The sequence below is a fragment of the Lycium barbarum genome, chromosome 1 (genome assembly GCF_019175385.1).
Source record: "Lycium barbarum isolate Lr01 chromosome 1, ASM1917538v2, whole genome shotgun sequence".
NCBI lineage: Eukaryota > Viridiplantae > Streptophyta > Magnoliopsida > Solanales > Solanaceae > Lycium > Lycium barbarum.
The window spans coordinates 144,358,143-144,430,231 of NC_083337.1; the positions used below are offsets into that span (position 1 = coordinate 144,358,143).

General features: G+C 36.4%; 1 protein-coding gene, 3 long non-coding RNA genes, 1 other non-coding gene and 1 pseudogene across 5 annotated transcripts; all 6 read right to left on the bottom strand.

The window, feature by feature from the left end:
* Window positions 1–12,053: 12,053 nt before the first annotated feature.
* On the bottom strand, window positions 12,054–29,078 carry LOC132612094 (glutathione S-transferase TCHQD-like; annotated as a pseudogene).
* On the bottom strand, window positions 14,188–14,293 carry LOC132619208 (small nucleolar RNA R71). The gene has a single exon (XR_009574615.1). It is a non-coding gene; the product is annotated as a small nucleolar RNA R71 (small nucleolar RNA).
* A 7,928-nt stretch (window positions 29,079–37,006) lies between the features above and the next one.
* On the bottom strand, window positions 37,007–40,407 carry LOC132641602 (uncharacterized). Its single transcript, XR_009582910.1, has 2 exons — window positions 37,636–40,407; window positions 37,007–37,481 (listed from the first exon to the last, which is right to left on the bottom strand). It is a non-coding gene; the product is annotated as an uncharacterized LOC132641602 (long non-coding RNA).
* Window positions 40,408–49,103: 8,696 nt separating this feature from the next.
* On the bottom strand, window positions 49,104–52,467 carry LOC132641608 (uncharacterized). Its single transcript, XR_009582911.1, has 2 exons — window positions 49,733–52,467; window positions 49,104–49,578 (listed from the first exon to the last, which is right to left on the bottom strand). It is a non-coding gene; the product is annotated as an uncharacterized LOC132641608 (long non-coding RNA).
* A 5,545-nt stretch (window positions 52,468–58,012) lies between these two features.
* On the bottom strand, window positions 58,013–61,146 carry LOC132615560 (sesquiterpene synthase 9-like; the record flags this gene model as incomplete). The annotated part of the gene is made up of 7 exons (XM_060330173.1): window positions 58,013–58,418; window positions 58,658–58,907; window positions 58,989–59,126; window positions 59,316–59,534; window positions 59,641–60,019; window positions 60,316–60,589; window positions 61,030–61,146. Coding segments are annotated over 7 exons (1,671 nt in total), but the record flags the coding sequence as incomplete, so codon positions are not given.
* Window positions 61,147–67,977: 6,831 nt separating this feature from the next.
* Window positions 67,978–70,108, bottom strand: LOC132641612 (uncharacterized). Its single transcript, XR_009582912.1, has 3 exons — window positions 69,015–70,108; window positions 68,746–68,923; window positions 67,978–68,514 (listed from the first exon to the last, which is right to left on the bottom strand). It is a non-coding gene; the product is annotated as an uncharacterized LOC132641612 (long non-coding RNA).
* Window positions 70,109–72,089: the final 1,981 nt, after the last annotated feature.

The window sequence follows — 72,089 nt, forward strand, 5'->3', positions numbered from 1 at the left end:
ACTACTAAATCCATAACTAGTTGTACCACACAAATAAAGAATTAAAATATGTGGAACATATGCATTTTAAATTAATTGAGAATTTAAATATACCAAGTTTGATGTAAGAACTCTACAATTGTAGGTTGTTTCGTAAATTCTAGTCTCTTAGTGATAATATAACGCTTCAACTGACGAAATTTTTTGTCCAAACGTTTAGCAAAAGGAAATTCAATAGCTTTCCCTTGAAGGTTGTCTAAGTGCTTAACATTTGACTCTTCTATCTCCAAGTACCAGTAGGTTGAGGCTCTTCATCGATACGTTTTGTTGTCACATAATATATTTCTTACAAAATATTATTACACGCTATTTGAGTATGGCTGCTATAAAGAGGTAATTTTACAAAGAGTGTACAGCTATAACGGATGTCATTGTTGTTATAGGCAGAATGTTGTTATAGAGAAGTAAAATATAACATGAAAAATCGGTTCCGGAGAAAATTAGGTCGTTATAATGAAATATTGTTATAACGAATGACAATTATAGAGAGGTTTGACTGTATATGATAAATTATTCTTTCTCATTTAAGTTTAGTCACCTACAGAGCAATGACATCAATTTTATTTGTAGAAATATAATAGTAGGTTTTGTGATATATCGCAACACAACTATTATAATAGAAATAAATTTTCGGCTTTTACAATTGTGCTCATCAAATAACAGGAAATATTTTTAGGACTTTAATGTAAATTTAGATAATATCAAATAAGCTTTTAAATCTTCTCTAATCCCAAACAATTTGTTGATAAAGAGGACAAAGGGAGGAAACTGAAACATGCAAGTTGTTCCGGTTGCATTTAAAAGGAGTTCATGAATATTCTTTCTAATCTTGTATGCAAAGATTTCTATGAATAGTGATATATAAATTATTGTTGCTGTGTTATACTCTATAACTATGAATAGTCTGCTGATTAGTAGTCTTGATTTATTAATTATTTTGGAATGAATATAAACCACCTATTCCTTGCGTTGTTATGAGTTTTTTTTTTTTTGTTTGTTGTTACTGTAAGGGCAAAGGTTCAAATATACTCCTCAACTTTGCGATTTAGAATAGATATACCCCTCGTTATAAAAGTGGTGTATATATATCCCTACCGATACAAAATGGTGCATATATACCCTTTTCGCTGACGGGATTTAAAAAAAATAAATTATTTAGGTTATTTTTCAATTAAGAAAAATGCCACGTGACTTTAAAAAAAAAAAAAAAAAAAAAAAAAAAAAAAAAAAAAAAAACCCTACCCATTTTTTTTGAGTAGACATACTTTTCTGAATCCACATAGTAATTTTTTTTCTAGTGATCGGGTCTGGTTCGTTTACAAAAATTGGTAGACTTATTTTTTTAAAGGCACATAGATATTTTTTTAAACGAACCAGACCCGACACACCAGGGAAAAAATTACCATGTGGCTTTAGAAAAATATGTCTACTCAAAAAAAAAGATAGACTTTTTTTCTAAAGTCACATGACATTTTTTTTAATTAAAAAATAACCTAAATGATTTTTGTTTTAAAATCCCGTCAGCGAAAAGGATATATTTGTACTATTTTGTAACAGTAGGGGTATATTTGCACCATTTTCTAATGACAGGGGTATATATACACCACTGTAATATGGCCATCATTTTGATATAGGCATAAGCCTATTAGCAAGAATCCAAGTGGAAGATTGAACTTGGGCACCAAGTTTTAATATGTGTGGTCGATACATTTGTTCATGACATTACCCATGGCATCAAACTTAGAGACCAAGTACTTCTTGCTATAAATAGAAGGGCTTCTCATAGTTGAAGACACACCAAAAAATAATTTGAAGAGCTTCTCTTTCTCTATGTCTTCTTCTCTTCTTTTAGAGTATTATTGTAAGAGAGTTGTGTGTTGGAAAACACTTGTGTGAACCCTTCTTTGGAGTGATCTTGTGAGGTTATTCTCTTGGGATACTTTTTGGGATAATTAGAGTATTTACTCTAATTTTGTACTCTTTATTGTACTCTTGTTGATATAATGAAATTGCTCCTCTCCGCTTGTGGACGTAGGTCACATTGACCGAAACACGTTAAATTTGTGTCTCATTTACTTGCTTTGCTTGCCGCTGTTATCAACTTCCTATTGTCTTTGTTATTGTCATTATAACGTTATTTGGCTAAATTCCGCATTACCCGGGTTCTCGATCCTAACAAATTAGTATCAGAGCCGGATCTAACTGAGTCAATTTCAATAGCCAAAGATGACTGTTGACACCCAATTTTGTCCCGCCTCTCCCCAAAATACCTATTTATACTTCTGATATTTTGAGAAATTAAAAAATATGCATTTAAATTTTTACTATAATTATTAGTCTTTTATTAACACCCACGTTTTTATTCTACTGCAGTTATTATTATCATTATTATTATTATTATTATTATTATTATTATTATTATTATTATTATTATTATTATTATTATTATTATTCTTAAATTATCATTTATTACTAATTATCATTAATTATTATTATTCTTGTTATTTTTATTATTATTATTATTATTATTATTATTCTTAAATTATCATTTATTACTAATTATCATTAATTATTATTTCTTGTTATTTCCATTATAATCATTATCATTATTATTATTAATTACTAATCATTATTATCAGCGTTATTTGTTATCAATTATTAATCATCATTATCATTGTTATTTTTATTATTAATTATTATCATTATTTTATCAATCATTTGTTATTTATTATTATTATTATCATCATTATTATTTCTTGTTATTATTATCATTATTATTTTATTATTACCCCTATTATTGTTATTATTATTAATTTATTATCATTTTGTTATTATCAATAATTGTTATTTATTGTTATTATTTTTTATTATTAATTACTATCATCTTTATTATTATTATTAATTATTATCATTTTTAATTATCAATATTTGTTATTTACTATTATTATTATATCTATTATTATTTTTTATCACCATTATCATCAACCTTATCATTATTACCATTATCATTATTGTTATTAGCAGTATTACTACTGCTATTTATTTGCTGCTATTATTTAGTATTATTGAAACTTGCATTTCTCGACGTTTCTACCAACTTCCGCACACACATCGCATTTATTTCACACATTTAAATGATAGCGTTTGTTATTAAATATTATTGCACGGTCATTTGCGACATCATATAATTTACCCGGGTCTTTTTATAATTACATATTTCCGTATAAGGTGATATTCTGGCACCCTTAGTACATCGTTAATCGAAATGTGTCTCTTATTCAAATTTAGAAGCCAAACTATTTCTTGCACTCAGTCCGTATTTTGACTTACCGGAACCCAAATCAAAGTCCGATTAATTCCTAATATTTTTTGGACTAGACCATATTTTTTATCTCAATATTTTAGATCAGTCCATGTTTAATTTACTAGTCCATTCTTTTAATACCCAGTCTAAAATTTGACCCGGTCCACAAATGGACCGGGTCCAATTCATTTTTCAGCCAAATAAGGGAAACCCTTTTTAGGGTTTCCCCTTCATTTTCCTCCATACCCACCGCCGCACCCCTCTCTTCTCCTTTCCCTTTCTCCCTCCTCCTTTCCCGCCTCCCTAGCCGCCGCTCCCACTTCCCCCCCTTTTCTTCCTTCTTCTCCGCTCCCCACTCACCCTTGTCCCCCACTCTTCTCTCTCTCCCGCTCCTCCTTCCCTTTTTCAAGCACAAAAACAAAAAAAGCAAGCAGGCAAAAACCTATAAAGAGGAACCATCGGGGGAGAACAGGGGGGGAAAAAATCCACTTACACACAAGAACATAGATCAGAAAAACCCAAAAATCCCCTAGAAAATATTAAGTTCGTAGCAGTTGAATATTCTTGATATCGATTTAACATACTAAATCAGTTTTGTTTTAATTTTATTTCGCTCCCCTGGTATTGCATTGAATCTGAGATACGCAAGCTCAGATTCGGTAAGTTCGAGTGTAGATCGGAGACTCGAAGCTTCAGTTCGCCGCACCCGAAGAAGGACTACCGCACACGAGTCCGAGAGACTCATCTCCTTCCGCGTTCGATGTTGGGCTAAAAGCCCAACGTGCTCACTTTTCTCTGTTCAGCCCCATCAACTACAGCAAAAAAAAAAAATAAAGAATCGATATTCTGGGCCAGGCCCAATCCCAACAACAGCAGCAGCAGCCCAGTAATTAAAGGACTGCTGGGTCGAAGCCCATCAGTGGCCCAGGTCAAAAAAAAAAAAAAAAAAAAGACTGCTGGGCTGAAGCCCAACAGCAAACAGCAGTCTCAAAATAGGCCGAGCCCATTTAATCTTATTTTATGCCTTTGATTTATTTTATACCTTTTAACTTGTATGTACTATTTGACTAACACTTTTCATATTTTTCTGTTCTTCCTTAGCTTAGTTGAATTATTGAGAATTAGTATAGATAGCTTAGTAATGGGTAGTTAGTTTAAAGAAGACTAATAACCAATCTTATAAGTTTATTCTCTTCTTTTTTATGTTAAAATTATTTATGATGTCTAATATTATTTCATTTGGAATAAACAATTTGCAAAAAAGCGCAATTATATATCAATCGGTATCTCGGCATTTCAGTTTATTTATTAAAGAAAATTGCACAAACCCACTTTGTCTTTTACTTATGCGTCTTATTTTAATAGCATCATTATTTTAAAATCTTTGCAAGTTTATTTTTTAACGACATTTAAAGTTTCCTTTTATGCGAATTATTATATCTTCTACAAATTTCATTCTAAATAGCACTTTTATTTAAAACTTTAACAATATTTATAAATCTCATGGCATTTGAAGTCTCCTTTTATATAAATTATTATATTCTTTCCTATAGGTTTTATTAGCATTTTATTTCGGAGCCTTAGCAACATTTATAAACTTTTATTTCAAATAGCATTCTAAAATCTCCCCTTTATGCAATTACTAGTCTCGTTTTTTTGTTTAAACAGCATTATTATTTGAAATCTTTTTTTTTTAAATATGACATTAAAAAATCCTCTTTTGCATATTTTTACAAGTCTTATCTGCACAAGCTATTTTCTTAAAATTTAAATACTATATCCAACATCGATTAATTAACCTTAGTTTGGTCGGATAACCGCAAGTTAACGGATTCTAAAGGATGCCTAACCCCTTCCCTTTAGGATAATATAGAACCCTTACCTAGAATCACACTGATTAAGCAGATTATTTAACGGAGGTTTAATTATTTTTACCTTAGTTAATAATTAGGTGTCCTAATTCACCGTAAATCAATTAGGTGGCGACTCCTTAAAACAAATCAATTTAGGAATCTCCAATATGTTGTACTCCGCTCTAACCCGGGTTAAAATGGGGTATAACAATGACTGTAACAAAGACTTACGTTGAGAAATTTGACCGAAGTGCAAACTTCGGGTTGTGGAAATTGAAGTCGGAAGCTATCCTAATTCAGGACGGCTTAGATATGGCACTGGAAGGAAAGGAGAAGAAACCAGAAAGTATGACGGACCCTGAGTTTGCTGTCATAGACAAAAAGGCAAAATCAGGTATCATTTTAAATCTCTCAAATGAGGTTTTACGTGAAGTATCTGCAGAAACCACAGCCAAAGGCATATGAGAAAAATTAAAAACCCTGTATATGAAGAGGACAGTGGAAAGTAGACTTTACCTGAAGCAAAAACTTTACACATTTCGTATGGTTGAAGGTACTTCTATACTCTCACATCTTGATGCATTTAATTCCATTCTTATGGATTTGGGCAATATTGATGTTGAAGTTAAAGATGAGGATCAAGCCGTGTTATTGCTTATTTCCCTTCCCCAGTCATTTAAACATATAAGAGATACTATGCTTTATGGAAAGGATAATATCTCTTATAGAGATATCAAATCTATCTTAAAATTAAAAGAACAGATAGATAGAGATATTACTGGGGAAACTAGTACACCCCTTGGGGAAGGCTTGTTTGTAAGAGGTAGATTTGATAAGAAAGAATCAAGTAGTGAGAGGTCCAAATCAAGGTCAAAGTCTAGATACAAACATGTTGTGTGCAAATATTGTCATAAGAAAGGTCATATTATTTCTGAATGCTATAAGTTGAAAAACAAAGAAAAGCATAAGGAAAAGAAAAATGAGCACCAAAATACTAACACCGCTGAAGCAAGTGTAGCTGCAGATGAGATCGAGGGAACAATATTTTTAGCTACTACAAATAGCTTTAAATCTAATGATGAGTGGATTTTAGATTCCGGTTGCTCTTATCATATGTGTCCCAATAGGGATTTGTTTACCACATACGAATATGTTGGAGGTGGAGTTGTCTTGATGGGCCATAATGCTCCATGCAAAATTATTGGTAAAGGTACAATCCGAATCAGAATGCACGATGGCGTGGTGAGAACTCTCATCGATGTTAGATATGTTCTTGACTTAAAGAAAAATCTCATCTCATTGGGCACTCTAGAATCTCTTGTGTGCAAATACACAGGTGAAAGTGGAGTTTTGAAAATCTCTCTAGGTGTTCTGGTGATAATGAAAGCACGCAAATATGGTACATTGTACAATTTATTGGGATCCACTGTTACAGGTGCTGCTGCAGTTTCCACATCAAATCAACCCGATTCCAACATCACCAAATTGTGGCATAATCGATTGGGGCATATGAGTGAGAAAGGTCTTTCCATTCTCAGCAAAAGAGGTCTCCTATGTGGAGAAAGTACCGGAAATATGGAGTTCTGCGAACACTGTGTGTTCGGGAAGCAGAAAAGAGTCAGCTTCAAATCTCAAGCAGTTCATCGAACAAAAGGTACTTTGGATTACATTCATTCAGATCTTTGGGGTCCTTCTCGTACCCCGTCAAAAGGTGGTGCCTGGTATTTGCTAACTTTCATTGATGATTATTCAAGGAAATTTTGGGTTTATTTCCTGAAAAATAAAAGTGATGTTTTCTTAACTTTCAAACAATGGAAAGTTTTAATTGAGAAGCAAACAGGAAAATAGGTCAAGCGGTTTAGAACAGATAATGGCTTGAAATTTTGTAATGATGAGTTCACCGAATTTTGCAAAAATGAAGGAATTGCTCGACATCGCACTGTGAGGATGACCCCTTAGCAAAATGGTGTTGCAGAAAGGATGAACAGAATTCTTTTGGAAAGAGCTCATTGCTTGATTTCAAATGTTGGGTTGACAAACGCCTTTTGGGCAGAAGCTATCTCTACAGCTTGTTATATTGTCAACCGTGCTCCTTCTACACCTTTGAACTTTAAGACTCCTAGGGAAATGTGGTCAGGTACTCCTGCTGATTATTCAAATTTAGAAAAATTTGGTTGTCCCGCGTACATGCATGTGAAAGAAGGAAAATTAAAGCCAAGCGCTAAAAAGTGTTTTTTCCTTGGATATGCATCTGGGGTAAAAGGATATAGACTCTGGTATCCTGATCCCAAGTCACCAAAATTTATAATTAGCAGAGATGTAACCTTTGATGAATCCTCTATATTACATCCCAGAAAAGAGTCTTCTAGTTCTTGTAATAAGAATAAAGAGCAAGGTATACATGAGCAGGTGGAGGTTGAGCTTGGCATTCCTTCTGAGCCAAGCTCATCAACTGTGGAACAAAATACAGTTGAAACTCCTGAAGTTGAGCCAGAAGCTGAAGCTCTAGAAGTTGAACCAAATGAGTATTTCGTAGCCACACACAGACCAAGGAGACAAATTCAAAAACCAGGAAGGTATGGAGATTATGTTGCATTTGCTTTTTCAGTTACGCAGGAAACTGAAGAAATTGAAGAACCATCAAAATATTCAGAAGCAGTTTTTGGTGTTGATTCAGCCAAGTGGCTGATTGCAATGAATGAAGAAGTTGAATCTCTCCACAAGAATGGTACTTGGTCTTTTGTAAAGCCGCCATCAGGAAAGAGAATTGTTGGTTGCAAATGGGTCTTCAAGAAAAAATATGGCATTCCAGGGGTTGAAGATGCACGGTATAAGGCACGATTAGTTGCAAAGGGCTATATTCAGGTACAAGGAGTTGATTTTAATGATATTTTCTCACCTGTTGTTAAACATAGCTCCATTCGTGTTTTTCTTGCCTTAGTTGCCATGTATGATTTGGAGTTAGAATATCTTGATGTTAAGACAGCTTTCTTACATGGCGAACTTGAGGAACAAATATACATGCATCAACCTGAAGGTTTTGAGATTGAAGGAAAAGAAGATCATGTTTGCTTGTTGAAGAAATCCTTGTACGGATTAAAACAGTCTCCAAGACAATGGTACAAAAGGTTTGATTCCTTTATGTTGGGTCATGGTTATTCAAGGAGCATGTATGATAGTTGTGTTTACTTCCGGAAGTTAAATGATGGTTCATTTGTTTACTTATTGTTATGTGTTGACGACATGCTCATTGCTACTAAGGATTTGACAGAAATTCACAATTTGAAAAGTCAGCTGAAAAATGAATTTGAAATGTAAGATTTGGGAGCAGCTAAGAAAATCCTTGGCATGGAGATCAAAAGAGATCAAGGAGCCAATAGGCTATTCCTGACCCAGAAGAAGTACTTGGAGAAAGTCTTAGAGAGGTTTGGCATGAAAGATGCTAAACCAGAGAGTACTCCTCTTGCTGCTCATTTTAAGTTATCAGTTACTCAATCACCGCAATTAGAGGAAGAAGAGAGGTATATGGCACAAGTACCATATTCTAGTGCAGTCGGCAGTATTATGTATGCAATGGTATGTACACGTCCAGACATTTCACAAGCCGTAAGTGTGGTAATTCGGTATATAGCTTGCCCGGGTAAATCACATTGGCAGGCTGTGAAATGGATTCTCAGATACTTGCGAGGTACTTTAAACGCATGTTTAGAGTTTGGGAGAAGTACTAACTCTTTGGTTGGTTTTGTAGACTCAGATTATGCAGTTAATCTTGATAAAAGAAGATCACTAACAGGCTATGTATTTTGCATTGGTGAGTGTGCTATTAGTTAGAAAGGTACATTACAACATGTAGTAGCTTTATCTACTACTGAAGTAGAATATATGGCAGTGACTAAGGAAATCAAAGAAGCTTTATGGTTGAAGGGTCTATTTGGTGAACTCAGCTTATACCAAGGTGGTATTACCATTTTCTGTGATAGTCAAAGTGCCATTCACTTGACTAAAGATCAGATGTATCATGAGAGGACGAAGCATATAGATATCAAGTATCACTTCATCCGGGAAACTATTGCTGAAGGAAAGGTCTTTGTTAAGAAAGTCAACACCAGAGACAATCCTGCCGACATGTTTACAAAGCCTCTTCCAGTTGGCAAGTTCAAGCTCTGCTTGAACTTGATTGCCTTTTATGAAGAATGATTTAGCCCATATGGGCTTTAGCGGAGATAGTGGAGCAAAATTACTATATCACTCAAAATTAGGCCAAGGTGGAGATTTGTAATATGGCCTTCATTTTGATATAGGCATAAGCCTATTAGCAAGAATCCAAGTGGAAGATTGAACTCGGGCACCAAGTTTTAATATGTGTGGTGGATACATTTGTTCATGACATTACCCATGGCATCAAACTTGGAGACCACGTACTTCTTGCTATAAATAGAAGGGTTTCCCATAGTTGAAGACACACCAAAAAACAATTTGAAGAGCTTCTCTTTCTCTTTGTCTTCTTCTCTTCTTTTAGAGTATTATTGTAAGAGAGTTGTGTGTTGGGAAACACTTATGTGAACCCTTCTTTGGAGTGATCTTGTGAGGTTATTCTCTTGGGATACTTTTTGGGATAATTAGAGTATTTACTCTAATTATGTACTCTCTATTGTACTCTTATTGATATAATGAAATTGCTCCTCTCCGCTTGTGGACGTAGGTCACATTGACCGAAACACGTTAAATTTGTGCCTCATTTATTTTCTTTGCTTGTCGTTGTTATCAACTTCCTATTGTCTTTGTTATTGTCATTATAACGTTATTTGGCTAAATTCCGCATTACCCGGGTTCTCGATCCTAACAACCACTTTTATAATGAGGGGTGTATTTGCTCTAAATAGCAAAATCGAAAGATATATTTACACCTTTTCCCTTTAGTGTAACAGTTATGCAAATACTAGAGATCAGCTATTGTATACACGTTGAAGCAAAGAGTACAATAGATGAGATAAAATAGAAAGAATAATTAACTTTATAAAAGCTGCAAATGGAATAATGGAGAGCACATCCATAAAGCTGAAATTCTGGTTCACAGTGCAATAGGTGTCTAGTATCACAAAATCAAGGGTGCGATTTAGGTTGTAAACCTTCGGAAGGAGCTGAGTATACCTGCCATTCAACTGTTGCATCAGTTCAAGCAGATGCTGGTGTGCTTGATGGCTCCTCTGCTTCATGTTCTGATATTGGGGCAGCCTGTAGTCCAAGGAAACGTAAGGTTAAAAGTCGTTGGGATCACAAGGCTGAAGCAAAGTCAGATCCAAGAAATGAGAGCAATGTAGGTGATAACCAAAGGCAGGTCCTAGATGAGGACGTTCCTCCTGGCTATGAATTTCCTCCTGGATTTTCAGTCCCCGTTAAGGCTTGCATGGTTTCGTCTGATGCTTATTCAACAGCTATTTATAGTCCCGAAGAACCTAGATGTGGAGAACATCCACATCCAATCGTTATGGGGTATTTGCAGCAACGGTTCATTTTACGACTGCCTGTCTCTTATGGAATTCCATTGTCTGAGGTGAAGCAATTTGGCTATCCTCAGAAAGGAAGATTTGATGCTTGGACTGTTGCCTCAGGAATACCTTTCCAGCCTTTTCCTCCTTTACCTCTATATCCCCGTGATAAAAGAGATTTTGTGCCTGCTGCTGCTAATCCTGGGGTAATTAGTGAGCAGCCTCAAAATGCTAGGGAAGATTGGGTACTTGTCATCCTGGTCACTTGGCTCAAAATTCTCCAAGTGTATCTAGAGCAGACCAGCCTCAGGATGGCAACGGAAACCGACCTGGTTCTGAAAGAGCTAGTTAATCTCATAACTTGGGAAGGAAAAACTTTAGGAAGCAAAAGTTTGATAAATCAAAATTAATACCTCCCTGGCTTCGGATAAGAAATGGCTGGGAATACACATGAAATAACTTGATTGCAGGTGTAGCAAGCAGGGAAAATGAGCTTAGGAGTACAGATAATTGGGTGGAGCATAACCTTGGAATGCAGAATTTTTGGCAAGCTCTACGACAAAATACTTTCCACAGGTATTAGATTTATCTTAAATAGGCAAAGTTCTCAATAGCTTCTAATATTTCTTCAGTGCTTCTCCTTTTGTACTTGCAATTCTCTGTCGCCCACAAAAAATGAAAAGCACCCTTTAGTTTTGTAAATTTGATCTTTTAACAATTTTTAGGTTTAGGACCAAAGTTATTCATTTATTTGATGTCATACATTGATAGTGACCTTTCAATGCCTCAACGAGGTAAACTGCTCAATTCCTTTGGTTGTTAATTGATCATTAAAAGAATTGTCTGATAAAAATATAATATCTTGCTGGCCTCTGGATGGTGTCAATCGGGGTGCTCTGCGTGCACGCTTGAATTCCTCGTTATGACTCATTTGATGACTTGGTTGTTGCTTCTGTGAATTAGTGTATGCATGGACATAACTTTATTCTGCCAGGGGCATTTGGGTTATGTTAATCTGCGTATAGTAGATATCTTTTTTGTATTTCCATTTTCGAGGAAACGGACTTGATGAACTTGTGCTTGTGTGAACTCGTGAATTTCTTTAGTTGTGCTGCAAATATATAATCTTTACCTTGAACAGTTCCTATTGGTGTAGTTTGGGATAAAACTAAACCAAACTGGGAAAACACGGTTTGAGTACATTCCAAGCTGAATCAAACCATTAAAATTTAACTACATCTGACCGTTTTAGTTTGGTTTAGCTTGACTGGTAGTTGGTATCTTGTTCTCTGGAAACTATTTTCTACCAACCAACTAAATCTATGAAAAAATGAGGGAGGGAAAGGAGGGCAGTGAGACTCGAACCCACACTTATTGTGTAGAAGATTTTCACTGGTACCACTAGACCGTAAGCGTTGGTGATCATCATGCAAGAGCTTTCCTGTTCAGTCTTCACGTAAAAAGTATCAATATTTTCGAAGCAAGCTTCTCATACGGATGAAGCACCAAGTTTTCAGTAGTCTTTTTCGCCTTCTCCATCTGATGTGCCGCGGATTTGTGGCACATTCGATGCCTTTTTACTATGAATTTTGGTTGTTTTCAAGTAAGTCTGGTTCTTGTTAATACGTTTTTGTTGTGTTTTAGGAAAACAATGGCCCAAAATAAAAAAAACAAAGAATAAAGGAAAAATTGGTCAGAAATGAAGAATCGACGTCCCGTCGATCAACCGACGGATCGTCCTTCAAAGCATCGATAAGCTCGATTTTCCAGTGATGACCTTAGTTGAAGACGACAAAGGACGGAGACATCGACAAAGCATCGAACTGATCGACGCTTCGTCGTTTGTGTCATCTATCAAGATCCGTCAACAAGAAGAAAGAAAGACGGAATACTCGACGGAGCGTTGAACTGGTCGACGGCACCGTCGAATGGATCACATCGCTGAAGATACAAAGGACGGAGGAATGGACGGATCGTCAAACGATCAACGGTCCGTCGATCTTGCTATCAGGGGCAATTTTGTCAGTCGCTGTTGTTCGTTTTTGGAGCCTATTTAAAGAACATTTTAGGTTATTTTTAGCAGCCAGTTGTCATTATTATGCACGTGAACAAAGCTCCATTGGTGGGTGAGCATTGATTACTCCACTTTTGGAGCTTAGTGAAGACAATAAGATTCCATTTTCCATCATCTTTATCACACTTTGTAAGCTTTATGTCTCATTTATTGCTTACTACTTTTGAGACCATCATGTGTGAGTAGTTTTTTTAATCAAAGTTGTGGACCCAAATGATGGGTGTTATGTAATGTGTGTCTAACATTGTATATATATAATGGGTTGTGATGTGTTTTATTATTTCTCACATTCATTGTTAGTTAGTGGTTGCAAACACTTGCTTATGCACAAACCCTAGTTTATTTGAAAAGATGAACTAGGGTGTGATTTAAAATAATATAACAAGGACTCGGGGCGCTAACCCTCGTTTAATGAACTCACTTAGGGATAAGATGAGTTCTACTTGGCATATTTAATCGATCTTACTTACAACTTTTCTACATTTGGGAAAATCATGAAAAGAAATACTTTCTAACTATTGGAAAATATTAGAAAGTGCAATAGAGATTAAGTGCATACAAAACCCCGACCCATTAGAAATATATCATATTGATATCCATAGCATAACATCTAATCACCGCGGGGACAAAACTTTGGTTCTCCCAATCCAAACAAATTCCAAATACTTCAAAATAGCGAATACACACCAAATCTCTCCTCTATACTATTCGGAATAAAATTAAAGTTTCTAGAGATTAGTTACATAAATAATTAGTACCTTTTTCTCTCCATATTCCCTGTGGGATTCGACCCCAACCTTGTTTGGATTACTATATTTGACAATGTCCGCTTTACGCCATTAATAGGTGTAATTTGAGCGTATCAAATTTTGGCGCCGTTGCCGGGGAATACGGTTTTGAAATTACTGATTGTTGTGTACTCTTCTTTAAAAGTTTTTCTATTCCATCACACCTTGTTTGCTGTTGTGGTGAACCAGGTAAACATGGCAGAAAGACAGAATCGAAATCAAGGAAACCAAGGTGGACTCCAAGTGAACCCACCTGCACCAGAAGAGGATGAAGATGAGAATATATTTGCGGAATTCATCAATGAAGCTGATAATGCTTTTGCTGTGGTCCCTCCTAGGACTGAAAATGCTACTTTCAAAATTGATAGTTCTATCTATCAGCTACTGAAACTTAAAGGCTATCTCCGAAATTCTTCAGAGGATTGTCCACTCCGACATTTGAAGAACTTCCTGCATGTGTGTGCTCAACAATCCCAGGGTGTTGTTTCTGTTGATGCATTTCTGTTACGGGTCTTTAAATATTCCTTGGCTGGCCAAGCAACAGAATGGTATGAAAAGCTCCCCAACAATTATATTCACACTTGGAGAGAGTTAGCCAATACATTTTTGAAGAAGTGGTTCCCACCAAGCAAAAAGGCTGAACTTCGGGATAAGATCTTTGAGTTCAAACAACTTCCGGGGGATCAATTATATTCGGCATGGGAGCGTTTCAAGTACTAACTAGCTCAATCTCCAACTCACGGGTTTCCGGATGCTATTCTCACCGAGAAGTTCTACAAAGGGTTAGATAAAACGAATCAAATTGTTGTCAATACTGCAGCTGGGGGATGCTTTATGGACAAATCATTTGTTAACATCACCAGGTTGCTCGATAAGCTCACCACCCACAATCAAGCTTGGCACTCAAATGATAGTGAGATCTTGTCATATGGTAGTCCCTCTGTTGCCGCGGTGGCCAAAGAAAATCATGAGCGATATCATGCTTTTGCTCAATTGCAAACCACCGTGGATTTGCTGTCAAAGAGGCTTGCGGAGAAAGAAGCTAAAAATGTGAATGTTGTCGAAGAGATGCCATCTCATGCTCCCGGAATGTACCAAGTCTCAGAGGAAACTTATCTAGAGGGGCAGCCACAACGTGAGGATGCTAATTATATCGATAACTCTCAAAGGGGTTATCAAAAGCAATGGAGACCCCAACAACAAAGCAATCGATATGGCCGAAATGAATGTGGTGGTTCGGACATGAGGGATTACAACAACAACAATTATGGTAATCAGAATTCCAATGCCTACGTTCCACCAAAGGGCCGTTCTTCTAACTCTCAAAATTGGCGAGAGGGTCCTTCCAATGATCAAGGGACCTTTCGAATGGAATCTATGCTTGAAAAGATATTGGACAACCAAAATAAGAGTGACAAGAAGATGGAAAATTTGACCGAAGTGGTAGGCTCTCACATCGCTTCAATTCAAAAACTTGAGTCACAAATGCGAGATCTTTCTCGTGAGAAACAACCACCACAAAGAGGGGGCCTTCCTAGCGACACAATTCCAAATCCAAAGGGTAGTGGAGGTGATCACATTGCCATATGCAAAGCTATTTCTACTAGAAGTGGAAAGATTCTTAATGCGGTGAATCAGAGAGTGGTTGAACCTATCATTGTCGAGCCAATTTTTGATAAGGTTATTGAGGAAGAAATTGAAGAAAAACTGGAGGCAACAATTGAAGTGCCTATTATTGTTGAGAAAGATAAGGAGGCACACCCTATTGTTCTCGAGGGTGATGAGGAGCCAAGTGTTGAAAAAACGATCGGGGGAAGCACCCAAAAGAGCAAGGTCAGGGGGGAAATTAAACCCTTGACTCAAACATATAAATCTCCTCCCCCGTTCCTACAAAGATTGATGAAAAGAACGGAAAATGCCAAGTGCCAACTCTTCTACGGCCAATTGAAAGGGTTGTCAATGAATATCCCATTTCTTGATGCATTCCAAGAAATGTCCGGATTTGCTAAATACTTGAAAGACTTGTTGACGAAGAAAAGACCAATCAAGCATGATACGGTGGAAGTCACCCACCATGTGAGCGCCTATTATTTCGTCATCAAAGGTTGAGAAGAAGAGAGATCCCGGGGCTTTCACCATCCCTTGCACCATCGGTCATCATGATTTTGCTCGTGCTTTATGTGACAATGGGGATAGTATTAATTTGATGCCACTAGCCATCTATAAGCAATCCGGTTTGGGAACACCTAGACCAACGAGCATGTGTCTCCAAATGGCTGATAGAACCAGCAAAAGACCGGTAGGGGTTATTGATGACGTCCTTGTTAGAGTGGGGAATTCTTATTGCCGGCAGATTTTGTCATCCTTGATTGTGCGGTTGACAAAGAAGTCCCAATTATCTTGGGAAGGCCATTTCTTGCCACCGGGAGAGCTCAATGGACTCGGAAAAGAATGAAATAAAATTCCGGGTCAATGATGAAGAGGTAACTCTCCAAGCTAGCAAGGGGTTAAAATTGCCTAGTGCTTATGAGAGCATTTCGGTCATTGATTCTTTTGATGTGGTAGACAAAGCGGTGGATCATAAGTTAGAGAAGGAGCACTTTGATGAAACACTTTCGGCTATTTTGGTGAACTTCGAGGCGGATGACATGAAAGGGTATATTAAAAGGGTTAATTCTCTTATTGGTCGGGGTTCGTACTCTTATGAGCCGAAGAAATTATCTCTTGATCTTGATAAAAGAACCACTCCTCCGGCTAAGCCTTCGATTATTGAGCCTCCAAACTTGAGCTCAAGCTACTTCCCTCTCATTTGAAGTATGCTTTTCTTGGCCCAGATAATACTTTACCGGTTATTCTCTCATCTTTGTTAAATAAGGAACAAACTCAAAAGGTGCTTGAAGTGTTGCGGGCTTATCAAAGATCTATTGGGTGGACTATTGCGGATATTAGGGGGATTCCCTCTGGTATTTGTGAACATAGAATCGAACTTGAGAAGGATAGTTCATCAAGTGTAGAGCATCAAAGAAGGCTAAACCCTCCTATGCAAGAAGTGGACAAGAAGGAGATAATCAAATGGTTGGATACAGGTGTTGTATACCCAATTGCAAATAGTCCATGGGTTAGTCCGGTGCAATGTGTGCCAAAGAAGGGGGGCATCACTGTTGTCCCTAATTCCAAGAATGAGTTGATTTCTACAAGGACAGTTATCGGATGGCAAGTATGTATGGACTATCGAAAGCTCAACACCGCGACTTGTAAAGACCACTTCCCTATGCCTTTTATTGATCAAATGCTTGATCGGCTAGCCGGAAGAGCTTATTATTGCTTTTTGGATGGCTATCCGGGGTACAAACAAATTAACATTGCATTAGAGGACCAGGAGAAAACCACTTTCACTTGTCCTTATGGCACTTTTGCTTTTAGCCGCATGCCTTTTGGATTATGCAATGCCCCGGCTACTTTCCAACGGTGTAGGATGTCTATTTTCTCGGACATGGTGGAAGATTTCTTGGAAGTCTTCATGGATGACTTTTCGGTTATTGGTGACCCTTTTGACGAATGTCTTGCCACGGTAAGGTATTAAAGCGGTGTGAAGAAACCAACCTTGTACTTAATTGGGAGAAATGTCATTTCATGGTGAAGGAAGGGATTGTCCTAGGCCATAGGATTTTCGAGAAGGGTATTGAGGTAGACCAAGCAAAAGTTGATGTTATAGCCAAGCTCCCTCCACCAATCTCTATCAAAAGAGTTCGTAGCTTCTTGGGACATGCCGGCTTCTATCGGCGGTTCATCAAAGATTTCTCCAAGATCGCCAACCTGATGTGTAAACTTCTTGAAAAAGAAGCTAAGTTTGTGTTTGATGAGAAGTGCCTTAAGGAATTTAATGAGTTGAAGGAAATGCTCATCTCTACTCCAATTATTGTATCTCCGGATTGGTCATTGCCGTTTGAGCTGATGTGTGACGCGAGCGGATTTGCTATTGATGCGGTGCTTGGGCAAAGGCACAACAAAATCATGCACCCAATTTATTACGCTAGCAAGACCCTCAATGGAGCTCAAATGAATTATACCGTCACCGAGCAAGAACTTCTAGCCATTGTCTACGCGTTTGAGAAGTTCCGGGCCTATCTACTTGGATCCAAGCCGCAGTTGATTCGTTGGGTATTCTTGTTGCAAGAGTTGGACTTTGAGGTCAAATATCGAAAAGGTTGTGAAAACCAAGTTGAGGATCATCTATCTAGACTTTAGGAAGTTGGGAGACCGAGTGGAAATCTTGAGTTAAATGATGTTTTCCCCAATGAGAGACTCTTGGCTGTATCTTGTGAGGTTGCTCCTTGGTATGTAGATATCGCCAACTTCTTGGTAACGGGTCTTATCCCCGACAACATCAAGGCTTATCAAAAGAATAAATTTTTTAGAGATAGTTTTCAATACTATTGGGATGAGCCCTATTTATTCCGCACTTGTGCCGATAACATCATTCGGCGATGTGTGGCCGAATCCGAGGCCATGGAAATCTTGATAGCTTGCCATAACTCTCCCGTGAGGGGTCATCACAGTGGGAACCGCACAACGGCTAAAGTGTTTGAATGTGGCTATTATTGGCCCACCCTTTATCATGATGCAAATTTGATGGTGAAATCTTGTGACCAATGTCAACGCCAAGGGTCAATTGGGAGGAAGCACGAAATGCCAATGAATTTTGTCATGGAGGTTGAGCTATTTGATGTGTGGGGCATCGACTTTATGGGCCCATTTGTAAGTTCTCGTAGTATGTGATATATCCTTGTTACGGTTGACTATGTGTCCAAGTGGGTCGAAGCTGTAGCATTGCCCAATAATGACGGCAAGAGTGTCACCAAATTTCTCAAAAGAAACATATTCACAAGGTTTGGCACTCCAAGGGAAATCATTAGTGATGGTGGTACTCACTTTTGCAACAAGCAATTCGCTAATCTCATGGAGAAATATGGAGTGAAGCACAGGGTGGCAACTCTTTACCATCCCCAAACTAGTGGGCAAGTCGAAGTCTCCAATCGGGAGATAAAAAGCATCTTAGCCAAGACTGTTAATGCAAATAGAACTGATTGGTCATCTAAGTTTGATGATGCTTTTTGGGCTTATAGAACAGCATTCAAGACACCTATTGGAACTTCTCCTTATCGGTTGTTGTTCGGTAAAGCTTGCCATCTACCTGTTAAACTTGAACACAAAGCTTTGTGGGCATTAAAAAAATTGAACATGAATTGGGACGAAGCAACCAAGCTGCGGTTGCTTCAAATGAATGAAATGGATGAGTTTTGGTATCATGCCTATGAGAATGCAAGTTTGTATAAGGAAAAGATGAAGCACTATCATGATGTCAAACGTCTGAAGAGAGATTTTCAACCGGGTGATTCGGTGTTGCTATTCAATTCAAGGTTGAAGCTTTTTCCGGGAAAGTTGAAGTCCAAGTGGTCCGGCCCTTTTACTTTGGTGAGTGTGTCACCTAATGGGTCAATGGAGTTAAAGTCCGACGATGGGACCCGTACTTTCAGGGTGAATGGCCATCGGATAAAGCACTACCATTGGATGGTTGATGGGGACAAGATTGTTGATGCTCACCGGTTGAAACATGGCACCGGACCTTAACACCAAAAGTGATATTACGTCGTGCCGCGACGTTAAATTGTGCGCTTCTTGGGAGGCAACCCATGGTCATTTTCGCAATATGTTTTTCCATTTCGTTGATTTTTGTTGTTGTGTTGTTTTGATGTTTGTTGATGTGTCGACGAACCTAAGTGGTGAACCCAGAAATTGCTAGGAAAGCAGATACACGGCGCATTCGACGGAACATCATCTCTCTCTCCCCATTCGTTTCTTTCACGGTTCTCTCTCTCTCTCTCTCTACCATAACTGTTACCCACGTCCCCCTCTCTTCACCAACCCACAACCACCACTCCCCTCCTGCCCCATTACTTTGTCCCTCTGTGTGTGTGTCACCCTAGTAGTGATTCTTCGGGTGTTTTTCCTTCCTTAAAGGCTGAAATCAAATTCTTTCCATTTTAAGGTATGTGCGTTCGTGGATTGTTTGCTCCCTTATTTTTTCTAGTTGTTTGCTCGCATTCCATGGCTTGTTTTGATTATTTTTGCTTGCCTTCTAATTGCTCCATGTTTTTCTATTATTTTGCCTGGAATGCTCAATTTTTTTTTTTTGCTGGGGGTGGTTTGTTTTTGGATGTTGAGTCATTGATCTTTAGCGGAGTCGGAGGGCATTACAACAAACACACCTCATTCATGATATTGTTGTTGTTTTGCCCGCTACCTATTTGATGAAATGCCAAAGTGTGGCGTTGTGTGTAACGATGGCTTGGAGGGCATTACGACCACAGAGTTTTTTTGCCCGCCAATTGTTTTCCCTATTCTAACCCAAGCCAACGTGGGTTGAAGTCTGAGTAACCCCAAACTACGTGAAGATTTGCACCACAGCCAAAGGATTGTATTGAATCTGTTAGTATTAGCCTGCGAAATCATTCGACGCTTAGTTCGACGGTCCATCGATTCATTCGACGGACCGTCCTACTCAACGTCGAATGAGCCCTCTCAGAAGTCTTAACCAAAACAAACTCGATGGTGGACTCGACGGCCCGTCGAGTCAATCGACGGGGCGTCTTTCCCACCGTCTTTCAATCGCAAATTCCAGTGGCTAACAAGAGATCGACGATGAGATCGACGGCTCGTCGATCGATTCGACGAACACTTCGACGCTCGGTCGATCTGTTCGACGACTCTTCTAGAAAATCGATGGACCGCTGGCACCTTTAACATTATCACATGTTTTGCACTTTTGTCTGGTTTTGTTATATTTCTATGGTTGTCTTAACAACGAAGGGTGTTCTTTTCGCAGGTATGCCTCCAAAGAATCCAGTCAAGCGGGGTGGTGGTCCCAGAAAAGGCTGAGGTCGGGAACAAACAACCCTTACTCTTAGGGATGAACCCTCCGACTCTGAACGTCAAGCGGTGGTCCCAACAACTAGATTGAGGGCACAGGCCACCACTCCCCGAGCAGCATCACCCACCCCACTCTCCTCCCAGTCTTCAGAGGGGGCTTTATCCTCCACATCCGCTGATGCTAGCGAGGCAGCAACAGAGCAACCAGCCGCTCCTGAGCGAAATTCAGATGAGGAACAAGAGCGGCTGCGGCTGCAAAAGATGGAGGTAGCTGCAATCCGATTCCCCTATAAGGGGTGCCGAAAGTACTATATAAAAGGGGCAACTACAGTCAGCGGGGGTAATCCGAGGAGAAATATTCAAGAAGAAGAACAAATCAGTATGACCGTGTCACGACCCAACCCCGTAGGCCGCGACTGGTGCCCGACCTGGACACCCGTATACATACCTATCAGATATAGTCACACTGAAACTACGACAATACGGAAACTTGTAAAGGAACTGCATAGTTCGTAACATCACCACATATATATATACTTCCAGATCACTGTCTCCTGAGGAGTCACAACTAGTCATATCATGAAATAATACGCAAGCCGACAAGGCTGCCATCACATATCAATATCGTATGCTAGCCGACAAGGCTGCCACTATAGACGAACATCATACCACAGCACATCGCATAGACACAGCTGAAAAAAAAACCCATACACAACCCACACATATGTCTACATACCTCTAAGAGTACGAACATCGAAATATGACGGGACAGGGCCCCGTCGTACCCCTGGATAACATATACATGTATACATATCATAAGATTCAACCCAAGAGTCTAGACTCCGGAGCAACGGAGCTCTCCAAAACAGCAGAATGGGAATCCTAAGCTGGCGGATCACCAAAGCGAGTATCTGCACCTGCGGGCATGAAACGCAGCCCCCCACGAAGAAAGGGGGGTCAGTACGGAATATGTACTGAGCATGTAAAGCAATACTGAATCATAACACAAGGAAAAACGAAGCAGTAAACAAGTTTAGAAAGCAACCCGGGAGTAACCTGGAACAGCATCTTGAACCATATCATGTGGCCCTTACACAAATTCTAGCATACACAATATAAATATAGAATATTCTACTCGTAGCCGCTTCCGGCTAATAACACAATAGTCCCTTCGGACGGCCGCTTCCGGCATAATAACACAATAGTCCCTTCGGACGGCCGCTTCCGGCATAATAATGATGGCCCCTTCGGGCAGCCGCTTCCGGCTTAATAATGATGGCCCCTTCGGGCAGCCGCTTCGGCTTAATAATGATGGCCCTTTCGGGCAGCCGCTTCCGGCTTAATATCACAACCATGTCAACACAACTTAATCCACAAATACCCATACAAAGAGATGATGCTATGGAATGTAAACATAAATCGTAAATGAAATGAAATAGTAAAATCTCGCACCCCCTTCGGAGTGGTTTTGAAAATCAAACTTTATGTTTCCTTTAGTATAAAACTAATTTCCTCGAAATCATTAGTAAAACCATATACACAACTCAACTGGCACCTTATGGGTGTTCCCTTCGGAACAGAATAGGAGCGTATATATATATATATATATATATATCGACTATTATCCATCGTATAGGAAACTGAAGAGGGAAGCTCAATCACTTAAGCGTTCTAATATCAAGAAGTGAATAAGAATCATGAAACGCACTCAAGACTTATGAATAGGACTACCCCCAAAGCTCATATCCTTCATCACTTAAATCTAAGACATGCCAAAAGAAAGAAGGGACAGCTTTACATACCTATTAGCGACTATTCGTGAATCCTTTTCGCCTCGTCGCTCTTTTAGCCTATTTATATAAAAGTAACGTTATCGTTAGTAACTATAGTTTCTAGTTCACAAATTATAGCCCGTTTCTTATAGAACCTATATTTCAACTTATATATATATATATATATATATATATATATATATATATATATATATATATATATATATATATATATATTCTCGTTTAGGGTTTTCTATTATCTAAAGACTTAACGAAAATCGGGCAGCACTTCCCTTATATATTCGCCTATCCCGAATTCCCAATTATTCTCCTGTTAACACAGAAATACCAACAACAGAAATATATATATAAAATTCTCACAATTCAGCCCATAACAATTCCAACAACCCAACAACCTTTCTAAATCCATTTTAACCCACAATTTCGTATAACAACGATTTCATGCAATTTCTTACTTCCAATTTCATCCAATCCAATTTTAATAATTCCATTACAATACTATTAACACAATTACACCATAAAATAAGAAAATCTTACCACAATTTTCTTGGAGGAATTTCTACGCTTAATTGCTCCAATTTTACAATTTCTTTTTCTCCAACTTAAAATCCAATGTTGCTATCAACTCCTTGAACTTGTATTGCACTTGAAATTGATCAAAACAAGCAACACAATTTATTTTTCTCCTCCATCCATGGCTGGCCGTGAGCAGCCATGGATGTGTTCTTGCTTTTCTCTTTTTTTTTTCTTCTAAATTAATTCTTGTGAAATGAAAGTGAATTACTCACTTTGGTCATTAACACACATTTATATATATGGTGTCCATATATTGGACACGTTTCCTTCCCCTATGACTCATCAAAATTATTTTCATGAATTGTTATCTTTCTTTCTTTTTATTATTCTTATTTTTTTTATTTATTTTTTCAGGTGGGGCCCACTTTCAATAATTAAATTAATTAATCAATAATCCCTACTTAATAATTTAATCACAATTAATTAGTTCCTAATCTCCAATAATATTTCTACACTAAATAAAATTTATAACATTTTGTGTATTAATTAAAATTGAAAATTAAAAATTTCTATTTCTTGTCCGAAAGTAATTCTGCCTTTAACTTGAGTCGATTTGTTTGCGAATATTTCAACGTATAAATATACGGGGTATAACAGAGCGGCTTAGAGAGCTACCCTCGGATTACTGATCTCATCCAGCACTATCATCTTGAGGCATTCACACAGCCTCCAGGGGATTATTGCCCGACCATGGTTCAGGAATTCTATGCTACCTGCAGAGTGATGTTAGAGCAGCGACACAAGAACAAGAGAGCTTTGTAAGCCGCCCCTCCATTAGACACAGTGTATGTCCAGGGTGTCCATGTTGATATCTCAGCCCGCACAATCAACAGGTTTTATTTTGGTGATAACTTCGTGGCACCGACCGCAGTGGAATATGATGATAAGTTTGAAAGAAGGGTTGAGCAATCTGTAAGGGAATGGTTTGCGACGGTGATGGCTAGAGGGCCGGCGGACCAGGCCCCATAGGTGAGAAACTTGGCTGCCAAAATACATAAGGCGGATATCAGCTTAGAAGCTAAATTTTGGTGGAATTTCGTCATTTATCGGGTTCTGCCCACGGGAGCAGATAACATAGTCACGCCGGACAGAGCAGCGGTTGTGGCTGCCATGCTATCCAGGCACCCAATGAACTTGGGTGATTTGATCGGTAGATCCATTCGGGAACGCGTACCACAGGAGGCGACATCCTTAATATTCCCGTGCCTTATCACACAGTTGTGTAGGTTGGCCCAGGTGAGGCACATTGATACATTTGCAGCCACTCTCCCCGCAACAAAGGTGTGTGACATCACACGGAGTAGGGATGAGACCCTCCGTACATCTCAGGCCACCAGTACTTCATTGCTAGATCTCATGGATGAGCAGACTGAGCATGCTATGGATTCAGTACCATAGGGCACAGTTGATATGGGCACGGTAGGACTGTCCATAACAGAGGCCTCCACACCATCTGTAGCTGATGCTACCCCTTCTTCAGAGGCACCACCTCGGCCTGCTGTCCCATCTTCATCTCCTATTCCTACGTCAGCCGCAGCATCGGCCTCCGAGGATCTCTTTGTCCTTAACAGAGCCAACTTTAGAGAGTTTGCCATCAAGGCAGAGCGTGCTGATCAGCAGGTGACCCGGATATTACAGCAGTTGGGTAGGTTTGTCCGGAAAGATATTACACCAGAGTTGGATCCTCTTCAGGAGGCTATGCAGAGGCATCATGCTAGGGTAAATACGCGACTTGACAGTTTAGAGATACGGATACTCACTATTTAGAAGAAGAGTGCGAGTGGTACTTCGTGAGATTTGAAGACCGAGCTTGACCAGCTCTTGAGATTAAGGCCTTTCGGACAAGAGAGCGGGTTATTGTGGATGACCCGACACCACCTGCACCAGTCGCCAGCATTTCAGATTTGATCAGAGTAGTTGACTTGGTGACTGAGGATGAGCCTAGGGAAAGTCGCAAGAGAAAGAGGCTTGACACATTGGCTGATGATGAGGATGAGGGGGAGGATAATGAGGATGAAGACCCCAAGCTTCAGGAGGGTATTCGGCCGTCGCGCCTGGACATGCGGTTCACCGGCGCATCTTCCAGCACTAGTGCTATCCCAGCACCAGTCAGGCCGATTACGATATCTCCTTAGGACCTGCAGCCACAGGGCCAGTCAGCTCCACCTCTTGAGTCCACTGAGCCAGCAGTAGAGAGGGCTCCCATTTGCATTGCTGCGGAGGAGACACCTCAGCAGCAACAACAGGATTAGAGCATCTCAGGTCGGCCCCTCCACCATGGGGTGATGGTATGATTTTTGATGCATTGGGGACAATGCATCCTCTTTTTGCTGGGGGTGGGGTAACCTGATGTACCTTGTAGTGTATATATGTGTTAAATCTTGTTTAAAGTAATTGTGACTTTCATGATTGTTGCATTTTGAACTTATGGCATGAATTTTGAATGAAAAAGGATATTTGTGAACTTGAAAATAGATTGATTTGAAATTGACCCCTCCAAAAGTTTATTGCGTATCTTAAGTTGTAATGGATTGACATGCATGGTTCTTTTTGTGACATCATAGATATTAGAGTGTGTATGAATTGAGTGTTCAAATCCTTATGCCATTGTGAGTGTGAGAATTTCTTGTGTTCATTGTTAGCATATGTGGATCTAGAACTTGCCTGGTAAGTTATGCTATATTGCTTAGGATAGTTGGTTGTGAAGTGATCATAGGCTTTCCTTGTAAATAGTCACGTTAACCTTAAAAAGCCCAAAACCCATTATATATGAATATCACTAGTTCCCATGTTGAGCCTTTGACTTTTTCTCTTGATTATCCGTAACAAACCTTTTCCCTGCTTCATGAATTCATTTCATCTTTGCACCCGTTCCCTCCTTGACACTACTAGAGAAAAGAGGCAAATCGCCTAAGCTGGGGATGGTATATGTGTGAAGTAAAGGCCAAAAGCCTAAAGCTGGGGGTGTGTGAGTTGCATAGTCGAGAACTGGATGTGATAGCAGATCAAATTTGAGAAAAGTTTAAAAAAAATTATATAATAATAAGAATATTGTCTCATAAAAATATTTTAAATTCTAGTAAGAATAAAATCACATCTTAGTCATGAGTTGAAGAATGAATAGAATGGACATGAAAAGAAAGGTCAAAATCTGTAGTGTCGAGGAGGATGAGTCACTAATTCCCAAATGAGTATCCTACCCGTCCCCGAGCCTACATTACAACCCAAGAACAAGTCCTATAGTGATCACAACTGAACCATCTGAAAGTGTTAGGCATTGAAATTAAAGGCAAGCAAATGGTATCGGCACTTGTAAATCATGAACTTCTTTGTGAGCGCGAGTGCTTTCTATTCTCATCCATCCTTGTCCCGATTCTTATCGTAAAATTGTGTGTGGGACATTCTCCAATCTTAGTGAGGTCATAATGGTGAATACTCGCACGCATAAATGCGTCTAATAATGTGATGTCATTGATTGAAGCGTCATGGTCAATTCTAATAAGTTATTATGAAAGAACCCTGTTTGGGAATGAGGAAAGAGGGAGTTGATTTGAAAAATGCACATGCCAGTAGTGATGAGCAAGCACCATTGTAGTCACTTTTACTTTATTTTTAGCATAGTTGTAATTTTATTTTGTGGTTATTTTATCTGACTTGCTTGAGGACAAGCAAAGATCCTAAATTGAGGGTGTTGATGTGTCGCGGATTTGTGGCATATTCGACGTCTTTTTACTATGAATTTTGGTTGTTTTCAAGTAAGTCTGGTTCTTGTTAATATGTTTATGTTGTGTTTTAGGAAAACAATGGCCCAAAAGCAAAAAAATAAAGAACAAAGGAAAAATTGGCCTGAAGAATCGAGATCCCGTCGATCAGCCGACGGACCGTCTTTCGAAGTGTCGATAAGCTCGATTTTCCAGTGATGACCTTAGTTGAAGACGACAAAGGACGAAGACATCGACGAAGCGTCGAACTGGTCGACGCTTCGTCGTTTGTGTCATCAATCAAGATCTGTCAACAAGAAGAGAGAAAGACGGAATACTCGACGGAGCGTCGAACTGGTCGACGACACCGTCGAATGGATCACATCGCTGAAGATACAAAGGACGGAGGAATCGACGGATCGTCAAACGATCGACGGTCCGTCGATCTTGCTATCAGGGGCAATTTTGTCAGTCGCGGCTGTGCGTTTTTGGAGCCCATTTAAAGAACATTTTAAGTTCCTATTTAAAGAACATTTTAGGTTATTTTTAGCAGCCAGTTGTCAAAGCTCCATTGGTGGGTGAGCATTGATTACTCCACTTTTGGAGCTTAGTGAAGACAATAAGATTCCATTTTCCATCATCTTTATCACACTTTGTAAGCTTTATGTCTCATTTATTGTTTACTACTTTTGAGACCATCATGTGTGGTAGTTTCTTTAATCAAAGTTGTGGACCCAAATGATGAGTGTTATGTAATGTGTGTCTAACATTGTATATATATAATGGGTTGTGATGTGTTTTATTATTTCTCACATTCATTGTTAGTTAGTGGTTGCAAACACTTACTTATGCATAAACCCTAGTTTATTTGAAAAGATGAACTAGGGTGTGATTTAAAATAATATAACAAGGACTCGGGGCGCTAACCCTCGTTTAATGAACACACTTAGGGATAAGATGAGTTCTACTTGGCATATTTAATCGATCTTACCTACAACTTTCTACATTTGGGAAAATCATGAAAAGAAATACTTTCTAACTATTGGAAAATATTAGAAAGTGCATTAGAGATTAAGTGCATACAAAATCCCAACCCATTAGAAATATATCATATTGATATCCATAGCATAACATCTAATCACCGCGGGGACACAACTTTGGTTTTCCCAATCCAAACAAATTCCAAATACTTCAAAATAGGGAATACAAACCAAATCTCTCCTCTATACTATTCGGAATAAAATTAAAGTTTTTAGAGATTAGTTACATAAATAATTAGTACCTTTTTCTCTTCATATTCCCTGTAGGATTCGACCCCAACCTTGTTTGGGTTACTATATTTGACAACGTCCGCTTTACGTCATTAATAGGTGTAATTTGAGCGTATCACCATCAATCAAAGTACCTTCCAATCACCTTCTTATAACTATGTCTCTGCCGCACAACAGCCCAATAATCTGCTAAATTTGGTCGACTGTTTATGTACTCATCTTCCAACTTCAATAATTCAAGTCTAGCTAGAACTGGAATAAGCATCACATCAGCTAGATTGAACTCCTCTCCAGCTAAATATGATGTTTCACCAAGCTCAACTTCTACCTCATCAAGAAGCTTTTCAAGATGATCCTTACTGTCTTAGAACTTCAACATTCTTCAACTTTTCATCTGTATCATATGCTTCTTTTAATTTGCAATGATAGTCACTTGCTAATTTGGGAGATTCTGCCATTCGAGCAATTATTACATGTCTCAAGAATTTAGATACATACAAGCGATACCTCACAGGGATGTGGAAAAGGGTAAAGTACTTTGAGTCCCATTCTTGTATCTTATGCATCCATTCGATGACATTGCTGCTAAGTGTTGTACCGTTGCCGCCAGAAGATACTGTTTCGACAATTCGTTCGATATACCTGTGCATTGTGGAACAGGTTAGTGTAATTCCTCTGCAAAAAGCAAGAAAAGAAAACTTCGAAAGCAACAAGACATACTTACTATTAGTGTGTTTGACTGAGCAAGGAGTTTTAAGAAGAAAACAATACTTTTGTCAAATACAAGAAAGCATGTTGAAGGGTTTTATATACAAGGTGTCGTTCTTTTTTTAACAAATTAAAAAGGAAAAAGTGACGTGCAAAATGTAACTTGGAAAACGTTCCAACAAAATAAACTAAGATAGATTGAGCTCTGCAGTTACTAAATAACGAAGTTGTGAACCAAAATATCAATGTAACCAAGGGTGAGGTGGAAGATGGCTTACTGAATTATCTCAATAGTGTCATGTATGATGTGAGAACCATTCTGTAAAACTGGAATTTTGCCACTTGGATTCATCCTGAAGAAAAATGCATCCATGTTCTTGCCAGTTAAAGGGTTCACGTGATAAGATGTGTAATCAATACCCTTCTCCTCCAAAGTAAGTCTTACCTTCTGACTATCCAAGAAAAATGGATGATGATATAGCTGCATTATGTCATCAACTTAATCTACCAAGACTTGTTTTCCAGTACCTAATCAGAACAAAGTAGCTGGATAAACAAACACCTCACGGAATTTCTACAAAATTAAAACTAACTGGGAAATCCACAAAACCACAATAATAATAATTATAGAAACCTATTGGGACACCAAATGACTGATTAAACCTAAGGAAAAGGAAAAAAAAAAAAGAAGGAAAAGTTTAAAGAAGGATACAGAGATATGAACAGAACATACCCACAAATCTTCTGGGGCCTAAAAGTGAATTCCAGATACACCTTTGTGATTATTCTTTCTTAATTTATTGTCTCTTTACAAGGCTTTGGAAATCCGAGTCACACATGATCAAAGGAATGGGGACTTTACGGAGGGATGCTGAAGAAGTAAGCAAAAGCAGAAATAGTAGAGACTTTACGCTGTACAACAACAGCAACCCAGTGAAATCCCACAACGTGGGGTCTGGGGAGGATAGAGTGTACGCAGACCTTACTCCTACCAAGGTAGGACGGTTGTTTCTGAAATACCCTTGGCTCAATTGAAAGCATAAAAAGAGGTCAGATAAGGCCAAGAAATTCGAAGCGATATGGAAATGAAAGTAACGAAAGCGACTGAGCCATGAAGCAGTTTGCATAGGGACAGTATCTATCATAGATAAAATAATCAAAATATAGGAAATAATAGATAGTAGCAGAAATCAAAGCACAAGAAAATATAGCGCGATAGTGCGACTACTAATATGAAAGGATAAACGAGATTATCTACTATTCTTCTACCCTAATCTGGGTCCTCCAAACCCTCCTATCTAAGGTCATGTCCTCGGTAAGTTGTAACTACGTCATGTCATGTCTAATCACCTCTCCCCAATACTTCTTCGGCCTACCCCTACCTCTTCTGAAACCATCCATGGCCAACCTCTCACACCTCCGCACTGGGGCATCTGTGTTTCTCCTCTTCACATGCCCAAACCATCTGAATCTCGCTTCCCACATCTTGTCTTCCACTGAGGCCACTCCCACCTTGTCCCGAATAGCCTCATTCCTAATCCTGTCACTCCTAGTGTGCCCACACATCCATCTCAACATTCTCATCTCCGCCCCATACAACATATTTGGTCTAACCATCACTTTGTAGAACTTGCCCTTAAGTTGTGGTGGCACCTTCTTATCACATAACACTCCGAAAGCAAGCCTCCATTTAATCCATGTTGCCCCAATACGATGTGTGACATCATCGTCATCTCCCCGTTGAATAAATAAGCTACAACTAAAATGCGTTTATTCCTTTTATGGAGAGAGAGAGAGTGTGTGAGGGTGTGCGGGACCACTGACGCTGATGTAGAATCAACGAGATTTCTTCACGTTTAATTAGAGATTTCAGCAACGAAAAAAAAGAGATCTCTTATTTAGTTGTTATGTCGGTACAAATTTGGATTAGTCGAGAACTCCATTTTGAATATTGAATGAATTAAACCAAAAAATAAGTAGACGAGTGAAAAAAGGGTTAAGGAAAGAATTTGACAACCACAAATAGAAGTTTTCAATTTCCCTTGGTTCTTATGGATAATGATTTATTTATATTGCTCGAATCCTTCAAAAATATCTACCAGATCCTTCAAAATTGTGCATTTTTGAAAGATTCCACACATGCTGCTACATTTTGAAAGATCCGTGCAACATCAAAAATAGCTGTATTTGATATATACACTTTCTACTTTTTTTAGGTAGGGACTAAAATGAGTAAAATATATGGTAACCACCGTTAGTTGTACAGCCAACTGCTAGTCCTCTGTCAAACATCATATTAAAATATGGAAACTTGCTGTGGCATGGAACTGCTTGTACAAGAGAAGAAGTTCTATTTAACTAATAAAATTTCCTCTCTGTTTTTTGTTTTGTTTGTCCACCACGTCGTATATTATACGCAAAAAGGGTGAATAATGCTTCCTCTGAGGGTTTAGAGAAACTTCTACAACTTCACCCTTCTTTGGGAAGCTAACGGCTAATTTTGAGAGTAGGAAAGAGAAGTGACACAAAGAAGTTAAAAGATGAAAACTAAAAGAATCACTCTTTAGTTTAAAAGCTACTGCTTTATTTGGACATTATAGTAATGCCTGTAAAATATAATAGCTCTACCCAAAATACAGAAAAACTAAGCCGATATATATAGTGTGTGTTTGGTTCCAAAAAAAGTTTTCCAAATTTTTCATGTTTCGTTGATCAAAATTTGTGAAAACATTTTCTATAAGAAAGTAAGTTCGTTAAAAAGAAGGACATAACTTCCCTAGTACTAGGGTGGGCATGGTACGGTATTTGATACTTACGTACGGTAATTTCAATTTTCGGTTTCTAAAACTATTATACCATTACCTACCAAATTAATTCGGTATGGTTCGGTATTCTTAAGTTCGGTTTTGGTATTTTGCGGTACGGTAAATTGGTATCATAGTTTGTTCGACTTCGACTTACATATACTCATATCGTAGAGAATTATGACTTCGGCTACTCAAGACGAAACGTCTCAATTATATTATACCAACACAGTACACATGTAAAAATATTTTATTGCATCTATGCACTAATCCAAATTCTCTCTCTCTCTCTCCTCTCTCTCTCCTCACCAACGACTTTTAACGGCTCTATTAACGGCTACTTTGGAGAGTGAGGGTTACACTCCACCTTCATGGAGCCGCTCGGAGGTACTCCTCCAGCGCGTCTGATGAAGGAACAGCTTCCTCCGGTGGGGACCCACATACCCATCAGTGGAATTTCAGAAAAAGCCTCTTACGCGAACACTATCTCTGCTCCGACAACTATCAATCAACAACCAATTCGACAAACTAGGGAACAAATCATGGGTAAACAAACAATGCACAACGGTGTTCCTGCCGTTATCTTCAAGGCGTTGGATTACTATGGGAAAATGGCGGAGGAATGCCGGTACACTTTGGTGGGTCGGTTTCTGAAAGCAAGGCCTCAATTGACAAAATTAGGTCTCAATTCAAAGAAATGGTTAGTGTGAAAGGAAATGCCACAATTGGAGTCTTTGACAACTTTAATGTGTTCATAAAATTTACAAATGAGGAGGATTCCAAAATTGTTTGGTACAAAAGAGTTATTGAGATCGATGGATTGCAAATGTGGCTCCAAAAGTGGTCACTGAATTTCAAGCCAGAGGAGGATATTCCTTTTGCACTAGTTTGGGTTCTTCTTCCAGGTCTTCCATCCCATCTCCACACTTGGCATTATCTTAAACAGTTGACAGAAAATGTTGGAACTCCCCTAATTCTTGATGCTGCTACTATCAGTAGAACTAGGCCAAGTATGGCTAAAATCAGAGTAGAAATTGATATTTTGAAAACTAGACCTGAACAAATCTGGATTGGTTTGGAGTATGAGGATTCACCATTGAAAGGTTTTTACCAAAAACTTGAATATGTGGGTATTCCTAAATACTGTAAGCACTGCACAAAATTGGGTCATAATGTTGATGAATGTAAGGTCTTGGAAAGGATTAATAACAGATTAGCTAATGCTATGACTGTTAACAATAAGATTGCTACTGCTGGGATGATTAGTGAAGAGAAAGATAGGGGAGATGCTTCAGGGGTCCCTATTGATGAGAAACAAAATGATACTATTACTTGCAGGGAAGGAAAGAAAATTCAAAAAAAGGTGTTAGTAGACAAAGATACTACCGAAGGGGAAAACAAACGAATGAAGAATAAAAACAACAATGAGAGTCATAAGGATGTGGATCATGAAAAAATCGGGAGTCAAATGTGAAGACAAAGGGAAAGAAGAATAGGAAAGGAAAGGAAAATCCAAAAAGATACCAAGAAAGATAAACAAGGTCATTTTCAAAACTATATCCTTGTTGGAGGCTGAAAAAAGAAATAAGAAAACCAGGAAACATGGTTTCTTCATTGATTTGCCTAAGCAGGATAAAGACAACATTGATATTAGTAAGAATAGTGCTCAAATCCAGATTTCTAGAAGCAAAGATAAAGACAAGAGGGAGATTGTTAATAAAGAAGAAGCTGCTGAGATATCCACAGATCAAACTCATATAAGTGATACTGTGGAGATTCAGAATATCAATGAAACTCATGTTGATGGAGAAGTTCAAATGGATAAGATGGATACCAGGAAGGAGAAGAATGATGAAGTGGAAGAAGGAGAAATCATTTCCCCGGCTACTGCTAGTTCTTCTAGTCTACCTTCTCATATAAAAAATAATGAAGGCATTCAACTTTTTGTGGATCTCAACTGTGAACTTGATCTAAGAGTACAGAATGATACAGAGAATATCAGTCAAACCAAGGTGGATATGAATGATAAGAGAAGAACCAAGAACTCTGAATGTGAACAATAAGAATCAGCATCACAGAAGAAGAAAGTTACAAAAACATACTGCTAGTTTGAGAACTGTCTCTGAGGAAGCCAGAATACAAGAAAGTAGGGATACAGTGACATTTATTTGGTGGCATTTGAAATAAATGTCGGAAAATAAAGAATTTCTTGACATTTATGAATAAATGTCGTAAAAAAATTGACATTTGATGTCAAATGTCATAAAAACAACGACAATTAGTGCAAAATGTCGCAAAAACAATGACATTTGGTGCAAAATGTCACTCAAATAACGACACTTGTTGTAAAATGTCATTGTTTCTAACGACATTTAGTGAAAATGTCGCTAACATAATGACATTTGATACAAATGTCAAATATATGATGACGTTTGTTGCAAAATGTTGTTATTTTTAACGACATTATTTAGCGAAAATGTCGTTAAAACAATGATCCAAAATGTCGAATCTATTATGACATTTGTTGCAAAATGTCGTCGTTTGGGAAAATGACGTTAAAACATTTACATATGATACAAATGTCGAATATATTATGACAATTGTTTCAAATGTCATATTATTAGTCGCTAATTACCGATATTTACATCCAATATTGGAAATTTAAACCTTTTTAAATTATTCATCACTCTTTAGAAGGCAAAGGTCCAAATTTACCCTTGGAGTATACGATTTAGAGCAAATTTACCTTCTGTTAAAAATATGTCTCGTTTTTACCCTCGTTGTTATCAAAATAACTCCATTTTGCCCTTACAGGCTAACGACAACAACATATATAAAGGGAAAATTTGATCATTCATAACATTGAAGGACCAATTCGAATTATTCAAAAAGTTCAAAGACAAATTAATTTAAAATTTAAACCTACACTCTGAATAATTTATTTAAATCCAACTGTAGGTAATTAAGAAGTAACTAACTATGAACAACATTTCAAAGAGGATAAATACATGTCTGAGTACACCAATTTACTTAATTTAACGTATGAACCCTTTTTTCCTTTAATTCTAACTTAATTATGATTTTTTAATTATTTTTTGACATACATTATTTGATTTATCCAAACCAAATTTGAAATAATTGCTATATCAATTTGTAGGAAATATTCGGTTAAAGCAACCAAATATTATTTGCTTATGGTTAGGAGAGAAGTAAAATAATTTTTCCTTTGGGTTGTGTGAATGATCCGAATTTTCCCTAGATACCATCTTCGTGGCGCAATGCTCTACGTGAATCCACAATCGAAGGACATCATACAAAAGTCATACAATTAGGACCTCGATATTGTCTTATTTTATTTATTGTATCCAAGGTTATCTTCTTTTTGGGCTCTTCTCATTCTTCTTTGACACCTACGGTAGAGATCGGAGTTATTTGACCCCTTGAACTTACAAACGGCCTAAGTTTACCCTTTATGATATTGTCGTAAGCCCAAAAGGACAAGATTGAGACATTTTGGTTTGGTCAAGGATAAAAAGAAGACAATTTTTTAACAAAGAGTAAAACTTCTCTAAATCGTATAGTCCAGGGATATATTTGAGCCTTTTCCCTTCTTATTTAACTCTAAGAAAAATTATTGGATACATAAATATTAATAGTAATTATATAATTTATAACAAGTAAGTTTGGAATTAAAAATGTGGTTAAAACTATTTTCTTAAGTTAGTTAAAATAAATTATATAATCATAACAATAGAACTACTGAGAATTTCAAACAATAAGAAAAAGTATTATTGAATATTTGGGTTTTTTAAAAGTAACCAGTATAATTGCAAATAATATTTAAAGAACGTTAATCATTTTAAAATTATCATTTAACTTCAATTAAATAAGATTTTTTTTTATTAATGTTATGATCTATTACAATTTTAATAACTTAATAATTATTATAAATCTAATTAACATTAACAACTAAGAATTTAGTATAAATTAAAATAGGAGCACAAAGACTAGCAATATCATAATTAAATATAACAAAAAGGCATTACATGTGAGTTTTAGTTATAGTTTAAATAGCTATGTAATTATAGTCATCGATAAATTAGTAGACTTAATATTTGTTGCTAAATACTTTAATTACTTTTTGACAAACATATTTCAGAATCATTTATTTTCATGAAAATAGTTAATTGTTCTATTCTATTTCATGTAACGTTTAAATTCATATTATTATTATTTTTTTGTCTATTTTATAGGTAATTATACTTAGCCATAATTTTACTACATTTATTTACAGTTAATAGTACTTGTGTATAAAAGGTAAAAAGACAAATAGAGATATAAATCAAGAAAAGGGTGCCTATTGGCGAAGCACAAAAATTCCCAAAACCTGGCCGTCACTTCCTTTGCTTCTCCCACCGCCACACCTATCCATCCCCTTCTTCCCGCTTTAAAATCCCTCTATTTTCAGTTTCTACTACTACAATTATCCCTCTGTTAGAACCTGAAAAAATCTTAATATTTTGATCGCCGACTATACTAGTGAATTCCATTATGTGTCCTATATATGTGAATTCTATATTGTCTAGATCTTTCTTATTGCAAATTTAATTTCTTATCAGGTTAACATAATCAAGAAGACTGGAGACGACACAAACAAAAAGAAGTGGGTAAGTTTATGAAAATAACAAGATACATTTTTCTTTATTATATTATGTTAGTTATAACTTTTTATATGTGAACTTCTTGTGCAGCATTTTCGAAGGGAGAGAGATCAATTATTGACAACGAATTGCTTGCGGAGCTTAGGAGTGATCTTGATGTAGTCAGATGTGAAACTATTATTGTTGATGATTCAATTAGGTTTAAATTTTACTTGAGAAAGAACAAATAATTTGATTTGACATTATTTAATTTGTTCATACTTATATATTGTTAATTTGTTCTTTGGTTACGCTATTAAAAGGTATTTACTTTACATATATTTCATGTTTCTAAAGATTGACAATTATGAAGGTACAAATTGAATATAAATATGCCATGATAAAATAAATATAAATTTGGAGCTAATATTAATTGAAATGTTGAAAATTGTACTGTGAAATTCGCGCTTTTTTTTATTGATAAAATAAGTATAAATGTCATAAATTTATTTTATTGATATTGACCAAAACATCAAATTTAAATATGACATTTTATAAATGTCACAGGTAAATGTTGTAAGTTTTTTACCAACATTAATAAATGTCAAGAATTTTAAGTCACATTTTATATATGTCATAAATAAATGTCATTTATTTCTTACCAACATTTATCTAAATGTTGGAAAATTTAAGTGACATTTTATATACGTTGTAAATAAGTGTCGTTTATTTCTTCCCAACATTTATCTAAATGTCGAAAAATTTAAGTGACAATTTATATATGTCGTAAATAAATGTCGTTTATTTCTTACCGACACTTACCTAAATGTTGGGAAATTCCCGACACTCAAATTTACGACATTTGACGCAAATGTAAATTAAATGTCGGTAAACGAATTTGTGACATTTAAACAACTTAAGACGACATTTATATTGTCACGACCCAGCCCCGTGGGCCGCGACTGGTGCCCTACTTGGACACCCAAACGGACATACAAACTAAATCATCATTTTTAAACAGAGTTGAGAACGAATATTATCTTGCGCGATTGCGCGTACAAAACATTATATCAGAATCAGAAGAGGCGGCGGAATATACATCGCCGAACATATGCACATATATCAAAAAGCCGGCAAGGCTATCAAATATGTCAAAAGACGACAAGGCTGTCAAATGGCACAACGGCCCAAAACGCATATACAAATGCACGCCGACAAGGCTGCCACAAACATATACAAAATGCACGCCGACGAGGCTGCCATAACGAATAGAGTCATGCAAACACATCCGTACAGAAGTAGGCACACACACCCACAAATACGTCTACAGACCTCTAAACAGACAAACCGAATCATATGGCGGGACAGGGCCCCGCCGTGCCCCTGAACAAATACATATATACATGGCGAACGAATATATACCAAAATGTGTGCTCTGAAATGAGAAGAGCACTCCAAACAGCAGAAGAGGGTGTCCTAAATGGGTAGATCACCAAACTGTGCGTCTGTACCTGCGGGCATGAAACGCAGCCCCCGAAGAAAGGGGGTCAGTACGAAATATGTACTGAGTATGCAAAGCAGAATATACAGAAAGCAAATCTGAGACATAAACGAAATGGAAGTACCAAACATAAGTGCAAATCCAACATATCAAAATTTGCTTACTTTCAAAAATATGTAAGTAATGCATAGGGTACAGAAGAATATGGTCGCCCACCCGTCGATGGCGCCATAACACAGCATAACACCAGAAAGTTTCAAATCTCCGTATCCCCGTCACATATCACATCACAACATAACGCCATACACAGCATAACACCAAATATAGGTGGAACCCGACCCTCTTTTGCGAGTAGCTCGGTGAACCATAAACACAGCATAACTCCGGAGTATATCAAAATGCGCACGACCACCGAACCGGCCCGGGACTCGGCGAAAGGAATAACAGAATGCACGAGTAGATTCGTGAGTAGTCATATGCATAAAATCATTATCATAAATTCAAACATAAGTAAAATGATCATATTTGAAATCGGAATAATAATCATACCAAATTCTTTCAAAGATTCTCTGAATTACATAAAGGAAAGTCGCGGGACCCACGGACGGGTATTTACCCGTCGGGCCCGCCTATGAAAAACATACGTATCATACATAATGCAAACTTTTATAAAAATATTGGAGTAATCCGAGCATTTATGTGAAATGTATGGCATTCAGAAATTTCGAAGTTCTTTAAAGTGAAACCTTTTTGCGCAAAGTTCGGAAAGCGATTATTTCAAATACATAAAGGTTCATATTTCATCAAATCATACATAAGAGTGCCAAGGAACATATATAGATCATATCATGCTCGGATTTCGGATTTGGAATTTCCTTAAGGCTCTAATCTAGCCTATGTAAAACTAAGACATGCCAAAAAGAAGGGAGGTTGCTTTACATACCTCGTACGCACTCCAAGATGGCCAATATAAAGTAAATTCCAATCTACGCCTCGGGCTCCCCAAGGTCTACAAATATGCCAACGAATATTCAATATTAAACATAGGCACTTAAGCCATTTATTCCAACTAACATTAAATTCTACAGAAAATTCGGCAGCATTTCCCCTATAAATAGGCCATCCCGAGAATTTAACTCGCTCAAAATCAACAACAACAACCACAATAACCAACCTAGCAACATCGATAATCAATTCGAAAGGCAAAATAATAATAGTAGCTCTCTTTTACACCATTCGACAACTTTCCAATTATTCAATTCAATGGCTTACTTTCAAGCCACAATATCGTTCGTACATTCGATTATTAACCCAAACCCATACTAACAACATTCAAGAACATTCTAAACAATTCACATAATTTTTCCAACAATCCACAATTTCTCCAAATTTTTGGCCGAAAACAGCCCCTACCCGTGAGCAGCCCACTGGGCACACTTCCGACTTTCAATTCATGTTTTGTATCACAATTCACAATATAACGATACCATTTTCATAAAATATACAAATTACATCAACGCACAATAACCCTCAAATCAGCCCGTACAATCTCAACATCAATCTTAAGTCATTAAATGCTCAATTCCAAACTAAAATTCGTAACGACGACACGAAAGCGCTTAAGCGATAATAATGCGATATTCGGCATAATCTATGACTCACATTCATTCACACTACACATATTCATATGTTAATGGTTCTCATATATAAGGATTGCATTAAATGCACAAAGTTCTCCAAATCAGTCCGCAACGCTTACTATATCAATTCGGGACATTTAACTCTCATTTCCAACATACAAATCATCACAACAACCATTACGACGCTAAGCGATATTAATTCATTCTTTGCTACCATTTGGAGGCTATATACACGGCTACACTACACATATACATGTATCGATGATTTTTATTCTCTTCTCCACTCTACGACAATCAATATGCTACAAGCAATTAATTCATCAACCCAATACCACACCACACACATATACTTCACACGGTCAACACACCCAACACAAGACCCAACTTCAACATTCCATATTTCATGATTTTTATCCATTTTAGCATACTACAATATGCATACAACATTTATAACTCCAAAAACAAGATTAGAACTCACCTTTATTCTTCAATCCACCAATAGGCTAGGGTTTGTAAATGGGCAAAATGAGTGGTTGAATGACCCAAACAATACTTACACGCTACTTAGGGACCTCCAAATAGTGGGTTTATACCAAAGAAATAATTTTAGAGAGGCAAAAATGGGACTTGATTTTTCTTGGTTGTGGCCGAGAACCATGGGGGAGTGGAGGCTCTCCAAGTCTTGTTATTTTTCTCTAAGTGTAGAAGTGGGAAATGAGAAAGATGACTTAGTCTTTTTTTTTTTTTTTTGTATCCACAAATATCTCCCTTTGTTTATGGCCCACACATGTGTTGGACCAATTAAAATTGGCCACACAATGTATGGGACCATTTCAAGTCCACACGGCCACCATGGCTTTTGGTGCAAGACTTTTAAATTCCAATTTTATGAATTGTGGTCCCAATTTTTCCTAAGTGTCCAATGCCATCAATTTCATATTCAACTTATGTCTCAAAATAAAATCAAATGGTCAAAAGTCCCGACGTCAAATCCCGGAATAGTCTTGGCCCTTAATTGTCATAGGTAATCCGAGTTGTCCCAATGTATAAAAATACGGTACGTAACATCCTCCCTCCCTTAGGAACATTCGTCCTCGAATGTTGGATTAATGCTACTAATCTTACTCAAATTCGGGGGAGTTTCTTTTATAGCCATCATATACAAATCGATCACAAATCAACATAATCAAACAAAGAATTTGGATTACCTGAAGGTGCCGAAAATAGGTGAGGATTTTTTTTTTCATCATCTGCTCCTCAGCCTTCCAGGTTAATTCCTCGCGGTTATTATTATTCCGCCACAGTACTTTAACAGAAGCCACATCTTTATTCCGCAACTTTATTACCTGACGATCCAATATGGCTATAGGTTCCTCTTCATAAAATAGCTCCTCGGTGACCTGTATATCGTTTGTAGGAAAAATTCTGGAAGGGTCACCAATATATTTACGAAGCATAGGAACATGGGATACCGGGTGTACCGCTCCCAAATCAGCTGGCAAATCCAATTCATAGGCCACCTTGCCTATTTTGCGAACAATCTGATAAGGCCCAATATATCTCGGACTGAGCTTTCCTTTCTTGCCAAATCTCATAACGCCTTTCATAGGTGACTCTTTCAGAAATACCCAATCACTAATCTGGAACTCTAACGGTCGACGTCGTTTATCAGCATAAGATTTCTGTCGACTCGGGGCCACTAATAGTCGCTCTCGAATCAGTTTCACTTTATCGACTGCTTGCTGGATCACATCTGGATCAATTAACTGAATCTCACTCACGTCAAACCAACCAATCGGAGATCTGCTTTTCCTGCCATACAAAGCCTCATATGGTGCCATCTGAATACTAGAGTGATAACGATTTTTATTATAAACAAATTCACTTAGCGACAATGATCACCCCAACAACCTCTAAAATCAATAACACAGGCCCATAGCATATCTTCCGGTATCTGAATAGCACACTCGGCCTGTCCGTCGGACTGAGGATGAAATATTGTGCTATGACCCATCTGAGTCTCCAGTCCTTCCTGGGACGATCTTCAGAAGTTAGCCGTAAACTGAGCACCTCAGTCGGTTATAATAGATATAGGAATCCCGTGAAGTCTTATTATCTCATTAATATACACTCTGTCATAACCTTCAGCCGAACAAGTAGTCCTGCCTGGAAGAAAATGGGCTAATTTCATTAATCTATCAACAATACTCCGAATAGAATCGTATCCGCGTTGAGTGCGCGGTAAGCCTATAATGAAGTTCATGCGAATCGTTCCTCGTTCCCAAACTGAAGTTTCTAATTCCTGAAGCAACCTGTCCGGCCCTTGATACTCGATCTTGACTTACTGACAATTTGGGCATTGGCCAGCGAACTCTGCAGTGTCCCTTTTTCATACCATCCCATCAGCATAAATATTTTAGATCATGATACATTTTTGTGGATTTAGAATGAACAGAATGTCGAACATTAAGTGCTTCGCCCATAATTGATCATCACAGCCCTGCAACGTCAGGCACACATAATCTGCCTCCGTATAATAATACCCTTTTCAGACGAAATTTCAAACTAAGTCTTTTCTTTATCAAAGGTCGTATCTTTGTACTGTACAAGTATAGGATCCTCAAACTGATGTTGTTTTACCTCTTCTATAATCGACGATTCAGCAACTTCTCGAACAAAATCCCAATATCTCCAGAATCGACCAAACGGACTCTAAGGCTAGCTAACTGATAAATTTCCACGAACCAATTCTTTCTTATCAAACTGTACATCAGTCAAACTACCCATGGACTTACGGCTAAGTGCATTAGCTACCACATTGGCTTTTACGGGATGATATAGAATATCGACATCATAATCTTTCAATAATTCAAGCCATTTATGCCGCAGATTTAGCTCCCTTTTGCTTAAAAATGTACTGGGGCTCTTATGGTCCGTATAAATACCAGCGTAGACCCCATGTAAGTAATGCCGCCACATTCTCAAAACATGAATCGCCGCGGATAATTCCAAATTATGTATGGGATAATTTCCTTCGTGCGATTTGAACTGCCGGGGAGCTTAGGCCATAACTTGACTGTGCTGCACTAATTCATAATCTATCCCAATACCAAAAGCACCATAATAAGTAACATACCCGGCTGGCCCTTCGGGAAGAGCTAGACTGGAGTTGAAATTAATTTTTCCTCCGGTACTGGAAACTGCATTCACACGTACCGGTTCACTGAAATTTCACGGCCTTCTGAGTTAACTTCGTTAATAGTGCCGTAATAGAAGCAAAGTCCTTCACCACTTTTCTGTAATACCTGGCTAATCCCCAAAAACCGCGTATTTCGGTCTATGTCGAAGACCTAGGCCAACTTTTGATCGCTTCAATCTTCTGTGTGTCAATTGTTTCTATTTCTACTTATTTTACTTCACTTTCCTCCGCTCCCCCTCTTTTGGGGTTGTGCTTATACCGTATCCATGTTTTTCCTTTATAATCTATAACTTGATTACCTTCGTACGAGATATTAACAAAATTACGAAGTGATGAAATTCTCATTCATAAAGTACAAATCTTATCTAATAGCTGGCACTCGAATAATTTAATTAATATAGCAATTTATCCTTTAATAATCATATCCTTCCTTCATACCCGTTCCTTATCCGTCGTTCTATTTTCTCGATAGTCAAATTACTTAATATTCGCATGATTCATCATTTCATGCCATAGGTTTTTTTTTTCTTTTGCCCTGCATTATTACATTCCAGTTCGTTTTTCGCAAGTAATTTCGTGCTTTGCCCGTCGACTCTTTTAGAAGCTCTGCTTAATTACGTTTCTTACGGTTCACTTTTGCTAACACTTTGATCTCTTTACCTTCCACTCAATTATTCTCTTTTCCTTCCAAAATATCGTCGTATTAGCATCTTCCAATCTCAACCCATAGCAAAACCAATATCTGTTTATCTCGTAACATCTGTATCATACCTTTCACTTTGTCTCATAAATTCTATTCTGTTAATGTCTCCCATATATATATATATATATATATATATATATATATATATATATATATATATATATATATATATATATATCACTAGCATTTCTTTTACAAAGCGTCTTCAATCATCTGTTCAAACTCATTCTAATTCTGGAGCTGCGTTGCTCTTTCTCCCTTTTTCACTAATCTAATCCGTCTCAGCCCACGCGACCTTTATAAAGTTTCTAATCACTCCACATACTCTAATTTCCTTTTTGGTTACTCCAAATTTCCTATTTGTCTCTTATGTCCATATTTGCAAAATGTTTTGTACATTTCCCAGGGGGTCACCCATCCCAGAATTGCTCTGGCCCTGGCACGCTTAACCTTACAACTTTAATGCATTTAGATACGTTAAGGCTGGTATAATTGCATCAATTTCCCTGCACGACTTTTATCACGTAATTTAAGGCAAATTGGTATCATAGTTTGTTCGACTTCGACTTACATATACTCATATCGTAGAGAATTATGACTTCGGCTACTCAAGACGAAACGTCTCAATTATATTATACCAACACAGTACACATGTAAAAATATTTTATTGCATCTATGCACTAATCCAAATTCTCTCTCTCTCTCTCCTCTCTCTCTCCTCACCAACGACTTTTAACGGCTCTATTAACGGCTACTTTGGAGAGTGAGGGTTACACTCCACCTTCATGGAGCCGCTCGGAGGTACTCCTCCAGCGCGTCTGATGAAGGAACAGCTTCCTCCGGTGGGGACCCACATACCCATCAGTGGAATTTCAGAAAAAGCCTCTTACGCGAACACTATCTCTGCTCCGACAACTATCAATCAACAACCAATTCGACAAACTAGGGAACAAATCATGGGTAAACAAACAATGCACAACGGTGTTCCTGCCGTTATCTTCAAGGCGTTGGATTACTATGGGAAAATGGCGGAGGAATGCCGGTACACTTTGGTGGGTCGGTTTCTGAAAGCAAGGCCTCAATTGACAAAATTAGGTCTCAATTCAAAGAAATGGTTACTGTGAAAGGAAATGCCACAATTGGAGTCTTTGACAACTTTAATGTGTTCATAAAATTTACAAATGAGGAGGATTCCAAAATTGTTTGGTACAAAAGAGTTATTGAGATCGATGGATTGCAAATGTGGCTCCAAAAGTGGTCACTGAATTTCAAGCCAGAGGAGGATATTCCTTTTGCACTAGTTTGGGTTCTTCTTCCAGGTCTTCCATCCCATCTCCACACTTGGCATTATCTTAAACAGTTGACAGAAAATGTTGGAACTCCCCTAATTCTTGATGCTGCTACTATCAGTAGAACTAGGCCAAGTATGGCTAAAATCAGAGTAGAAATTGATATTTTGAAAACTAGACCTGAACAAATCTGGATTGGTTTGGAGTATGAGGATTCACCATTGAAAGGTTTTTACCAAAAACTTGAATATGTGGGTATTCCTAAATACTGTAAGCACTGCACAAAATTGGGTCATAATGTTGATGAATGTAAGGTCTTGGAAAGGATTAATAACAGATTAGCTAATGCTATGACTGTTAACAATAAGATTGCTACTGCTGGGATGATTAGTGAAGAGAAAGATAGGGGAGATGCTTCAGGGGTCCCTATTGATGAGAAACAAAATGATACTATTACTTGCAGGGAAGGAAAGAAAATTCAAAAAAAGGTGTTAGTAGACAAAGATACTACCGAAGGGGAAAACAAACGAATGAAGAATAAAAACAACAATGAGAGTCATAAGGATGTGGATCATGAAAAAATCGGGAGTCAAATGTGAAGACAAAGGGAAAGAAGAATAGGAAAGGAAAGGAAAATCCAAAAAGATACCAAGAAAGATAAACAAGGTCATTTTCAAAACTATATCCTTGTTGGAGGCTGAAAAAAGAAATAAGAAAACCAGGAAACATGGTTTCTTCATTGATTTGCCTAAGCAGGATAAAGACAACATTGATATTAGTAAGAATAGTGCTCAAATCCAGATTTCTAGAAGCAAAGATAAAGACAAGAGGGAGATTGTTAATAAAGAAGAAGCTGCTGAGATATCCACAGATCAAACTCATATAAGTGATACTGTGGAGATTCAGAATATCAATGAAACTCATGTTGATGGAGAAGTTCAAATGGATAAGATGGATACCAGGAAGGAGAAGAATGATGAAGTGGAAGAAGGAGAAATCATTTCCCCGGCTACTGCTAGTTCTTCTAGTCTACCTTCTCATATAAAAAATAATGAAGGCATTCAACTTTTTGTGGATCTCAACTGTGAACTTGATCTAAGAGTACAGAATGATACAGAGAATATCAGTCAAACCAAGGTGGATATGAATGATAAGAGAAGAACCAAGAACTCTGAATGTGAACAATAAGAATCAGCATCACAGAAGAAGAAAGTTACAAAAACATACTGCTAGTTTGAGAACTGTCTCTGAGGAAGCCAGAATACAAGAAAGTAGGGATACAGTGACATTTATTTGGTGGCATTTGAAATAAATGTCGGAAAATAAAGAATTTCTTGACATTTATGAATAAATGTCGTAAAAAAATTGACATTTGATGTCAAATGTCATAAAAACAACGACAATTAGTGCAAAATGTCGCAAAAACAATGACATTTGGTGCAAAATGTCACTCAAATAACGACACTTGTTGTAAAATGTCATTGTTTCTAACGACATTTAGTGAAAATGTCGCTAACATAATGACATTTGATACAAATGTCAAATATATGATGACGTTTGTTGCAAAATGTTGTTATTTTTAACGACATTATTTAGCGAAAATGTCGTTAAAACAATGATCCAAAATGTCGAATCTATTATGACATTTGTTGCAAAATGTCGTCGTTTGGGAAAATGACGTTAAAACATTTACATATGATACAAATGTCGAATATATTATGACAATTGTTTCAAATGTCATATTATTAGTCGCTAATTACCGATATTTACATCCAATATTGGAAATTTAAACCTTTTTAAATTATTCATCACTCTTTAGAAGGCAAAGGTCCAAATTTACCCTTGGAGTATACGATTTAGAGCAAATTTACCTTCTGTTAAAAATATGTCTCGTTTTTACCCTCGTTGTTATCAAAATAACTCCATTTTGCCCTTACAGGCTAACGACAACAACATATATAAAGGGAAAATTTGATCATTCATAACATTGAAGGACCAATTCGAATTATTCAAAAAGTTCAAAGACAAATTAATTTAAAATTTAAACCTACACTCTGAATAATTTATTTAAATCCAACTGTAGGTAATTAAGAAGTAACTAACTATGAACAACATTTCAAAGAGGATAAATACATGTCTGAGTACACCAATTTACTTAATTTAACGTATGAACCCTTTTTTCCTTTAATTCTAACTTAATTATGATTTTTTAATTATTTTTTGACATACATTATTTGATTTATCCAAACCAAATTTGAAATAATTGCTATATCAATTTGTAGGAAATATTCGGTTAAAGCAACCAAATATTATTTGCTTATGGTTAGGAGAGAAGTAAAATAATTTTTCCTTTGGGTTGTGTGAATGATCCGAATTTTCCCTAGATACCATCTTCGTGGCGCAATGCTCTACGTGAATCCACAATCGAAGGACATCATACAAAAGTCATACAATTAGGACCTCGATATTGTCTTATTTTATTTATTGTATCCAAGGTTATCTTCTTTTTGGGCTCTTCTCATTCTTCTTTGACACCTACGGTAGAGATCGGAGTTATTTGACCCCTTGAACTTACAAACGGCCTAAGTTTACCCTTTATGATATTGTCGTAAGCCCAAAAGGACAAGATTGAGACATTTTGGTTTGGTCAAGGATAAAAAGAAGACAATTTTTTAACAAAGAGTAAAACTTCTCTAAATCGTATAGTCCAGGGATATATTTGAGCCTTTTCCCTTCTTATTTAACTCTAAGAAAAATTATTGGATACATAAATATTAATAGTAATTATATAATTTATAACAAGTAAGTTTGGAATTAAAAATGTGGTTAAAACTATTTTCTTAAGTTAGTTAAAATAAATTATATAATCATAACAATAGAACTACTGAGAATTTCAAACAATAAGAAAAAGTATTATTGAATATTTGGGTTTTTTAAAAGTAACCAGTATAATTGCAAATAATATTTAAAGAACGTTAATCATTTTAAAATTATCATTTAACTTCAATTAAATAAGATTTTTTTTTATTAATGTTATGATCTATTACAATTTTAATAACTTAATAATTATTATAAATCTAATTAACATTAACAACTAAGAATTTAGTATAAATTAAAATAGGAGCACAAAGACTAGCAATATCATAATTAAATATAACAAAAAGGCATTACATGTGAGTTTTAGTTATAGTTTAAATAGCTATGTAATTATAGTCATCGATAAATTAGTAGACTTAATATTTGTTGCTAAATACTTTAATTACTTTTTGACAAACATATTTCAGAATCATTTATTTTCATGAAAATAGTTAATTGTTCTATTCTATTTCATGTAACGTTTAAATTCATATTATTATTATTTTTTTGTCTATTTTATAGGTAATTATACTTAGCCATAATTTTACTACATTTATTTACAGTTAATAGTACTTGTGTATAAAAGGTAAAAAGACAAATAGAGATATAAATCAAGAAAAGGGTGCCTATTGGCGAAGCACAAAAATTCCCAAAACCTGGCCGTCACTTCCTTTGCTTCTCCCACCGCCACACCTATCCATCCCCTTCTTCCCGCTTTAAAATCCCTCTATTTTCAGTTTCTACTACTACAATTATCCCTCTGTTAGAACCTGAAAAAATCTTAATATTTTGATCGCCGACTATACTAGTGAATTCCATTATGTGTCCTATATATGTGAATTCTATATTGTCTAGATCTTTCTTATTGCAAATTTAATTTCTTATCAGGTTAACATAATCAAGAAGACTGGAGACGACACAAACAAAAAGAAGTGGGTAAGTTTATGAAAATAACAAGATACATTTTTCTTTATTATATTATGTTAGTTATAACTTTTTATATGTGAACTTCTTGTGCAGCATTTTCGAAGGGAGAGAGATCAATTATTGACAACGAATTGCTTGCGGAGCTTAGGAGTGATCTTGATGTAGTCAGATGTGAAACTATTATTGTTGATGATTCAATTAGGTTTAAATTTTACTTGAGAAAGAACAAATAATTTGATTTGACATTATTTAATTTGTTCATACTTATATATTGTTAATTTGTTCTTTGGTTACGCTATTAAAAGGTATTTACTTTACATATATTTCATGTTTCTAAAGATTGACAATTATGAAGGTACAAATTGAATATAAATATGCCATGATAAAATAAATATAAATTTGGAGCTAATATTAATTGAAATGTTGAAAATTGTACTGTGAAATTCGCGCTTTTTTTTATTGATAAAATAAGTATAAATGTCATAAATTTATTTTATTGATATTGACCAAAACATCAAATTTAAATATGACATTTTATAAATGTCACAGGTAAATGTTGTAAGTTTTTTACCAACATTAATAAATGTCAAGAATTTTAAGTCACATTTTATATATGTCATAAATAAATGTCATTTATTTCTTACCAACATTTATCTAAATGTTGGAAAATTTAAGTGACATTTTATATACGTTGTAAATAAGTGTCGTTTATTTCTTCCCAACATTTATCTAAATGTCGAAAAATTTAAGTGACAATTTATATATGTCGTAAATAAATGTCGTTTATTTCTTACCGACACTTACCTAAATGTTGGGAAATTCCCGACACTCAAATTTACGACATTTGACGCAAATGTAAATTAAATGTCGGTAAACGAATTTGTGACATTTAAACAACTTAAGACGACATTTATATTGTCACGACCCAGCCCCGTGGGCCGCGACTGGTGCCCTACTTGGACACCCAAACGGACATACAAACTAAATCATCATTTTTAAACAGAGTTGAGAACGAATATTATCTTGCGCGATTGCGCGTACAAAACATTATATCAGAATCAGAAGAGGCGGCGGAATATACATCGCCGAACATATGCACATATATCAAAAAGCCGGCAAGGCTATCAAATATGTCAAAAGACGACAAGGCTGTCAAATGGCACAACGGCCCAAAACGCATATACAAATGCACGCCGACAAGGCTGCCACAAACATATACAAAATGCATGCCGACGAGGCTGCCATAACGAATAGAGTCATGCAAACACATCCGTACAGAAGTAGGCACACACACCCACAAATACGTCTACAGACCTCTAAACAGACAAACCGAATCATATGGCGGGACAGGGCCCCGCCGTGCCCCTGAACAAATACATATATACATGGCGAACGAATATATACCAAAATGTGTGCTCTGAAATGAGAAGAGCACTCCAAACAGCAGAAGAGGGTGTCCTAAATGGGTAGATCACCAAACTGTGCGTCTGTACCTGCGGGCATGAAACGCAGCCCCCGAAGAAAGGGGGTCAGTACGAAATATGTACTGAGTATGCAAAGCAGAATATACAGAAAGCAAATCTGAGACATAAACGAAATGGAAGTACCAAACATAAGTGCAAATCCAACATATCAAAATTTGCTTACTTTCAAAAATATGTAAGTAATGCATAGGGTACAGAAGAATATGGTCGCCCACCCGTCGATGGCGCCATAACACAGCATAACACCAGAAAGTTTCAAATCTCCGTATCCCCGTCACATATCACATCACAACATAACGCCATACACAGCATAACACCAAATATAGGTGGAACCCGACCCTCTTTTGCGAGTAGCTCGGTGAACCATAAACACAGCATAACTCCGGAGTATATCAAAATGCGCACGACCACCGAACCGGCCCGGGACTCGGCGAAAGGAATAACAGAATGCACGAGTAGATTCGTGAGTAGTCATATGCATAAAATCATTATCATAAATTCAAACATAAGTAAAATGATCATATTTGAAATCGGAATAATAATCATACCAAATTCTTTCAAAGATTCTCTGAATTACATAAAGGAAAGTCGCGGGACCCACGGACGGGTATTTACCCGTCGGGCCCGCCTATGAAAAACATACGTATCATACATAATGCAAACTTTTATAAAAATATTGGAGTAATCCGAGCATTTATGTGAAATGTATGGCATTCAGAAATTTCGAAGTTCTTTAAAGTGAAACCTTTTTGCGCAAAGTTCGGAAAGCGATTATTTCAAATACATAAAGGTTCATATTTCATCAAATCATACATAAGAGTGCCAAGGAACATATATAGATCATATCATGCTCGGATTTCGGATTTGGAATTTCCTTAAGGCTCTAATCTAGCCTATGTAAAACTAAGACATGCCAAAAAGAAGGGAGGTTGCTTTACATACCTCGTACGCACTCCAAGATGGCCAATATAAAGTAAATTCCAATCTACGCCTCGGGCTCCCCAAGGTCTACAAATATGCCAACGAATATTCAATATTAAACATAGGCACTTAAGCCATTTATTCCAACTAACATTAAATTCTACAGAAAATTCGGCAGCATTTCCCCTATAAATAGGCCATCCCGAGAATTTAACTCGCTCAAAATCAACAACAACAACCACAATAACCAACCTAGCAACATCGATAATCAATTCGAAAGGCAAAATAATAATAGTAGCTCTCTTTTACACCATTCGACAACTTTCCAATTATTCAATTCAATGGCTTACTTTCAAGCCACAATATCGTTCGTACATTCGATTATTAACCCAAACCCATACTAACAACATTCAAGAACATTCTAAACAATTCACATAATTTTTCCAACAATCCACAATTTCTCCAAATTTTTGGCCGAAAACAGCCCCTACCCGTGAGCAGCCCACTGGGCACACTTCCGACTTTCAATTCATGTTTTGTATCACAATTCACAATATAACGATACCATTTTCATAAAATATACAAATTACATCAACGCACAATAACCCTCAAATCAGCCCGTACAATCTCAACATCAATCTTAAGTCATTAAATGCTCAATTCCAAACTAAAATTCGTAACGACGACACGAAAGCGCTTAAGCGATAATAATGCGATATTCGGCATAATCTATGACTCACATTCATTCACACTACACATATTCATATGTTAATGGTTCTCATATATAAGGATTGCATTAAATGCACAAAGTTCTCCAAATCAGTCCGCAACGCTTACTATATCAATTCGGGACATTTAACTCTCATTTCCAACATACAAATCATCACAACAACCATTACGACGCTAAGCGATATTAATTCATTCTTTGCTACCATTTGGAGGCTATATACACGGCTACACTACACATATACATGTATCGATGATTTTTATTCTCTTCTCCACTCTACGACAATCAATATGCTACAAGCAATTAATTCATCAACCCAATACCACACCACACACATATACTTCACACGGTCAACACACCCAACACAAGACCCAACTTCAACATTCCATATTTCATGATTTTTATCCATTTTAGCATACTACAATATGCATACAACATTTATAACTCCAAAAACAAGATTAGAACTCACCTTTATTCTTCAATCCACCAATAGGCTAGGGTTTGTAAATGGGCAAAATGAGTGGTTGAATGACCCAAACAATACTTCCACGCTACTTAGGGACCTCCAAATAGTGGGTTTATACCAAAGAAATAATTTTAGAGAGGCAAAAATGGGACTTGATTTTTCTTGGTTGTGGCCGAGAACCATGGGGGAGTGGAGGCTCTCCAAGTCTTGTTATTTTTCTCTAAGTGTAGAAGTGGGAAATGAGAAAGATGACTTAGTCTTTTTTTTTTTTTTTTGTATCTACAAATATCTCCCTTTGTTTATGGCCCACACATGTGTTGGACCAATTAAAATTGGCCACACAATGTGTGGGACCATTTCAAGTCCACACGGCCACCATGGCTTTTGGTGCAAGACTTTTAAATTCCAATTTTATGAATTGTGGTCCCAATTTTTCCTAAGTGTCCAATGCCATCAATTTCATATTCAACTTATGTCTCAAAATAAAATCAAATGGTCAAAAGTCCCGACGTCAAATCCCGGAATAGTCTTGGCCCTTAATTGTCATAGGTAATCCGAGTTGTCCCAATGTATAAAAATACGGTACGTAACATATATAGTGTCGTCATATCTCTACTTTCTTGTAGTAACTAGCAGGAAAGATGATCCAGACTTCAAACTAAGTCAAGGAAGCTTAGTTTCTACTGATTCTAGAGGAAGGAGTAGGAACAAGAAGAAAAGAAAATCCACAAGACAAAAGTCTAATCCCAAATCTAAAGGAAATGAAACAGGACAAAGACAAAGTGCCCCACCCCTATCTATTCCATGATCAGTGCCATTTTTTGGAATATTACTATTATATATAAGAGCAAATGTGAGGACTTTTGTAGTCCTCACAATAATTTCTCAATTTTTTAAAAACTTTTTAATTAATTACTTTTAGGTCCTAATCTTATTTATTTAAGTCAATTTTTTTGTTTTTTGTTTTTAAGGTTTACTTTTCAAAAGCTATCGAACCTGGGGACTTTTGTAGTCCTCACAATAATTTCCATTTTTTTTTAAAACTTTTTAATTAATTACTTTTAGATTCTAATCTTATTTATTTAAGTCAATTTTTTTGTTTTTTGTTTTTAAGGTCTACTTTTGAAAAGCTACCGAACCTCCTACCTCATTTTTCATGTTCTTTGGTTTTCTGGTTGGTGCTCGATATCCGCATTTGAGCCCAATTAATCCAGATAATTCGCACTGTATCGCGCCTATTCAGGGGGAGCGCTTCCTCCAAAGATTTTTTCCATATCCATGTTTGAACCCCTAATCCCTAATTAAGAGAGGAGCAGCTTCATCCGCTGCACAAGTTAAATTATGTATTTGTCTTAAAAGTTCATTAACTATGTATATATTATTATATTTCTTTAGTTAAAATATCTACTTATATATCTTGAGTTTGGGCCCGAGCTTAGCACGGGCCTCACATAACTAGTTAGGGGAATAAGGACAAAAAAATCATTTCTCAAACTCAAAATTCTTGTCAACATCAATAAAGTGATTTTTGTAGCTCTATATGAACCCTTTATGGATATGAACAAGATAGATGGTTATGAACGATATTTTGGTTTTCACCATTTTTTAGCCAATACCAATGGTCAAATATGGTGCTTCTGGAAAGGTCTTGACAACAACACTATTGTTGCTAATACTGATCAGTAACTTACTCTTAAGATGAAAGATAGTCCCAATGATAATGGAACCTTTGTGACTGCAGTGTATGCCAAATGTACACAAGAAGAAAGGGAAGATCTATGGGATAGCATCACTAATATGTATTTTCTCATTAATTGACCATGGTGCATGGGAGGTGACTTTAATGTCATCATGGATCCTAATGAAAAACTTGGTGGTTTACCTCATATAATGAGTAAGAGTATGGCCTTTATCAATTGTATGGAGTCTTGTGGTTTGAGTGACTTAGGTTTTACAATACCCAAATACACTTGGTGTAACTACTGGAGACCTAACAAACGAATATGGATGAGACTAGATAGAATCTTGATAAATGATGATTGGGCCATCCAATATCAGAACAACAATGTCAAGCTTCTGTCTAGATCAGGTTCTGATCATAGACCACTTATGCTCAAATGTAAAAATGACCAACAAGGTCACACCAAATATTTCAAGTTCCTGAATTTTGGGGTTGATCAAGATAGCTTCATGGAGACTGTCCAAACTTCTTGGAATGAAGAGGTAAGGGGCAACCCCATGTGGAGATTACAATGTAAGATGAAGAAACTAAGCAAAGTTCTCAGTAAATGGTCTAGAGATCAGACTGGGAATATTCATGAGCAAGTTCAAGACTGAAAAGCCAAGATAGAAATATTAGAAGAACTGGATATCATGCACAACACAAAATAAGGAAGGGTGGATCTCAATAGGGGATATGCAGAATATACAAGATGGCTCAACATGCAGGATTCTCTACTCAGGCAGAAAACTAAGCTTAGATGGGGACAAGAACACTAAATACTTTCATAGTGTTCTAAGAAGTAGGAGAAGAAGACTACAAATGCAAAGGATCAAAAATTACAGAGGGGGATGGGTTCAAGGTGATGACAATGTTGCCAAAGCTACTATTAAGTTCTACAAGAAACAGTTCAATCTTGAACTGCTTGAAAGAAATAGCAGAATTTTGGATTGCATTCCCAGTAAAATCATTGATGAAGACAACCATATGTTAACTAAATTACAAGATGAGGAGAAAATTCAACAAGCTGTATTCAATATGAGCAAGGATAGATAAGCATATCCAGATGTTTACAATGGTATGTTTTTCCAAACCTATTGGCTTATTATTAAAAATGATATCATTGCTTTTGTTCATGACTTCTTTACTGGCAAATCTTTGACTAAGTTTCTCATTACTTGCCTTACTTTGATTCCCAAAACTGAATCCCCAACTACTTTTGCTGAATAAGCTTGAGTAACTTCACTAATAAAATTATTTCAAAGATCCTTGCCAGTAGACTTAATCCATTATTGTCAAAACTAATTTCTGAAAATCAAAGTGGATTTGTCTCTAGTAGATCAATCACAGATAATTTGATGCTCACTCAATAGATAGTCCATGGTATTTCTAAGGACAATAATGGAGGAAATTTTGTTTTAAAATTGGATATGGCTAACTTATGACAGGTTATCATGGTCTTTTTTTAAAAAAGTTTTAAACAGATTTGGTTTTAGTAATGAATGGACTGCCTTTATTTGGAGAAGAATATCTAATGTATGGTATTCTATTATCATCAATGGAACTAGACATGGTTTTTTCAATTCTTCTCAAGGTCTTAAACAAGGTGATCCTGTATCACCTTCTCTTTTCATTATTGCTGCTGAAGTGCTTTCTAGGTCCCTTAATAACTTGCTGCATGATCAAAACTTTATCCCTTTCTCAATGCATAAAAATGGTCCTCAGATCACACACCTAGCCTATGCTGATGGTATTGTTATCTTCAGCAGTGGCAATTCAAAGTCCATTAAGTTGGTTATAAAACAAATTAGGAACTATGAAATTTCCTTTGGTCAGATGGTGAATAAGGATAAAAAAAATCCCCAGTTAGTCCTAAAACTTGTGCATATAGGATTAACAGAATTAGGAATAAAACTGATTTCTTGGATAAAAGTTTCCCTTTTACTTACCTTGGGTGCCCCATTTACATTGGTAGAAAGAGGTTGTCTTACTTTGATACCATGACTGCTCAGATCATTAAAAGATTGAGTGGGTGGAAAGGCAATATGCTCTCTTGTGGGGGCAGGCAAGTTCTCATCAAAAGCGCCATTCAATCCTTGCCCATTTATATCTTATCTGCTATTAAACCCCCTAAAGGTACTATTGAGGTTAATGAAAAACACATTGTTAATTTCTTTTGGGGTGCTGCTAATGGCAAAAATAAATATCATTGGGCTTCTTGGGAAAATCTTTGCTTTCCAAAGAATGAATCTGGTATTGGGATTAGAGGTATGGAAGATATTAGCAATACCCTTACTTTGAAAAGATGGTGGAAATTCAGAACCAAAAAATCTATATGGGCTGATTTCTTAACTGCTAAATATTGTCCTAAAGTGCATCTTGTTGGTTAGAAGTGGTGCACTGGTAATTCTCAAGCTTAGAAGCATCTTCTGTGGGCTAGGGGCAAGTGTGAAAATCAAATTACTTGGAAGATCAATGATGGAAAGTGTAGTTTTTTGTGGGATAACTGGACTGAGATGGGAACTCTTGCTCAAATTTGTCCAAATTTCATCACAAGAAACACTACTAAGATGAAGGTCAGAGATTTTATGATTAACAACACTTGAGATGTTCAAAAATTGTACAACACTTTGCCCAGTCAAGTGACTCTGCATATCATTTCCATTAAATTGGGACAGTGCAACAAAGGTGATTATGCTATTTGGAAAGCAATAGAGGATGGACACTTCTCCAATGGTTCAGCTTGGCAAACTATCAGAAAGCACAGATTAACTAATGCCACCATTAGCAATATATGGCATAAATCCATTCCTTTTAAAAAGGCCTTCATCTGTTGGAGAATTTACTATGGCAGAGTTCCTTTCTATAAAGGACTGAACATGAGTGATTCTCAGAATAATGTAGACTGTTTGTGCTGTTTTGTTCCTAAAAATAAAACTCTTCAACATGTTTTTGTGGAAAGTAATGCTGCTGAGTATGTATGGAGAGCTATTGGAAATCCATTGGGAATTACTCATCAACATCTGCCTATTAGAGGCTTACTAAATGATTGGTGGAAAAAAATCAAGAAATAAGGTTCACAAAACCATGTTGTAGGCTGCTCCTATTACTATTTTTTGGGAAATCTGGAAAGCATGGGCTGCTTGTAATGGAGACAACAAGAAGTGCTATATCTATAGGATGGTCACACAATGTGTTTGGAATACCAAAGCTATACTTCAAGATTCATTTCCTAACATTGACATTGGAGGAAATTGGGCTAATACTTGCAGCATGATTGAAAGACTTAAACCAGTTATCAGATGCACTCCTGTCTACTGGACTAGACCTCAAAATGGAATCATCAAACTAAATGTTGATGACAGTTTCATCAAAACATTTGGTAAAGCAAGAATTGGTGGTGTGGTTAGGAAGGACAACGGTGATTTCATCTTTGGTTTCTCTATTCCAGTACGGGCTGAAAATAGTAATCACACTGAGGCTGAAGCTGCTAAATATGTGGTGGAGTGGTGTATTCAGCACGGTCACACAAAATTTCCACATAGAATTTGATTCTATGATGATCACTAAAATGCTCATTCAACAAGACACTAGCAATTTGAAACTCAAACACATCATCAACAGTACTTCAAGTATGCTCAGCAGTGCTAATCATGTCATCTCTCACTGTTTTAAAGAAGCAAATCAAGTAGCTAACTTATTGGCTAAGATGGTATCTACAAGTGGAAACAAGACCTTCTATCAGTCTCTTCAAGATCTTCCTAGAGAGGAAAAGAGGCTGCTTCAACTTGACAAATGGCAAGCACCTACTTTTAGAAGGAAAAACGAGAAATGTAACTTTCTTGTTAGTTAATTTTTCTTGTTATTTTGGGAAAGGAATTTGTATAGGCTAATCCTTTCCTTAGATTGCTTTGCAATATCTTTTGTATACTTGAGGCAAGGTTCCACGTCCCCCTCTAGTCATTGTAAGTTACTTACATAAATTAACATGGTAGGGGTTCAAGCCAAACCCCCCACACCATAGGCTCATAACCTAGTGGTGATGACTTAAAAAAAAAATATATATAAAAACTGCTTTCGTAAATCAAATACACGAAAAAGACATTTAAATCAGGATAGAGTAGTCAAAGTTCCAACGTTTTAACAATTAGTTTACTAATAATACTGGTTTATATATTTGTTAGTATTGTAATACTAAGATATATGAATTGTATATGTAACTATATACTTCGGTATGATATTCGGTATTTTCTTTATGAATACCGAATATCATACCGAATAACTAGATCATACATTTGCTTTTGAGACAGCACTTTTTGCTAATTACCAAACACCATAAAATATGAAAAAACCCCACTTAGTAAAACATTTTCCTTCATACCAAACATACCCATAGTTAACTTTGAAAATTTTAACGGATGTTTTCGTAGACTCGAAACTTAACAGAGGCACCTTTTTTGTCCGACTGAGATTTTTTTTTTTTTGAAGGATTTTGGTTTGTTAAATGAAATACTACAAGAATGTTAGTATTAACCTTTAGGTGAAAGTTGCAAGCATGAACGTAATAGATATAACCACAAAAAGTAAACATTGAAAAAACGGGACTAAATAGTACAACTTCATGTTGTGTTTTATTGAAAAGAAACATGAGTAAAAAGACAATCCAATTGCTGATCTCTTTTTGCTGATAAAGTAGAGGGAACTTGCTCTCGGAAGGTGCATCATATTTTGAGAGATTCAACAAACAACAAGTTAATCATGTCTTTAAGTTTGCCTTTGGAGTTTGTGTATCCATCTTTCTTTTGGTACAGAGTGTCCATCACACGTGCGAGATTCAAAGCTCGTTCGAGGACAAACATTGGTACTTCAGTAGGACGGAGGAATTCTCTGTTTATATCTTTCCATGCATTCGTGACTTCTTTCCGAAATTTAATGTATGCCTCTTGCTTTGAAGCTCCACTCTCTTTCATGTAGCTTTCAATTATTGAAGAAACATGTCCTCTTTGTTGTTCGTCCTACATCAAACATATATACATTTCAATATCTTCAATATAGTTACACATTTAAACATTTTCATCTTTCATATTCCAAGACTATTTGAAGCAAATCCAATTCATATATTTCTTTTCCTTCTGTATACATATGTCTATTTTATTGTTTTGTGGCAATGAACCTTCAAAATATGAAGTGAGATTACTCTGTATCTACTTCCGAAAAAATAAAATAGTAACTGAGATACTGTTGTTGTTCTTACTTCATGTCCAACAATATCATCCATCAGTCTGCTAATTACTGCTGAAGCTCGAATGATTAAAGGTTCATTTATCACCCATTCAAAAGTCTCTCTGCTTATAAATTCCTCCATACCAACTAAGGAAGTTGTTGAAAGCATCGTATAGGCACAACTTACAAGTGCATTTTTCATATTCTCTTCACATGTTGGAGTATATTGAGCGTCCAACCATTGGGCTTCCTTAAAAAAGGATCTCACCAACTTTTTCACCAAAAATCTTCTTTTGTAATGAGAACGTTTTATCAGAAAAGTAGCCCTCTAACTTAAAACTGATTAGATAAGCAAGATAACCTCATTTTTTGCATAGTTCACGTGATCCGATTTACATTCTTTGGCCAAAACTTCTTCATATTCATTGTAAATGTCCAGGAGGGCTTGATAAGCAGGTCTCATATATGGCGGCAATGAATCCAGGGCACTAATGTCCCATCTACAAAATCAGGAATATTTGTATATCAAAATCAACACTAGCAAATTAAATTTTACCATCTTGTACGTACATATCATATCATTTCATAGTAACAACATGAAGTACTTAATTATACCTTCAAGTGTACATGTTTATTTTCCTATTGATCAACGAGGGATGGAAATAAGATCGGTGAAGTTTATATTTTACCTCTGAATCGCATCGGTAAAAGGCACAAGTTCGTCAAAGGTTGCATAAGCATCATAGGTGTCATCAATGATGGAGGTCATTTTGAGTACTTTTGTTAGCAATTTTCTCGCGCGATTATACTTCGGCTCAAAATACACTCCTATTGTCCAAAAGTAACACTCCACCAATCTATCTCTTGCATAGGGCAATTTGTTTGCAAAATCTAAATCTTTCCACCACCTACATCACAAGAACATAGATTGATCGGTTGTTGCATTTCATTTTGATTAACCTAAAAATAAATGCATTCATTATTTGAATGAAGAAGATTGATCAGATAATGTACCTTGTAAGCTCGCTAAGCTCTGCCTGGTGCAGCTTTTGCAATGCGTTAAAATCCAACTTTGCAAATTTCAAAAGCAAATCGGTGTGTGCATCAGTAATGTTTTCGTAAATAAATATGTATTTTCTAGCACCCAACCTTGGCAAGGTTTTGCGAATGGGCTGCTTTAACGCCTCAGTAACTTGAACCTTAAGTGATTTGTTGCTCAAGTTGGGGACCATGAACTCGAGATGGACGGTGGTAAAGGTAAGAGCATCTTCAAGAATCTCCTCCCCGCGCACTCTCAGATGTGCTGCTTCATACAGACTCAATAATCCTTGGACATCATTAGTAAGTATTTCCTTGAATTTTCCATCTTGGTCGGTGAATTGCTTGAAGACGTCTGATTAAATACCATGTTCATTGTTTGACCAAAAAAAAAAAAAAACTTGTTAAAAGCTATAGAAACACAATTTTAAATGCTGCCAAAAGTTTTTACTCTTTAAGCATTTTAATATTGGCTGGAGGTGAATACCAAGGTCAGAGTTAGATTTTTTTTTTTTTTTGTGACAAATTTAATTAATATGAGCTCACTATAAGTGAAGAGATACGACCGTTCAAAAGAGCAGGAATAATCGACCAAAAGAAAAAGAAAACAAACGGAAAAGATTGAAGCTGTACAAGATAGAACACATTCACCTGAGGATATGCCATGGCCATGTTGTCTCAGCAGTCGAAAACGAAGAGCAACAACGTAAAGGTTGTCTTGATTTTCACTCTGTAACTGGGACGCATCAAAGATGTTTTGCATTGATGTCTCAATTTCATTATCGAAATGATATGCTACTCCCAATCGCTGGATTGTGTCTATCAACACAAGTTTTTGTGTGCTATTCTCAGGGGTTTCCACTAACATTTTCTTGACTTTTTCTTTTAACTCTTCAATTTCATGTTTCTCTTGGGTACTAATTTCCTGCATGCCAAAATTGAGCGTTACGTATTAACTTTCACACCCTTTATACAAAGTACCAGTATGATGCCTTATCTCACTATTAGAAATAGAGGTTTTTCCCACCGATATTCAGTTAGAAATTTGTGTTATAAAACATGAGTTTTTCACCTCATTCTCACCGAAATAGCTCACTGAGAAAACACATGGTGGGAAACAGGTTCTCATTTAAATGCAAGGAAACTTCCTGATTTTTCCGTGTGAAAACACTATTATTTAGGTTTTTCCCACCGACATTCAGTGGGAGTAGCCACTAAACGTTTTTCAGTGCATCGACATTCTACTTGTAATTATAAGTACTACTACTATATTAAAAAATAATTTTCGTACATCTCCTTGTAGTATTTTTAATTCGTTTAGACAGGAAATCTCAAAAACAAGAAAAGAGAAGCGTATATCATTACCGTGAGTTGAGAAGTGTAGGTGAGGAAATGGTATCCCCAAACTGTTGGATGAAAATTTGCCAAGTGACGGCTACTCTTTGCTTCACTAATCTCTCTCTCTCTCTCGTAATGTTTACTTAGTTATTTTGCAGTTGTAGTTTCGAAATTTGCTGCGAATATTATGAGCTATTTATAATGTAGTTGAACCACTGATCTATGTAATTTCTGAATGCGGCCAAGGAACACGTTGGCTTTTGTTCTGGGGTCGTTATTGAAACTACAGAAAAAAGTCATCAAAAAGAAATTAAGAATAATAATTGAAGAAAGAGAAATAGTAGACGTTGCAAGCTATGCAAATCATTGTTTTAAAAGGCAGTGTGAGGACTCGCCCCGGGGCTCGCCTCGGGGCAAGGCAGTGGCAAAACGCCCTGGGGCTAACGTGCGGGGCTTAATTCCTATGAGGCTTACGCCCTAAGCGCCCAACCGTACGCCCTAAACACGCCTAACGCCCAACGCCCAGGGCTCGCCTAACAGTTCTTACACAAATTATATTTTAAATTCCTTAATTAAAATCATTCACCCTCATAATTGTTTAACAAAATAATGATACTTAATAGTTTTTCATCTATAGAAATAGAAGATTGGGTGTAACTCATATAACAAGTCGTAGTATTGGATATTTACTATTTGAGAACGTCGTGAGGGTGAATATCACTTAATTTTAAAAAAAAAAAAAACACATAGCGGAATTGTACATTTTCACTTGTCATTGGTCATAAGTCCTATGTATCAGAATTATCATATAATTTTATTTTTTGTTCATGAAGAAGTTATGTTTTAATTGTAATATTGATAAATTTTATTAATTATTTGCTTATAGGGAGATAAAATGAATAGTATGATGGTAATAGTGTTTTAAAAAACTATGTTTTTTTTCCGTGTTTGAAAGTTAAAATGTTAGAATTGATTTGCATTTCATAATAGTTTTTATTTCATTGTATTGTTTATACTTGTAAAAAATAATGTTATATATAATTACAAGTTATAAGCGGTGTATAATAGATTGCTTTGATCATTTTTTTGTGAGGATCAAGCGCGCGCGCGCGCGCACACACACACACACACACACACACACACACACATATATATATATATATATATATCATTTATTTACAGTTTTCTTTTATTTTTTATGTAATTTTACCTATTTAAAAATATTTATTGTAATTATATTATTTTAAGAAATACTAAAAATTAAATACCCATGGGGCTTACGCCCCGTGCCTCTAGGCTTGCGCCTCGTCGAGGGGTATGTAAAACGCCCCGCCTTACGCCCCCGCCTTTTAAAACACTGATGCAAATCGCAAAAGCCAAATCTGATGGGCCAATTGGACTATGAAGCCCCGTACAATCGAAACTTTCACTTTCATTTTAAGACCATTTTGTCTTTAATTTTTGACCCTCAAATTACCGGTCTTTAATTTTTGTCCTTCATCTAATATCATGAGGTTTGGGGTTCGTCCCCCGGCTAAGTTTAAAAAAGAAAATCTGTAAGGTAGAGTTTCGTAGCAAAATTAGGCCTATTTGAGAAAAGACTAGGCCTTAAAGCAGAGTTTTGCAAAATTACAACTGAATAAAAAAAAAATTGCTTTAATGCAAACCTCTACCTTGCCAAAGGCAAAACTCTGCCGTAAGTAGAGTTTGCAGTCAAACTCATCCTGATCAGGTAGAGTTTTGCCTGTCTTGCGAATCCAAACTCTACCTTACAAAATTTTTTAAAAAATTTTGAGTGAGCAAGGGTTCGAACCCGAAACCAAGGGGTTTTTAGCGAAGGGCAAAAAATAAAGACCACCAATTTGAGGGGCAAAAATTAAAGACCACCCCTAAATAAGGAGAATCGTGCAAATTGCCCTTAAACACCAATTGAGAGAGAAAACAAAATGGAGAGTTGAAAGCTTAATCCATGACAATGTAAGAAAATAATATGTGAAGAAAAATAAAGACTGTGAGCGTTGTTTCTTTTGAGTGTGGTGATGATACGAGTTTATCTCATAAAATATGCATGTCATACTGTGACATACAAGTGTATGTTTGTATGTATGTAAAGTGTGTGTTGTATGCATGTAAGTTGTATGTGTGACTTTTTTAGGGTAATGGTTGTAAAGTGTATGTAAATGTATATAAGTTGATCTTGTATCCACACGACACGAGTATAGTTATGCACACTTAATAAGCACGATACAATATATTACGCTTGAGCCCGGATACCATGTATTCCGCTATATTTTGAAACAAACTGCTGTTACATTTCGTAAATAAACAAAATATCGCTATATTTCGTAATTAGAGGCGGAACTATTGCTATATATGAATTTTTTAAATATAAATACAAGATAAAATTTACTAAATTATACCTAATAAATTTTTCCTCTTTGATATTAAGAATATGGTAGAAAATAATTGTCAACTTTAATTCTGAATCCCTAAAGTAACAATTTTGGGACAATTTTATTTGAATAAAAATGATTGTTAATTGAAAATGGAGAAAATTTTCTATATATAATAAGTGCCAAGGAGGGACGAACACAGCAGTCCCTCCTTGTACCCACTACTTTTCAAATTGTACCCATAGTGTAAATTTGTACCAAAAGCTATATAATTTGTACATTTTATTCAATTATTTTTATATCCCACGTAGACATATGTCATAATACTTAATATTTATTCTCTTCTCATATATAGACATATGCACTTCAAATTTAATTCTCCGACATATTTCTTTTCTCTGTGCACTTTTACTTGTTCACTTTTGACTTTTTGTGTTTTAACTGAATATTTATTCTCTTCTCATGTATAGATATATGCAGTTCAATTTTAATTCTCCTACACAAATTTATTTCCTCCATGCACTTTTACTTGTTCACTTTTGGCTTTTTACATTCTTATAGAAAAAGTACCAAAAGTTATATAACTTGTACACTTTATTCAATTATTTTTATATCACACGTAGACATATGTCATAATACTTAATATTTATTCCCTTCTCATGCATACACGTATGCACTTCAAATTTAACTCTCCGATATATTTATTTCCTCCGTGCACTTTTACTTGTTCACTTTTAACTTTTCATGTTCTAGCTGAATATTTATTCTTTTCTCATGTATAGACATATGCAGTTCAATTTAATTTCCCTACACATATTTATTTCCTCCATGCACTTTTACTTGATCACTTTTGACTTTTTACATTCTTAACATATTTATTTCCTTTGTACACTTTTACTTGTTCACTTTTAACTTTTTCATGTTCTAGCTGAATATTAATTCTCTTCTCTTGTATAGACATATGCAGTTCAATTTTAATTCTCCCACACAAATTTATTTCCTCCATGCACTTTTACTTGTTCACTTTTGGCTTTTTACATTTCTATCTGTATTATTTTTCTATATATAATAAGCGGCTTGGGGAGGGACGAACACGGCTCCCCAAGCTTGTACCAACAGCTTCACGAATTGTACCCACATTAAATTCTTGTACCATGAGCTATATAATATGTACACTTTATCCAACTATTTTTATATCCCATGTAGACATGTGTCATAGTACTTAATATTCATTCCCTTCTCATGTATACACGTATGCATTTTAAATTTAATTCTCCGATATATTTATTTTCTCCGTATACTTTTACTTGTTCACTTTTGACTTTTCGTGTTCTAGCTGAATATTTATTCTCTTCTCATGTATAGACATATGCAGTTCAATTTTAATTCTCGTACACAAATTTGTTTCTTCCATGCACTTTAATTTTCACTTTTGACTTTTCACATTCTTTGAGAATTAATAAATCCCGAGTGGATATATGTCATAGTACTGAATATTTATTCTCTTCTCATATATACACGTGTGCACTTCAATTTTAATTCTCCGACACATGTTTATTTCTTCCGTGCACTTTTACTTGTTCATTTTGACTTTTCACGTTATTTAAGAATTAATAAATAAAGTACTTGTGTCATGGTACTTGATATTTAATAAGCGGCTTGGGAGGGGGGGAGGGGGGGGGGGGGGGGGGGGGGGGATGAACACGGCTCATAAGTGGCTAGGGGGTACGAACACAGCTTCCCAAACTTGTACCAAAAGCTTAACAAATTGTACACGCAATGAATGCTTGTACAATAAGCTATATAACTTGTACACTTTACCCAACTATTTTCTAATCCCACGTGGACATTTCTAATATGTCATAGTACTTAATATTTATTCCATAGACGTATGCATTTCAATTTTAATTCTCCGACACATTTATTTTCTCTGTGCACTTTTACTTGTTCACTTTTGACTTTTCGCGTTCTTGGAAAATATAATATGAGTGTGTCCAAATTACTTGTTCATTTATAAAACCAAAATAAAATTAATCCTTTCTAATCAATATTCTTGAAAATAGTCTATTGGAGAGAGACTATGACAAATGTCTAAGTGGATAAAAAAGTAATTGGTTAAGGTGTGCAATTTATATGACTTTTGATACAAATTTGCATTGCTATTGTTCGTCCTCTTTTCACGTTTAAAGTATTAAGAAAGAATGAAAACTCTTTGTCAATACTTACTTATCTTACTCTCTTTTGCATTCTCTGATTATTGTTTCTTTACATTTATAAAATGTATTAGTTTATATTTTCATTTCGGAATTAAAATTTGGTGATTTACGATATAACATATCGCATTTCTAATATGTCATAATACTTAATATTTATTCCATACAGGTATGCACTTCAATTTTAATTATCCGACACATTTATTTCCTAATATTTTTTTAATTAATTTAATAAAAATATTTTATTAGTTTTGCTTTTAAAAAAACCAATATATACAACAATCATTCTTATGTTTCGATCTGAACAGTTAATTGATTGAGATAGATATCAACTTGTCAGTATACATATAAGATATTAAACAATTTAAAAGAAAAAATCTAAAATCAAAATATTAACCTTCTTACTAATTTTCATTTTCACATTGATGAACAACTTTCATTGTCATGATTATGCCAATTTTTTAAAAATTATTTACAAAATACAAGCCTTAAAGACAGGCTAATTGATAACGTCCAAATACACTCCTCAAAGAGAAAGTGTACACGGTCGTATGCAATATATTTACCCAACTATGAGTCGGGGTCGATCCCACATGGAACAATATGTTAGGCGATTAAGAAAGTAAGAAACTTTCACCAACTAAACTAAAGTCAAACGATAAATGATATTTTGGGTTTTTGATTAAGATTATAACTAATGCGGAAATGTAAACTAACCTAGAAAGCAAGTAAAATGATCAATGGCCACAAGCATGGATAATAGGAGATTACACTCAAGTAACGATTCAACGTATTTTACGATTTTACAACTAAGAGCGGGTTTGTGTTGATAGATAATGATATCTAAAATCTCATTGAAAGTCTTCCAACCAAATCAATGAATTTCACTCTAAGCTTTTCCAAGCCTTAGAGTGTGATGTTAGGTACAATCAATTTAACCTCAAGTAATTATCCTCTTCCGAGCTCAAGTTATTAGATGAGTTTAATGACCCAAATTCTTGTTAATTAATCTTTCCCAACCTAGATTTCCTCTTCCGAGCTCAATCTAAGTAAATGGGTGAGTCCTAGGGTTAGATAATCCCTTTGGAAACATTCAAGAACGAGATTAATTAAATCAACGATAACCCACTTCATTAGGAATAAAAATCATTCAATACATAAGCAAAACAAGAGTTTCATTCAACACTTTAATCATAGAATATTTCCATAAACAAGATTCAAGTGAAGAAAATAAATACTACACAGTTAGATATACAATACAAAACAAGGAATTGAAGAAAGGATTAAGAAATATCTCATTGAAGTGCTTCCAATCTTCTCCTCGAATGGTGTAGAAAAACCCTAGCCTCCAAAACTTGCAAAATGGCAAAAGATGATAATGTTTTGCCCTAGCCTCTCTTTTGTAGCTCCCCCCAATTTTTCCAAGTCCAAAAAATGTCAAAATCTGCCCTCATATTTCTGTTTTTGCAATTCTGCCCGTTTTTGCAAAACTGTCCACTTTTGACAGTTTTGCAAATCTGTCCCGTTTTTGCAAAACTGTCCAGTTTTGACAGTTTTGCAAAATGGTCCAGTTTGGTCTCTTTTTGACTTTCTTTTCACTTGGTTTCTTCTGATCACTCATTTCAGCTACTTGGCTTGTTTTGCTCTATTTTGTTCCATTTTGGTCTATTTTGATCCATTTTGATCGCTTATGCTCTCCGGGCATCTTTTCCTACAAAACAACATAAAAACACAAAAAGTAACAACAAAAGTGCTTAAAGAGTCGCAAAAACTTAAGGAATTAGCATCGAATATCGCGTAATTTCACGACTCATCACTAATTAAAGTGAATAAACATGTTCGGCCCGTCCATCGCACGGGCATATATGGCTAGTATTGATAGAAGTATGGTAAGTTATGGCCCACGTTTGGCCACTAATGATGTGAGTTGCTAAATTAAAAAAAATAACGTGCTAAATTCTTATTGGATGAAAAGAAATTTATTTACTAATATCATAAGAGAAGAAAACCAAGTTAAACAATATGCCTTTCTTGTTTTAAAATAATATAACTCTTGCGTCTCTTAAATTCTACATATCGATGGAAGTGTAGATTAAATGCTCAAACTCAATAAAGGGTGCTCCCCTGCGAGTATGATCGAGTACAAAAATTTCCATCTGAGTTGTTTTGTTCTATAAGATCACATGTCTCACAAGCTATATAACTACACAATCGCTATAACATTTTAAAAATTATATTATTTTTGTGTTTTTTTAAACTCTGTGTTGATTGAATCTATATCACATAAACTGAAATATTGAGAGTATGTAGCCACATTAATTGCATCGATCTATATGTAACTCAAGTAGCTTGCCTCATGGATGAAAAAAAAAAAACTTTCCTCATGGACTCATCGTAGAACACATCCCTCAAGCTACAGAGTTGTTGTAGTTTTTTTTTTTTTTTAATTGAACTGCACAGTTCCATGTATCATCAATAATTTGTACATAGGAGGGGGACTTCACCTTACCTCCCATACATTTATTGAATTACCCAAAAGGCAATTCTTTTACGGATGGTAAGATGATGAAGAGTACAAATAAAAATTTGTATTCCCCTCTCCTATACTTATAATCAGTCAAGGAACATAAAAAAGGTACCTATGCTAGCTCCATCTTTCTTTTCAAGAAGAAATTGTTTTTGAGATACTTCATTCTGAAAGAAGAAAAATGAAAGATATCCATTCGAATTTCTCCTCTAGCATCATAGGTGTCATCAATGATGGAGGTCATGTTGACTACTTTTGTCAGCATTTTTCTTGCGCGATTATACTTAGGCTCAAAATACACATTATCCAAAAGTAATACTCCACCAATCTATCTCTTGCATAAGGCAATTTGTTTGCAGAATCCAAATCTATCCAATACCTGCATCACAAGTGTTTTCTGGTGAAATCTGATTCAGTTAGAAAACCAGTTAGAGATTTATTTTTATAGGATTTGAAGACAAGTAGGACGTATCCAACCTCGAGAACTCGTTTATGAGCCTGGTTCGGATTAATGATGATCGTGGTTGATGAAAAAATAAGCAATAAAGAAAATATTAATTGATTCTAGAAGCTAAAAAAATAAGAAAGTAACGATTCTTAGGGACCACACCACGTTTGTCAGCCAATCCGGATTCTCCACTCTCTGGACCGATCCAATGTTGAGCAACCACGTCACCTCTTCCTTGACGAACTAGTCCCGGATGGCGGAGATCGGTCGCTTCCACTGTCTTATAGGGGGTGATTGGGATCCGAGCATAGCGGGTGTATGGCTATTTCTGGAGGAATTCCTGTTATGTCCAGGTGAGACCAAGCAAAGCAATTTGAGTTAGCTTTTAAAGAATTTAAAAATCTATTCCTCTCGCCCGAGCCCAGGTGTACCTTCTTTTTGGGATGTTTTTCGAAAAGCTCCACGCGTTTCAATACTTTTACGATTGAGTCTGCGGGGTCTTTATCTACAGGAATAACGAACCCTTTTGGGATGGTCTGATCCTGGTAGCTTTCTTCTATTGTCTCCACCCTTGCGTGTCACCCCGCCGTTCCTCCGGCCTCGGCTTCTGGTCCCGGTATCTTTGGTTGCTATTTGTCAGATTCGTTCCCCCCGTCGTTATTGCCGCAGCTTCCATTTCCCGGGTAGCGCCTTAGTCCCCTCTGATCTCCCCGACTCCTCAAGAAGTAGAGAATTTAATTTTTTGATGGAAAGTGGAGGGAAATGCCCGCGTTGAATGAATCCACAGTCTTCTCAGTATTACTTTGTAAGACATGTCACCGAACCTGACATCAAAGATCGTGTCCTATTTTGTGCTATTAGCTTGACCGGTATCTCAATTTCTCCCCGGGTCAGTTCACTTGACATGTTGAATTCTGCTAGCACTTTAGTTGTCGAGATGATCGATTCCTCTACTCTTATGTCCTTCAGGGCTCGCAGCTAAATTATATTCGCCGAACTCCCTGGATCAATGAGTGCGCGTTTAATTAAAGAATTAGCAATTTGAATAGATATTACTAGGGCGTCATTAGGTAAAGGGGCAAGTCCTAAGTAGTCACTGTCGGAGAAAGAGATGGTGCTACTCTAAGGAGGTTCCCAGGCACGGCTAGTCATTATGACAGAAATTTTGGCCTTTCTTAGTGACGTATACGTAATTTTGTTCACCATCTCGCCTTCGAAAATAATGTTGATGGTGTGACTAGGTTACGACATCTTGTCTGGCTTTTGTCCGGGAACTCGGTTTAGGGTGATCTTCGCTCGATCGCTGATGTATTCTTTTAAGTGCCTCGCTCGCAGCAGCTGGGCTACCTCAATCCTCCGGTTCGCACAATCTTCCATAGCATGCTCGTGCGTGCCATGAAAGTGGCACCATAACCCCGTATTTCTCTTGTCCGGATTGGTCCGGATCTCATAAGTGTCCACTGCACCTGATAGCGCAATTATTCATTGCACATAGATAAAGGACAAACTTATAGGAATAATTATCTTTTAAGCAGTGTTTTAAAAGGCAGGTTTGGGACTCGCCTCGGGGCTCACCCCGGGACGGGGCAATGGCAAAACGCTTTGGAGCTTACGTGTGGGGCGTAGTTCTGTGAGGCTTACGCCACAAGAGCCCGACTGTAAGCCCTGAACACGCCTAACACTCGAGGCTCGCCTAAAAATTCTTATACAAATTATGTGTCAAATCTCCCAGTTAGCATTATTGTACCTCATAATTCTTTATTAAATGAATGATGCTTAGTTGTTTTCTTCATCTATATAAATAAGACGATTAAAAGTAACTCAAATAACAAACCGTAGTATTGCATATTTACTATATGAGAACACTGTGAGGGTGAATATCATTTAACATTTCTTTTAAGGATACATAGCCGAATTTTACATCTTCACTTGCCATTAATCTTCACGTTTTTGTCCTATGTCGCAAAATTATCATTGTTTATTATTTTGCTAGTTGAAAGTAAATTTATTTTTATTCATGAAGGAGTGATCATGAGTGATGTTTTAATTATAATTTGATAAATTTTATTGATTATTTTCTTTTAGGGAAGTAAATTGCATAGTATATATGATCGTAGTATGCTTTGAGAAATTGTGATTCTTTTGTTTGAAAGTTAAGAGGTTAGAGTTGGTTTGCATCTTATAATAACTTTTAAATCATTACATTATTTATACTTGTAAAATCATGTTGGAAATTTTGTTTTCTATGAGTTTCTTTAATTTAATCAAGTTTTAAATTTGTCAAACTATTAATATATTTTTTATAATTTGTGTGTTATTATACTATTTTACTATATTATAATTTAAAATTTAAAGATCCATGGGGCTTACGCCTCGCTCCGTACTAAGTAAAACTTCCCGCCTCACGCTCTCGCCTTTTAAAACACTGCTTTTAAGGGTTATTAATAATTAGTAACTACATTTTATCAATTTATAATTTGTAGCTAGTTTATGACAAATTCGTTGTATTTGAATGTATTTGAATACACTGTTCAGTTGTATCCAACCTTATTTAATGTCACGTGTATTTGACTGTATTTGAATACATGCAACCTTAATTTCTCTGAATACATGTGTATTCAAAATGATTGTATTCCAGTGCACTTAAATACAGACGGAGCTGTGTATTTAAATATAGATATATCCTTTTATTTTGGTTGTATTTGAATGCATTTGAGCTTGGATCAGTAAGGTCGCCACCGACGTCACAAAGTTAAATTTATTCGACTGTATTTGAATGTATTTATAATCAGAAATCCTTTTAATTAATGAAGAATGGGTTCCTTTAAATCAAATCGAAAATCTCATTTTAATACAATCAGAAATCCTTTTAATTTACAGTTGTCGGTTCCTTTTAATCCAATCGAAAATCTCCTCTTCCTTAAAATGGGTTCCACTATATTTGTTTCTCACCAGTTTAGAGCATTCTTCATCACTTTCTTATGGCAACTAATTCTGCTACTTTATCCTCTTCTTCTTGGTCACTCATAAACAAGAGAACCAATCACTTACCTCATATCAGCCTAGATCTGATTTTCAGATCAGATCCAACTCCGGCAGCTAGATTTCGGCATTGCTATTGAAGAACCGACAACTGTAAATTCATCTAAATCGGAGGAAATCTCTTTGTATCTCCATCATATTGGAGTTCAGAGAAAAGTGTTTTTTTTTTTTTTGGAGGGGGTGGGGGGTGGGGGAGGGTGAGGAGAGGGAACAGACAGAGAGAAAGAGTGGGGTGAGGTAGAAAATAAATGTGGGAGGTGAGTGAAAATCAATTGAAAAGAGAAAACTTTTGAGTTACAAGCACTACTTTTGAGTTATAATTAGAAAATGATTATAGCTACGAAAAGTAAATTAAATAAAGAGTAGTTATTATTCATAATCACTACTAAAAAATTGGCAAAAATCGACGACGAAAATCGACGGACTGTGTCGATTTTTTCAATGAAACCGACGGGAAACCGACC